Genomic DNA, 70,473 nt, shown 5'->3' on the forward strand with positions numbered 1-70,473 from the left:
ATTCCATATTTTTTTAAAAAAAGTGCAGTATAATTCCCGTGAAACCAATTGTCTGCTAAGTTCTACTCATTGCATTGTCTTTGTGAGGCGCCCTCAAAATATTTTAATGTACATTTCGGTCTTCCGCAAACCTCAGGTTTCCACCAAAGATGCGTATATCTCCCTCGTTTTTCAGCAACAATGTTTTAGTTTGATTTCTATTGGCACTCACCACCAGAGTTTGTTGTTAGAGGGAGTGAGACTATTAGCAAGACTATGTTAGGCTAGAATAATTGAGAATGTCAGCTAGCCCCCTAGTATTTATATACCGCCCCACAGAATCTTGAATCCCTGTCCTTGGAATTAGATGATGTTGATTATTAAGCACATCACAGCCTTTATGTGATGCCTTGGGCCTGAGATTGTTTGCAGGAACGAAATGAACATTTTAGGAGGAAGGAATGCTTGTTGTTGTTCCCTGCCTCGATCGGGATGGATAGGCGGGTTAGAAATAATAATAATAATAATAATAATAATAATAATAATAATAATAATAATAATAATTTCAAATGGTTGGTCCTTCTAGCTCAGGGTTGTCTAAGTACTGACTGGCAGCAATTCTCCAGGGTTTCAGGTTAGGGTGCTTCCCAGAACGACCAGGAGATGCTGGAGACACATTCTGCATACAGATCACGTGTTCCATGGGTGAGCTTCCAAAGGTAATATAGGATAACATCAAGGTTCAAAGCAGAGTAAGTGTGGAGGGAGAATGGGGGCACCTTGGAGTGCTTAGAGAGTCAACACCAGCCAATCAGGTGTGCCATGCACTTAGGCCTTATCTAGACCTAAGGTTTATCCCGGGATAGTCCCGGGGTCATCCCTGTTCATGTCAATGACACACAGGATATCCCGGAAGCAGGCAAGATCATTGCAACACATACAGACTTAAAATTTAAAAAAATTACTGTTTTACAATTTTGAAAGTTACGCATAAGGTTACAACAGCAAAACTATGAATTACACAGCAGTCTTTAACTAAAATTAAAGTAAGGTGTGTGTGTGTGCGTGTGTGTGTGTGTGTGTGTGTGTGTGACAATAATATAACATAAAGAAACCTTTAATATACTGTTAAGCACATTGCATTCATATTTCTGAATCTTTATAACATTTCACACTGATAGTGTCCAAAAACTTTGCTCTATCTCTAGTGGCTTTCACCATGAATAGCACAACCATCCGTATCTTGTATGGGTTGGTTGAATGAATATAATGTCTCAATTTCTCCTTAACACTCCTGTATTTACTTTCCTTAAAAGAGGCTCTAAGTGACTTTTTCTTGTATCTCTATATAATGGACAGTGAAATACGTAACGTGCCATGTCTTCTAGAACTGGATCTCCACAGACACACAACCTGTCTTCTACGTGTATGCCATACAATCTCCCCCATTTCATTTTAGTATCCATTTGTTCAAATCTTGGATGTGTAAAGGCATTCTGCTGTTCCATTTTCATGGGTACTGAAAATATTTATCATAATGGTGCAGATAATTTGTATTAGCTAATCATTTCACTATTCCTGAAGATGTAAGAGCAGTTATATGAGTTTGTGCTCCTACTCCAAACACTCTTGGTTTAAAAATATTGCTGCTAGCTTTCAGCCTTGGTTTTAGTGACTGGTCAGAAAAAATCTCTCTCCTTTCTTCCCATTTTTAAATGCTTTTCGATTGCACAAATGGGTTCCCCCTTTTCTTAATATTATTTTTCTCCCAGTCCTTGGGAACTGTCCACAAATTAGCCTATATGCAGTCTCATCATGTCAATTTCCTTGCATGGTACCAAGGTCCAATTCTGCGCTCGCTTTGACAGCTGAAATCAACCAGGCAACAGTTGCAATGGATTGGGGGGGGGGATGATAAAAAAATGCCAATACATTTGTGCAATTCCAAAAAAAAAAAAATACAAATTAAATGAAAAATAGGAACACATTTGTGTACTCCTAAAGCAACTGAAAAAAGAGAAAGAGAAAACTCCTGAAGTTAAATGGTGATGAACAAAAACAGTTAGTGTTCAGAGCAAGGAGGGGGCCAAGATGAGGAGACAAAATGGGTTGTGCTAAAAGGCACCTGGGATATGTGCTGGAGCCATGGGGGGGGGGATTGAAAAGGAATGAGGACAGAGAAAACCATGATAAGCCCAATTATCTGTTGGGCATACTGTGGGCTGTTCAGCGAGCAACCAATTCACTGAGGCTTTTCCCAGGGGGGCTTAGCTGTGCTTTGTCCCTTTTCCTGTTTGACCCCCTCCTGCTTTGCCTGAACACCCTTGAGTGTTCAGACACCTGTCTGCTGGATCTTTGGCCTGGGTTATGACTCGGCCTTGTGGCCAGTTGTACCACTGAGACTGCTACAGCCAAGGTAGGACACTCAGTGTAGCATGTGAACCATGTGATAAACTAGCCTCCATACATGCTGAAGAGGAATTTTGGGGGTCAGCTGATAATAGGGTGAATCCTTCTTTGCTTACTCCACACTTCTGCTTCACACACCACACTGGATATTGTATGAAGATTTAGCTAGCTTGTGTTTCCCTTTATTGGTCACAGCTGGGCAGGAAGAGCTGGCCAGAAGAAATGGAAGTATTGCTCCCTTGTGGAGCACCCTGAGGCACTTGGGACCCCTCTCTGCTGTCTTGCTCGAGGCAAAAAACAACAACACCCAACTTCAAGTATAACTTAATGGGATCTGAGCTTGTGGTGATTGAACAAGAATGAAATCTTGGGATTGTGGTGGACAGATCGATGAAAATGTCAGGTTTTTTCCCCCCAGAATGTTTTATAATCACAGAATCTATCTCCTCATTAAATTATCTTTACAGTTGAGATTGGGCCTCAGAAGAATAATATAGCATTTTGGGAGAAAGATGCAACCCAGGAGACCAGCGCCAGAGGCCAAGATAGAGAAGATCTCCACGGCCACCATGGACTTCCCCTTGGTGCTCAGATAGGTTGGGACAAAGGAGATCCAAACACTGCAAAACACCAGCATGCTAAAGGTGATAAATTTGGCTTCATTGAAGCTGTCGGGCAATTTCCTTGCGAGGAAAGCTACCACAAAGCTAACAAAGGACAGGAAACCCAGGAAACCCAGGACAATGTAAAACATGTTGACAGACCCTTCATTGCATTCCACTATGATCTCTTGAGCCAGGGAATGGAAGTCCAGGTTTCGGAATGGAGGAGAGTTTATCATCCAGACAGCACAGATAACACCTTGGATGAGGGGACAGGCCAGGACAAGAGAGTTTGTAAACTGTCTTCCCAAGAGTTTCCTTGCCATATTTCCTGGCTTGGTGGCCATGAAAGCCAGAACCACCATGACAGTTTTTGCCAACACAGAAGAAACGGCAACAGAGAAGGTGATGCTGAAAGCAGTTTGTCGTAGAAGACAGGTGACCTTTGTGGGTCGGCCGATGAAGAGGAGGGAACAGAGGAAGCAGAGCAGGAGGGAGATGAGGAGGACATAGGTGAGGTCTCGGTTGTTGGCTTTGACAATTGGTGTGTCACGGTATTTAATGAAGCTTAGCAGCACAAGACATGTGATCAGAGAGAGGAAAAGAGCTAGAGAAGTTAAAATGATCCCTAGAGACTCTTGATAGGAGAGGAAGTGGATCTTCTTGGAGATACACTGGTCTTGGTTCTTGTTTGGATATTGATCACGTGGGCACTGGGCACAGCGAGCTTCATCTGCAATGAACAACAAGCACTGAAACTGACGTATATCAAATATGACACATGGGTTCTTTTTGGGGTAGCCTATTTAGCTCAGAAATAAAGAGATGGAATTATCCATTCTACAATTCATTGCACGACCAAGTGAACAATCTGTTTTACAGCTTTGTGTTTGAGATTTGGCCACTCATGAAAACAGTCTGAAAATATATTTTTTGAACATGATGGGTCTCTGTGTTACAGTATTTTAGAAGCAAAACAACATCATCAGAATTCTGAACCTGGAAATTTTAATTATTATTTGTCTCCCCCACACCCAGGAGATGTGCTGGTCCTGATTCTGAGCATTCTGTTTGAACTGGGGTAGGGTGTCATTCCATGCTTGCTACAAGAACCATGGAGCACCTGCTCAGATCAGCTTCTGATCAACAGCTTCACGTCTGATGCCAAAACAACTATTGTTGGGAACATGGGAACTGGGACTATAGACTAGCATTAGTAGTTCTAATAGTCTATCTTTCTGGGATTGCTTCCTTTTTGCTCCTCCCCCTACCCCTCTCTCTGTCTGTGTTCATTGCCAGGTGTGTATGGTGTGCTTAGTCCTGACCAAAGAAATGGACTGTCCAAATTCCTCCTTGAAACTGTAAACTGTGCCTTTATATCTTTATGCAAGAATATGTAAGTAAAGCTGTTTTCTTTCTTCGCTAGAAGAAAGCTGTGGACGACTTTTTCTTCTTCTTCTTCTTCTTCTTCTTCTTCTTCTTCTTCTTCTTCTTCTTCTTCTTCTTCTTCCTCTTCTTCTTCTTCTGTGCATGTGGGGCTGGTAACTGCTCATTCTGCTTTGCCTTTTTGTGCTAACTGCCTTTTTAAAAAGAGGCATAGAAAACTCCAAGAATTCTGAGCATTATTTCAGGAAAACATACATAGCAGTGTCATAGAGGTATGCAACCAAAAATGTAATGTTATTCCTAGGCCTCACCTACACTAAGCAGGATATAGCACTATGAAAGCAGTATGGTATGTGTCAATGGGCCCCAACAGTTGTCAGTGCACTTCAATACCACTATAAAGCAGTAGTGTGGCTCCTGCCTTTTATATACCGCTTTCACAGTGGAATATGCTGCTTGGTGAAGATTAGGCCCTAGTGAAAATTGCAGGCCCTGCCCCTTATCCATGGTACATTCTACACTTTAATATAGATCACAACTTTTCCGGTACCTGTATGGTTAGAAAAGGTCCCTTCTGGACAACGGATGCATTCATAGCAGCACACCGGCTTCCCCTCTGAAACTCTTTTCTGGTACCCTGGAGAGCATATCTCTGCACACCTTGCATAGGGCATCCTCTAAAAGAGAAGATAGGAATAGTCGGTGTCTTTTTTAATGAGATGTGATGGAAATGATCCTACACAGAAGTCAAAGGGCATGGCTAGATGGGGCGATATCCCGGGGAGCGCCCCAGAATCGTCCCTGTGCATCCACATGACGCACAGGGGATCCTGGGAGCAGGGAGGGATGATCCCTTCCTTTCCTTGGGATATCACCCTACCCTTTAAACCTGACTTTTCCCGTGGTCCCGGGATGATCCCGAGACTTTGGGACGTGTGGCTGAGCATCCCTTTTTGTCTCAGCTCCTTGTGAGTAACGGTGAGGAGCCAGGAACTGAGCCTGGGGTGTAGAGCTCCTTAGGAGCTCCGTGCCCATCGGGGGTGGGGTGGGGTGAGCAGGATCAGGTGTGGGTTTTTTTTTTAAAAAAACAAAAACCCACACCTTACATTTTGCGCCGGAGCGCTCCTGTGCTCTTCTTCGATTAAAAAAAAAAAGGTAGCCATGATGTCCTCTTCCTCCTGGATATCGCACGCCACATGTAGACTGAGGTGGAGGATCTCATGATCATCATATCGTGAGATCATCCCCCTCCCCTCCCCTCATCTAACCATGCCCAAAGCATCTTAACAGAATTTCCCATTGCAGAATAGATACAAAAGCCAGTTTAAGAGTGCCAAATCTCTTCTTGATGTTTGCAGGTCATTTAGGACCATCTTAACTGAGACTCTTCTAAGATGCAAAAGGCTGGGAAGACAGAAACAGGGACATCAGAAGTTACTAAGTCAGAAGCTACTAAGTCCACCTAAGTCAGAATGCTCTACACTGACTGGCAGCATTTCTCTCTCCCAGGTTTCAGATAAGAGTCTTTCCCTGGCCAGGCATTAAACCTGGCGTCTTCTGCATGGAAAGCAATCATATTGCCACTGGGTAACACCGTCTCTCTGGCTTCAATAGGCTTTTGATCTCATCTAAGAAGTCATCTTCTATTCTGAAATAATGGGAACAGACTAGTCTTTCATTCTCCCTTAATCAGAGAGCAATCACTTCCATCCTACCTCTGTAGACCACACAACTGCGTCCGAGTTAATAGTGAAGTCCTGGTCTGTGGGCCACCTCAGATCCACACGTCCAACTTTCACATAGCCAAAAGACTCATTTGGGAAGAAGACCATGTTTTCAATGTCATATATCTCACCCCTTTCATCAAAAGACACTTCTTCTCCAATACTGTTGTTAAACCGGATGTTCCTCAATGGGTCAAGAATCTGAAATGGAAGAAATGCTTAGAAAACAGGTGACTCGTTGTGGCTGTGAAGAAGGCCTGGGGTCTTCTAACATACTGTCGTTGTAACCATCAAGGAAGAACATTTGCTCCTCTGTTGTTTAGTTTGCTCTACTTTTCAGTTCAACGCCGAAGACAGTTTCCCCACTGCCTGTGAACAAAGAGCTCAAAGGGAGATGGTCACCCAGCAAAGATCTGGGAGGTGAGTGGTTGTTGACATATATAGTGGGCAGAAAGTCTTATTCATCATGGTGAAAGCCGTGGCTTAAGGTGTCTTCTGAACACAGCCTGGCTTTCTGGCTTGACCACCGTGATTATAGCCATAGTTTAAGGTATCTTCTGAATGGGGCCGCTGTCAGCTGCCTTTCTTCCTGGTCTGCTTCCCCAATGTACTTAACTGAGATTTTTCCCCTCCTTCCAAGTAGACCCTTGCTCCTGAGTAGTCCCTGCACAAAAGCTCACCCTTAGCTTGCAGGATCAGACCCTTAAAAAAATGAGAATATTACCTGCCATTGCTGGATATTCAGAAGCTTCTTGCCTTCCCCCCTCATGGCATGTTGGAACCCAGAAGAGGACACAGCATGTAGCGCATGTGCCACAGAATAGACGGCATTGTAAATGCTGTAGCTGCGACCAGTCAAGCTCATTCCAAACATGTAGCTTGGCAGCTTCTCTAGTTTGTCCTCCCCAGTACAGTTTCTTTTCCCACTTGCGGAGGTTTGGCCCACTTTCAGGCACTTACAGCCAAAGGCCCTTTCCCACCAGACACGGAGAAAGCTGTCTCCTTGTGGCCGGAATGGATCTAAAGCCTGGAGAAAATGTTTGAATCCTGGCACGTCCCTTGTGTGGACTCCGAAGCGAAAAGAACCATGGACACATTTTAGAACCCATGGATCACTCTGGAGGTTTGCAAGAGCAATTTCCCAATGGGATGTCAGGATCCAGACCTTCCTAAATGAAGGGTTGTCGATTGGTTGATAAATACACAATGAGACTATTGATTGCTGCACAAGACTGGAGTCCCCGTAGAGGATCATCACTTGGGGATCAAACTCAGAACCAGGACTCCGGAAGACAGTCTCACCCATGTCATCAGACTCAATTATTTTGCTGTAGGCCACACAGATGTCATTCTGGTTGAGCACTTTTGTCAGTGTCTGGATGAAATTTTCCCCACTGTCACCCTCGGGAGCAAACAGTGCAATCCAGTTCCACTGGAAATGCAGGAGAAGATGGACTAAGCCCATATATTGAGGCATTTCATTAGGATCAATCTGGTAGAGGGAAGGGAATATTGTTTTCTCTCCCTGAATAGGGTCGAAGAAGCCATAACTGAGCTGAAGGAAGGAAGATATTTGTTTTAAAAGGGGGGGTTAAAAATAGATTTCTAAATGCAAGCGAAAGCTATGTGTTGACTTCAAGGTCCCCCACAGTGTCACCCCAAAACTCAGCAGCCACAGAGGTATTCCTCATATAATTTTATCCACTGCAATGCATGTGCCGTTGTGTGTACATTCAATAAAAGTGAGTGTTCATAAGCAAATTAGGAAGTTTATGCTCATGGGCATCTCCCCAAATACCTCTGAATGTACATTGCTCAAAGAGGTCTAGTTTTGTGTAGAATTCCATTCGGTCACACCGAGTATGCAATGTGCCACCCTGCTTACATTCTAAGGCATGCGGCTGAAAACAAAGCTATTTTGTATGGAAATATGTCCAAAGACATAAAATGCAGACTTTTTCTTTCTTTAGTAGGTGTGGGCTTTCCCAATTCCAGAGGGGTAGTTTTGTTAATCAATTGCAGAAAGAACATGGGTTCTTGTGGTCTGTAAGGTTAAATGCCTGGTTGTTTCCCCAAATCTTACATAAAAGACCCATTGCTGGGATTAGTCACACAGCTAGGGTGACCATATGACAAGGAGGACAGGGCTCTACTAGAGTGAGCAGATTTAAAAGAGGGCAGGGCACCTGCAGCTTTAACTGTTGTGATGAAGAGGGAATTTCACCAGGTTCCCCATATATACAAATGACACCTGCTGAAATTCCTTTTTCAACACCACTGTTAAAGACACAGGAGCCCTGTCCTCCTTTTCACATGGTCAGCCTACACACAGCAACAGGCTCCTTAGAATCCTCATCCCTCACTACCACCATGGCAATAACATGGCTGTTAGCCAAAGTTATTATTATTATTATTTATTTATATAGTACCATCAATGTACAAAGTGAGAAGGCCATTTGCTTCTGCCGTCCAGTCTGTGACACCACCACCACCACCGCCCTACTCCATGAGGAAGGCACTGTCATGACCATATTGATGTGTGGATATTTCTTTCAATACCATGTCATTTTCTCCTGTTACAATCGTATACAAAAACACACGTGATTGTTTTAATGTGAGTTAGATTGTGATAATATGCTAGTGTGTGAGCTTTCTTGTGGGATGCTAAAAATTAGGGCTGTGCTCCTCTTCACTTCGGAGTGGAGAAACGATAGCGAAGCGGCCTGATTCACCTCCGGAAAAGGCAGAGAAGCGAGTCGGGGGCTGCGGATCGAGGCAAAGAGGATTGCCTCAATCAGGAGCTCTGAATGCAGGTAAGTGGGGGGGAGGGGGACTCATGTGGTGCTGCCAGCGCTGCCGCAGTCCCTGTAAGGGGGCAGGGAGGAAGGAGTCTTAGTTGTGTCCATCGTGGTCCATCGCGGGCTTCAATTGAGGCCCCAGTTGAAGCCGGAAGTGAAGGCCGAGGCCTCTTCTGGCTTCAAGCCGGGGCCTCAATTAAAGCCCATGACAGACTGCGATGGATGCAGGTAAGGGGGTTGAGGGGTTGGCCTACCTGGCACCGCTGTTCATGCTCCGGCAGTTGAGCCAGGTAAGGGGGCAGGGAGGAGTCTTACCTGTGTCCTTCGTGGTCCGTCACGGGCTTCAATTGAGGCCCTGGTTGAGGTTGGAAGTGAAGAAGTAAGAGGGACAACTACATGAAAACTGGACGGCAGTGATGTCAGGGCTTAGCCTCTATAGCCTGCTACTACCACCTCCATGCTGCAGCTGCCCTGCATTGGTTACTTGTAAGTACCTGAGTTCAGGGCTTACAGCTATCCTGATAAGTTTAAGCCCTAGTAAATTGAATTGAATTGCAGCTTCTTTGTGGAGTCCCGTTCATCTACCTTCATATAAGGTCCTGCAGATCTCAGGAAACTTCATCATCTGACTAGAGATGTTGTAGGTAATTTTAACTTTCCAGTACTCTTTTCAGAGACTGGCCTCTCTCTCTCCATGCTTCTCAGTTCTGCATGACCCCCACATCTATCTAGTTACCTGTGGGATCTTGAGTATGCCCACTAGGGAAGCTATCTGCATAGAGGTTTGGGAGTCGAGGCCCGCAATAACAGAGAGCAGTTGATCCTGCTTGTCACATTTATAATTCGGAAACATTTGCCCCTGGGAGGAGAGCATCGACAGGCTGTTCGCGTAGATCCTTCTTACAAGGTCCCCGTGATCATAGATACGGAAGCCGAGGGTGATGTTGGGTAGGAGAGTCGGATCCTTGTTGATCTCATTGACAGCAAACGCCAAGGCCAGGAATTGCTGGTAGTTCTGGAATGTTGTCCTGCAATGGAAGTGACATGTTGGGATGTGGGGAGTGGAATCCCAACCCAATTGAAGAAAAGTAGAGGGCAGTGATGTTCATTGGGTCCAACCCTCTTGGAAGAGAGTCAAAACCTTCTAGACCAAATCCATCTTCAGTCCATAAACCAAGGATTCAAAGACAAATTCAAATTGTATTATTGACACTCTCTCACATAGACACAGTGTTCTATACTGTAAGGGGGAAATGGCTTTCTCTACTCATTGACCTCCCCCCCCAAATAATTACTGTTAAGCTGTTGCTCTTCCATTCTTCCTTCCCTCCCTCCTCTCAGAAACTCCTGTTCGTCGATGGATGGCCTCTGAACCTGGTTAATAACTGCCAATATATTTGTCCACCAGCAATTTCTCTGATTCTATTTCAAGCAAACCGAACCCAGCAGGCATCACCACATCTCCCAAGTCTCTCTGGAGTGAAGCAAGATTTAGTATTGTGTGTGGCTGTAATAGCTCAGGGGGAGAGCACCTCCTTGAAGCACATAAGGCTACAGGTTCAACCTCTGTCCTTTCCAGGTAGGGATGGAAAAGACGCCCCACAAAGATGATGCCTGAATCCCCACAGAGATGATGCCAGTCAGTGAAGGCAATGCTGGGCTAGATGAAAAAATGGTCTGGGTATAAGGCAGTTTCCTGTGTTCCTATAGTCAGAACCATAAGGACTAGAATCTTTATTTTTGGGGGAGTCCACCTGCTTTACATGCCTGCATACTTAGAGCATCATCTTGGAGTGCTGAAAGTATAAGGCAGCTTCCAAAGATGCACATTAGGTTTTGTTTTGCACCTAGAGAAGAATGGCTGGGACCTTTGTGTTCACAGTGTGAACCTGCTTGGTTACTAAGACCAGCAGCACCTTCCCCCCCCTTCCAAATATACATACATGGATTTGTATGAAATGCATACGGCTTTCTAGCAATTATACACGGTCTCCAACAAAAGTGTACCAAATATCCAAATAAGTATTTATTTGAAGGTAACATGTATATGCCACCTCCTCAAATTTTGAAAGTTTTGTAAAGTCCTCCGTCCATTGCATTATAGGGGGTGAGTTCTTTTCCTTCCAGTGTTGTAATATTAGTCTTTTAGGTGTCAAAAGGGTGCATAGAATCTATTTACACTGACCATTTGAGATTTTCAAGAAGCAGGTCAATAATTCAAAAGAACATGAACATCACTGAATATTAAAGGCAGTTCCTGTATGAAATGTATGTGTGTAATATAACCTCCTCCCTAGGGTTGCCATATTCTGAATCCACAAAACAGGGACAATTTTTTTGGGGGTGGAGGTGGGGTAGGATTTTTTTTTTAAAAAAACTGAGCACTATGTAAAGGTCTAGGGAAAGCCCAATTTTTCAATAAAAACATCAACAACTGTAAAACCAAACATCTTAAATTCACTGCAACTTACTTCCAAGGAACAGATTTAAGGCTTGCCCAAATCCAAGGAGGTAGATTGGTAAAGGGTGATTTTTTGGGGAGTGACTTTCCTTTCCTTTCTCCCCTCTCTCCTTTCCTCTCCTTCACCCCCTCATCCCCTACTCGCTCCCCCTCCTCTCCCCCACAAAACTCTCTTTCTTCCCCCACAAATAACCCAGCAGCTCCGCCCTGCGCTTACCCTAAAGGCCTGACCACGACCAGCCATGCTCACCAAACTCCCTTGCATTGCATGGGACTCAGGCAGCCTGAGGAGCGCATGTGCGCCTTTCCTCGCTGTTGTTCCTCTTCTACGCATCTGCAGGCGCAATAAGGTGAATCACGGAGAGTGACTCAAATGAGCCTGTGGAGGGGCGGTGATGCTCTGGAAAAGGCGCCGGATTGATGCATCTTTTTCTCTGCTGCTGCCGCTGCACTGAGCGGGCTCAAGGCACCATTTTGGAGGTCAGAATTTCTCTGGCCAGCTGGACCAGGAATCTGGGATTCTTGCCCAGCCGGTAGGGACATTTCAGAATCTCCTGGAAATTGGGACATTCCTGGTTTTCCAGGACGTATGGCAACCCCACTCCTCCCCCAAAGAAGCTTTGGGTATTGGGTGGTATAAAAATGCAATAAATAAATGAATGAATATCTCCACCCTTTCCTTCCTGGGATACTTTCAGTTGATGGTTCGAGAGAGGTGAGTTCTCCTCTGGCTCAGAACAAAGCTGAAGAACCATCCAGTGTCTGATCCTTGTTCAAGGTTGGAGCCATTCATGACCACAACCCTCTGAGACTATTTATTTATTTATTTATTGAATTTCTATACCACCCAATAGCTGGAACTGTCTGGGTGGTTTACAAATTTAAGACAATTCAAGTATAAAACAACAGTATAAAACCATAATATAAAATACAATATAAAAGCTCAGGCATTAGACATTAGGAAGTTATGAACGTCAGCAGCATCGCTGATGCAGTCCCCGGAAGCAATCCTGCAATCTGAAAGCAATGCAGAGAACCATCTCTCCCAGATCCCTCTTGTGGAAACTTACCTATAAATAGTGATTTCTTTTTTTCGGACAAATCTTGCAAAGTCCCACTGCCATATGGAAAAAGCACTGCCGAGAGGTAAATTCCCAGCAACAATGAGGTCTCCTGGCCTGTAATGGTGTCTTTTTAGTTCATTAGGCCTGATCAAGAGGCACTTGGTCCTCAGCATCCTCTGGGTGGCCTGAGGCAGGAGCCAAAGGACCGAAAGCAGCAGCAGCAACAGCATAGAGAGACTTTCCGTCCCTGGCAAAGGACCCAACAGAACCTGAAGGAGAAGCAACTGAACAGCAGGGAAATTGATTCTTAGCAGCAAGTGATGAGAAGCTAAGTCATCAGACACCGCCCCAGCCATGCCATGTTTTGTTCTGGATTTCTTTGTTATTGACTTGCTGAATGGAATCCCACTTGGTACAGATCACGAATTACTGTCATTTTTATAATGTCAGGTTATTGAAATAACCACAAGCCCATAGAGCTCGGCTCTCTTTGCACCTCAAAGGGAGTAAAACTTTGTTTGCACCACTCCTCACTTCTCTGTGGAGTTCTGGGATGTGACTTTCATTGCCCTTTTCTGATCATTGGCCTGTTTCAAGATGAGCTCCTAAATCCAAGATGGAGTCCAGCCTTGTGCCAAAGTTTGCTAGCACAGAGTAAATTGTGCTAGCAGAGTAAATTGGGCAGAGTAAATTAGGGCTCATAATTAGGGCTGTGCAGCACTTTGGTTCGGAATACCAAAGTTTGCCAACGACACCAAGTTATATAAGGGTGTTAAAACACAAAGGGATTGTGAAGAGCTCCAAAGGGATCTCACCAAGCTGGGAGAGTGGGGATCCAAATGGCAGATGCGGTTCCATGTAAGCAAGTGTAAGGTGATGCACATTGGGGCAGGTACTGGCAGGTGAAGCTGGCGAAGCTACTGGCAGGTGAAGGCACTGGCAGGCGTAGCCAGCGAAGCTACTGGCAGGTGAAGCTACTGGCTGGTGAAGGCACTGGCTGGTGAAGCCGGTGAAGGTACTGGCAAGTGAAGCTACTGGGAGGCTTTTTAATAGCTAAATGTATGCTCAGCCCTTTTGTATGTAACTTTTTGATGTGCTGGAATGGTCTATTGACTGCAATAAAGAGTTGTTGTTGTTGTTGTTGTTGTTCTCAGTCTCCAGCCCTGCTCTTTCAAGCTGCCTTCCTCAGCCTGGTCCCCTTGAGAGGTTTTGGACTTCAGCTCCAGTCACCCTTAGCCGCCAGGGGCAATGGCCCAGAATCCTGGGCTGCAGTCCAAGACATCTGGATCTGCTGCCTAATGCAGAGCCTTCACCCCACCTCATGGAAGGGCCACCACTGAAACACCTAGATTAAGCATCCTCAAGTAGGTGCCATCCAGATATTTTGGACTACAGCTCCCATCCTTCCCAGCCAGCATAGCCAATTGCCATACTGGCTGAAAATGGCAGTATGGGAATTGTAGTTCAGCACCATGGTGGAGGGGGACCAATTTAGTGATAGATGACCTAGAGGGACCAGGGGGCCGAATCCTGTACTTAGGACTGGGGTACAAGTGTGTCTCCCATCCACCTGATTATTCATCCACAAGGACATTCAGTTTGATGTGCTATTTAAAAAAGAAACCATCAGCACACACATGTGTATTTAAATATGTGTTTAAATGCACCTTTTGTAGCCTACTTTTCTCTCAACCTTTGGATTTCTCTGTGTATTTTGAGCCATATTCATTGCCAAGACCTGCATCACCAAAGGGCAAAATTCTGGCAGAAAGTGTTCTGATCTACACACTGGTCTGAGACGGGGAGATCCAGTCAGTTTGTATGAACATTTGCAACCAGCCAAGGCCCGAAGCATCCTGACACAGAACCTCCAGTACAACTGGTTCATTCCTATGATATTAACCAATAACCTTAGCATACATTGTCTATGGTGGGCCTTTTAAATGTCCACCACTGTCCTCCTGCAGCCATTAGAAGGAATCAAAGGGGGATGATTCAGCCTGGATCTCAACATTGGGACCCTTGCTTTTATCACCTTCCTCTTCCATAGGAGGAGTCATAGGATTTTATAAAGCTTTATTAATTACAACAATAATAAGTTCTTGAATAATAAGCAAATAACTCCTAAATGGCACTATCAATATATAGGGATGCCGTGGGAGTCCGTCCATGTCTGAGTATCCAGAGAATCCCCCAAGCCTACCCCTGCACCAAGGTATATTCACTGGCCCACTCTTAAAGTGCCTTGAGAATCAGCAACCATTGGGTTCGGAAGCACCTGCCTTGTGGGCGACAATGGCAACTCTGAAAAGTTGCATATTTCCAAAACTGAATGCTCTATTCACACCTTTCATTTTCTATTAAAGCCACCATTTATGCAACTTTGGAAATAGGTAGGATCCCCCCCCCCACGAGATTCCATTGTTGCTCACAATGGAGGCTCTAGATGAGCCAGAGAATAGAAAGGCCTGGTTCTCAGTTGAGAAAGACTGGAAAAAGGAGAGTGTGTCCACATGGGCCCAAGGCGCCCTGCTTGCCTGAATGAAGGCAAATAAGACTATACCCAGAACCCGGCTCAGTCAGAATGAAGGTTCTCCTTCCAGGGAGAAGATACTTGGCATGCAGGAAAGCCCAAGTTCAATCCTCAGCAACTCCAGCCCAGGGCAGGGGAAGAGCCCTTTCTGAGACCCTGGGGAGTTCCAGCAAGCCATGTAGAGCAGTGCAGAAAACCAGACCCAGGGGCCCAATCCAACCTTCCTGGGATCCCAGTCTGGATCCCTGGGGCTTTTGTCCGGTGGTTTCCCAGCTTTAGCCCCACCCCATCCTTAAAGACTGAAATGCCCCTCTTAAGCTTTATTTAGTGGCAGTAAGAGGTTTAAGCTGGTATACTAAGCTGGTATTTTGGGTATTTTAGCCACACCTCTTCTGCCATATAACCGCAGATTCTTTCTTCTTATGAGATGATCTTTACAGTTGAGATCAGGCCCCATCCTCAAAGCTTGAAATCCCTCTCCTAAGAGTTAGGTACTGTCAGGGTCCGGGGTCTGGGTGGCAAGGCCTCAGCTCAGGAACACCGGGGCCGGGATGGATGGCAGTGGAACCGGCAACAGAGTCCAGGCATGGGCAGAGGCAAGGTGCAGAGGCAAGCAGCGTTTAGACTCCAAAGGAGAAACAGAGTCCAAGCAGGACCGGAGGCGAAAGGCATGGTCAGACAAAGCAGGTCAGGCAAGAAAAGGTCTGGAATCGCAGGAAGTCAGGAACGGGCTGCAGCAGGCACAGTAGACCGTGCTGCTGTGGCAAAGGCTGGAGTGGAAATGCAGCTCTTTTATAGCCCTTTCCTGGCTGCTCCCAGCTGGTCTGCATTAGGCCATCTGGGAGTGCCTGCTGATATGAGCCTGGATCCTGCAACTGCACTGTGGCAGCCGGGTGGTGCTGCAGGACAGAACCTCACAGGTACTGGCAGGAGGAGCATTAAGGTAAAGTATGCTGGGGTGGGTGTGTCTTATTTTACACCCTGTCTCATTTCCCTTTGGCCCCACCCCTTATGTCTTTAGCCCTTCCCCATTTCTCTTTGGCTCCGCCCACCAATGGACTCCCCCCCCCTCCCAACACACAAAGACTCTCCTAAATTGAATGTGGCTCTTGGACCGAAAGCTTCCCAAGCTCTGCTCCAAGATATCCTGAATGCAGAAAGAGATGGAGAGCATGGAGTGGCCGCTGGGGATGAAGGAAATGTGAGTTGTGTGCTTTGGAGCAGAAGAAATGCTCACAGACATAAGAAGACGGACCCCTGTAAGGCCATTCGGATCACAGTCTAAAATTTCCTAGCAGCACCATTGCCAGCCAGACAGCATGAGAGAAGAGTGTCATTAAACCTGGAGATGCAAGTTGATGGAAAGGAGATGGGGGTGGGAACCTGCCTTTGATTTGGTTGAAAGGTTAGGATAGATATAATGTATTTGTTTAATTTATAGCCAACCTTTTCTAGCAGGGAATGGTACTCAAGGTGGCTAGCAACAAAGAAAGGCAAAATTTTAGAGCAAAAACATAGTCACAACAATCGTACAACTAACATATCAAAAACACAATTAAGGAAACATCAATAGAAGAATGAAAACATCACCCAAACCAAGACCAGTTTCCATGGCCAAAGCATGCTTTAAAAAATGCCTATAAAACAAAAATAAAGATTTCAGGTCCTTCTGGAAAAGCAGCTGGTTGACCAGTGTGTGAACAGAATGTTGGACTGGATGGACCTTTGGTGAGATCCAGCAGGGCTCTTCTGAAGTTCAACAACATGCTTTAAATGTAATGTTAGACATTTGGCTTTGCTCATACTTAAGTGAACTAATTTACTTTCAAGTTGGTTATACTGTATATCAGAGCAGGCATTGAACTTAATCGCTTGTCAGCTGGACTTTGATTGGAAGAGAAAAAGATTTTCTTTGGAGCAGAAGGGTCCATGGGACTCAGCCACCTGTGAGGGATGCTGTAGCTGCATCCTGCATTTGGAGGATGCATTGTGCTGGGTTTGGACTAGTTGACATCCAAGGTCTCTCCCATAAAAGTCCTAAGGCTGGTTAGACAGAGGTTGTACATCTTTTTGCCTAAAGGACATTTCTGAAAAGGACTCAAGTGTTAGATCCTTCAGCCTGCTCCTCTCTACAGACTAATATGATTGGAAATCCACATTGATTGCTAGACTGACAACTGACTGACAACTGAATAAGCAGAGAAGGCAACGAAGTGTTAAATTCTGTGATTGTTTTTCTTCATGAGATGATCTTTGCTGTTGAGATTGGGCTTGAGCACAATCATGTAGCATTTGGCAAAAAAGATGCAACCCAGGAGACCAGAACCAGAGGCTAAGATGGAGAAGACCTCCACAGCCACCATGGACTTCCCCTTTGTGCTCAGGTAGGTTGGCACAAAGGAAATCCAAACACTGCAAAACACCAGCATGCTGAAGGTGATAAACTTGGCTTCGTTAAAGCTGTCCGGCAATTTCCTAGCATGGAAAGCCACTGTGAGGGTGACAAGAGCCAGGAAACCCATGTAAGCCAAGACAGTGTAAAACATGGTGACTGAGCCTTCATTGCATCCCATTATGATCTCTCCAGCCAGGGAATGGAAGTCCAAATTTGGGAATGGAGGAAAGTCCACAAGCCAGGCAACACAGATCACAGCTTGAATGAGGGGACATGCCAGGACAATGGAATTTGTCAGTTGTCTCCCCAAGAGTTTTCTTGCCAAGTTTCCAGGCTTGGTGGCCATGAAGGCCAGAACCACCATGAAAGTTTTTGCTAAAATGGAAGAAATGGCAATGGAAAAGATGAAGCCAAAAGCAGTTTGTCGTAGAAGACAGGTGACCTTCGTGGGTTGACCAATGAACAGGAAGGAGCAGAGGAAACAGAGCAGGAGGGAGCAGAGGAGGAGGTAGGTGAGGTCTCGGTTGTTGGCTTTGACAATTGGCGTGTCATGGTGCTTGATGAAGATTGTCAGCACAAGAGATGTGATCAGAGACAAGAAAAGTGCTAGAGAAGCTAAAATGTAGCCCAGTGTCTCCTGATAGGAAAGGTAGTGGAGCTTCTTGGAGATGCATTGGTCTTGGTTCTTGTTTGGTTGTTGATCTTCCAGGCATGGAGTACAATGATCTGCATCTGGAATAATCAAGAAGTATTGAACCATCTCACATAACACAGATGTTCTCATTATTTATTTATTTATTTATTTATTTGTATTGCACCATCAATGTACATGGTGCTGTACAGTGTAAAACAATAAAATAGCAAAACCCTGCCGCATAGGCTTACATTCTAATAAAATCATAATAAAACAATAAGAAGGGGAAGAGAATGCACCAAACAGGCACAGGGTAGAGTAAAACTAACAGTATAAAAGTCAGATCAAAATCAAGTTTTAAAAGCTTTAGGAAAAAGAAAAGTTTTTAGCTGAGCTTTAAAAGCTGCGATTGAACTTGTAGTTCTCAAATGTTCTGGAAGAGCGTTCCAGGCGTAAGGGGCAGCCGAAGAAAATGGACGAAGCCGAGCAAGGGAAGTAGAGACCCTTGGGCAGGTAAGAAACATGGCATCTGAGGAGCGAAGAGCACAAGAGGGGCAATAGTGTGATTTGTTACAGGTAGTTTAGCCCTTAAAGAAAGGAATGGAAATATCCATTCTCTAGCTTATTATTTTCTCTTTAACTATCAACACTCATTAGATCAGAGTCAGAAAAGTTACAAAATTATATATTTGCCACCCCTTGTAACAGATGCATTTTCTGTATTCTATTAGAAAGAAAACACCAAATCATCTAACTAGAAATAAAAAGTCTGGAAATGCCAAAATTGAGCTATCAGTGCTGACTTTCATTTTGTTAAGGTTACAGACTGACATCTGAGGATATTTGTGGTGCAGGGATTGGGGAACAGGTCAAAGAAATAACTCCATTTAAAAGGCCCTCTGACATAATCTGATTGTTACAAGAATGACCAGCTACCTGTTTTGATCAGGGTCCTGCCGAAACACCTCAATGCCAAAACAACTAAGGCTGGAAGCATGGCTTTGAAAAGAAAATATGGTTGAAAAGTTGATCCAATGAGAATATGGAAGAGATGCCTACTCTGTACGTTACTGTTTCAGTAATTTGCTGAGTTTTATCATTTTATTATTTGAATATGAGATTTCATAGAATCATAGAATAGCAGAGTTGGAAGGGGCCTACAAGGCCATCGAGTCCAACCCCCTGCTCAATGCAGGAATCCACCCTAAAGCATCCCTGACAGATGCTTGTCCAGCTGCCTCTTGAATGCCTCTAGTGTGGGAGAGCCCACAACCTCCCTAGGTAACTGATTCCATTGTCGTACTGCTCTAACAGTCAGGAACTTTTTCCTGATGTCCAGCTGGAATCTGGCTTCCTTTAACTTGAGCCCGTTATTCCGTGTCCTGCACTCTGGGAGGATCGAGAAGAGATCCTGGCCCTCCTCTGTGTGACAACCTTTTAAGTATTTGAAGAGTGCTATCATGTCTCCCCTCCATCTTCTCTTCTCCAGGCTAAACATGCCCAGTTCTTTCAGTCTCTCTTCATAGGGCTTTGTTTCCAGACCCTTGATCATCCTGGTTGCCTGGTTTAATTCTTCAGAAAATTAAAGCAGTAAAACCACAGAGGCATTCCATCCAAAATGATATTTATTCAGAAAGCATTCCTAGGGGAAATGCTGGAATCTTTCTACTGGGCAGGATCTACACGACTGCTTTAAAATGTTTTATCACAGTAGTGGTAACTGTTGGGGCCCAGGGCACTCTCTATATACAGTGTTCAAACCGTTTTCAAAATGTCATATCCTGCTTGGTGTAGATCTGGCCCTGGTCTATGATCTTCCCCTTGCCTCCTCTCCATTCTGCCCCCCTAATGCATCCTGCGCTTTTATATGGCTTTCAGCATTTGTGGTACCTGTCCTGTTGGAAATCGTCCCTTCCGGACAACGATCACATGTGTAGCAGCAAACCGGCTTCCTGTCTGGAACTTTTCTCTGGTGCCCTGGAGAGCACCTTTCCACACACCTCGCAATAGGCAACATCTAAAAGGGAAACAGAGAACAGTTGTGGATTTCCCAGTGAGTGAAATTGCACTGAACAGGATCCAGAGACTTCATCAACACCAAGCAGGATATTGCACTATGAAAGCGGTATGAAAGCGGTATATAAAAGGCGGGAGCCACACCAAGCAGGATATAGCGGTATGAAGGTCTGTGTCAATGGGCCCCAACAGTTGTCAGTGCACTTCAATACCACTCTAAAGGTGTAGTGTGGCTCCTGCCTTCTATATGCCACTTTCATACCATTTTCATAGTGGAATATCCTGCTTGGTGTAGATGAGGCCAGAATTACTTTATCGAATTTCTCATTAATGTTAGTTTCTGCTGTATGCTGATGATACTGAGGCGACAAACACTTCCCCCACCCTAGCAAATTGTCTGTTCCTTCCATGACACCAGGAGTCTAGCCCACCCTCTCATACTCAATCCATGCAGAGAATTGCGATAAACCCTGTATCTCTCTCTGTCCAAGAATGTATCCTGGTCTTGAAATCATTGTGTAGGTTGGGTGCATCCTTGATTTGTTTATTTACAATATTTGTATACTGCTCCACATCCGAAATAGATTCCAGAGTGGTGCACATAGAAATAAACCATCAAAAAGAAAGAAGGTTACAAACAGCAAATGAGAACTGTTCAATTTAAAACAGAGGAGCAATAAAAAGCCGTGGCTGGTCAGTTGAGAAATGCTTCCTGGAAAAGAGTTGTTTTCAGGAGGCGCTGGCTAGTGTTGGTGCCTCACCTCCAGGGCCAGGGAGTTCCACACTAAAGGCTCTTCTCCTGGTGAACTCCAATCAGACCATAGTTCCATGTGGAACCACCAGGAGCTGCTCTCAGACGACCTCAGCGTCCGGGCAAGTTGGTAAGGGAGAAGGCGCTCTCTCAGGTATCCTGGTCCCAAGTTGTTTAAGGCTTTGTACACTAGTACCCGAACTTTAAACATGGCCTGGTAGCCAATAGGCAGCCATTGCAGTTCCTTCAGCAAAGGAGTTACATGCTGAAAAGAGGCAGCTCCTGACAACAGCCAAGCTGCTGCATTCTGCACTAACTCCAGCTTCTGGAGCAGCCTTTTGTTTGGTCAAACTGGGGTGTGAGATTGATCTAAAATATATTCTGTGACATAGGTGCAAGTATGGGTCCATCAAAAATGCCCACAAATTGTCAAACGTGCTAGTTGCTGATGCACATTTTCATTTATGCAAATTTCTGAAATTACTCTAATTTCCCCAGTGTGATGAACCAGTCCTGCTTTGGATATTTGTGAAATTAGGAAATTTATTCAAATTTGTGGACATTTGTGAGTGTCCCTTTTGATTGCTGCTGAATTTGTGTGAGTTTCCCTTTCATGCAAAACCAGGGAGCGATTGCAAACGCAAACCAGAATTGGATGCAGATGAGCAGAGAGACGGTGTTCAGAGAATCCTAGCAATCTCGAATTTTGCTCTCTTGCCTGTCCTCGCTGCACCTGGAGCAGTATTGTCTGCATTGCCTGGCATGATCTCTCCAGGATTTGAAGGAAGGAACTCTTTTCTATCCCTACCTGGAGATGATGGGGACTGAATGCGGGACATTTGCATTCAAAAATGTTTTCTTTACTTCCCTATAATAACCAATCCCTGGCCGAAATGGGCTGTTCCTCTCCTCTAGAAAGACATAATCTCTTCTCAATGGAACAGATGGAAAAATTTGTTAGTTCCTCCATGAACCCAGAACATTCACTTCAACCTCACCTCTGTAGCCCACATGATCGCATCAGGGTGAATGGAGAAATCTTGGCCTGAGGAACTTCCCAGATCCACGTGTCCAACTTTCACGGACCCAACGGATCCATTCGGGATGAAGATCCAGTTCAGAATATCATATCTCCTGCCATTTTCAGCAAAAGAGACCTCATCTCCAGCGCTGTTATTAAACCAGACACCCTTCAAAGGTGCAAGGATCTGGAAGGGATGATACACATAAGGGGAAAAAAAAGTTATTTATGAGTGATATTTGGCATCTTCTAACATAGCATGACTAACATCAAGTTAGGAGACCTTTTTTTTTTAAGTCCATCTTTTAATATAATGCTTAAAATTAGGGGTGTGCACGGACCCCCCGCTCCGCTTCACTTGCAGATCCGCCATTTTCCGGAGCGGGTCGCTCCGCTCCGCCCCCGCTCCGCCCACTTCCGCTCCGCTCCGCTCGGAGCTCCGGATCCGGATCCGGAGCTCCGTTTTCCCCCCCCCATAGGGTTGCATTGAAAGCTAAAAAAGTAAACAACTTTTTTTCCGTTGAAGTTAGAAACCTCACGTTTGGCACCATGACACCTCATGGGCGTATACACACCCACGCCAAGTTTCAAGGCAATCCCATCATCCCCTGATTTTTGGCGAATTTTTGAAAATCGGGCACCCCATTCACACCCCTTGGGATAGCTCCGTCAATTTGCATGTTAGAAACCTCAAACTTGGCACCAGGGCAGCTTATCCATGTGTCCACATGCACGCCAAGTTGCAAGCAAATCCCATCATCCCCTGATTTTTGGCGCGGCTCTACCCTCTAACGCACCACCCATAACCCTAATTCACACCCCTTTAGATAGCTCCGTCAATTTGCACGTTAGAAACCTCAAACTCAGCACCATGATAGCTTATCCACGTGTCCACATGCACGCCAAGTTTCAAGGCAATCCCATCATCCCCTGATTTTTGGCGAATTTTTGAAAATCGGGCACCCCATTCACACCCCTTGGGATAGCTCCGTCAATTTGCATGTTAGAAACCTCAAACTCACCACCATGATAGCTTATCCATGTGTCCACATGCACACCAAGTTGCAAGCAAATCCCATCATCCCCTGATTTTTGGCATGGCTTAACTCACCCCAAATTGTCCCATTCTACAACTACGTCAATTTGCATGTTTGAAACCTCAAAGTCGGCACCATGATAGCTTATCCACGTGTCCACATGGATGCCAAGTTTCAAGGCAATCCCATCATCCCCTGATTTTTGGGGAATTTATGAAAATCGGGCACCCCATTCACACCCCTTGGGATAGCTCCGTCAATTTGCATGTTAGAAACCTCAAACTCACCACCATGATAGCTTATCCATGTGTCCACATGGACGCCCAGACTCAAGGCAATCCCATCATCCCCTGATTTTTGGCGCGGCTTAAACTTTTTAACTCACCCCAAATCAAGTCCCATTCTACAACTACGTCAATTTGCACGTTAGAAACCTATCCTTTGGTCCCATGACAGCTTACCCATGTGTCCCCATGGACACCAAGTTTCAAGGCAATCCCATCATCCCCTGATGTTAGGGGAACTTTTGAAATTTGGACACTCCAGTATGTCAGGGATTTAAAGTTGCAATTGCAGACAGCTCAATGGGGCCAGTTCCAAGGCAATCCCAACATGCCACGAGATAACCCTAAATCTTCTTGCACATTTGAAAAAGGGATTATTGAACTTGATAAAGTCTAAGTGAGCGCAGGAAGGACTTCTCCCCTTAGTCAAAGCAAGACACATACACCATCGCTGCAAGGCGGGAAGGGGAGAAGGGAGGGAAAGCAGGCAGGCAGCATGCATTGTAGTGCCGCAAGGATGGCTTGAGCACTAACGCATAGCAAACCAACCCGTAAGCGGGCGCAAGGAGCAAGTGAGGCAAAGATGGCTGGTTGTTTCTTTCTAAGCCAGCAGTTACGCCTTGAGGGGCACAGAGGAGGACGATTGGGAGCAAACCAGGCACCAGGCGGGCAGAGAGGCAGGCAGAGTAGGCGAGGAGTCAGTCCTGGCAGATGCCCCACCACAGCAGCACCCCGGGGGAGGCGGGCAGGTGGGCAGGCGGGCAGGCAGGCAGGCAGGCTGCGGGCATTTCTGGGGGCACAAGGAAGTGATGGCTGGTTTCTAAGCCAGCATTGCAGTTAGTCACGCATTGCAAACGCAAACCATCCCAGCGAGTCGGTCACCAAGGAGGACAGGCTAGCAGAGGGGCAGGCAGAGTGACATGTCATAGATCTAGTATTGGGGAGGAGTCAGTCCCGGCAGATGCCCCATCACAGTAGCACCCTGGGTGGGCATTGGAAAACGCCATCTTGTGGGTCAATACTTCCCCCACCCCATGTCCTGCAGGGTTGCCTGCCTAACCCTTGTGGGGATGGGAGATGGAGAGCTGAGAGTGGAAATGCCAGCAGCAGCAGCAGCAGCAGCAGCCTTCGGCTTTCCCCTGGAACCAGTCGCCTTGCCCGCCTCTTTCCCCAGCAAGACCGACTGGTGCTGCCTCTGAAGATGCATCTTCATGCTGCTGGTTCCATAATGCCCTGTCGATGAACCCCTGCTTAGGCTGAGTTTGCAGTGGCGACAGACAGCAAAGCGGGGATCCGCTCCCAACTCAAAGTGGTCCCACACGATGCTTGTCTTTCGTTTCCGTGGTGACACCACCAATTGCCCGCCTGAGCTCTCTGGTGTTGCCACAGAAACAGGGGTGTGGGATGAGACTGGGGAGAGAGCCTCGGCCTGCTGCTGCTCCTCCTCAGCCCCCACATCCTGGAGGCCCACCGCCTCCTCCTCCTCCCCCCCCTCCACTGTGCTTAGGACCTCGTCTAGGTCCATCAGCGGGCTCGTGGGCTGAAAGGAGAATGAAGGAGTTGGGGATACTCCTCCTCCTCTAATGGCACTGCTGCCACGTGCCTCTTGCAAACGGGCACTTTTCCCATTCCCACCCTCAAAAAGAGAACGCCGGGCACAAGTTGCAGAAGAGAGTGGCTCTGCCTGCTGCTTGTCCTGCTTCTGTTTTGGAGCAGTCAGCCAAGGAGTTGCCCGTTTGATTTTCACAGGAGGAGAGGCAGCCTGCTTACTGCTGGCAGCCTGAGCCTTGCTGCTTTCAGCACGCCTGCTTCCTCTTTTCATGATGACTAATAAAATATTAATACTACTAATACTATGTATAAGGTACTACTAAGAATATGTATAAGAAGAATATAATATGTTTAAATGTAGGGAAATGGGACAAGAAGAATAAAATATACTACTACTAATATGTATGAGAATATACTAATATATATATATATACTACTAAGAATATCTAAAAGAATATAATAATATGTTTAAGAATATTACTAATAAATGTAGGGAAATGGGACAAGAAATGGGACAACCACTACTATAAGAAGAACAAAATATGAATACTACTAATAATATGTATGAGAATGTATACTAATAGACTACTAAGACTATGTAAAAGAATATAATAATAATATGTTTATGAATAGGGAAATGGTGTGTGTATGCTTTCCCCAAAATGCTCAATCTGTGGCTGCACAAAAGCAGCCCACTCCGTCCAAGTTACACAGAGAAGAAAAAGAGAATAATTTTTTTTTGGTATATTTTGGTATATAGAAGATAGAAGGAAACACAATCAGGATTTAAGAGAGGGGAGGGGGGAAAAGAACCAACCACTACTATAAGAAGAACAAAATATGAATACTACTAATAATATGTATGAGAATGTATACTAATAGACTACTAAGACTATGTAAAAGAATATAATAATAATATGTTTAAGAATAGGGAAATGGTGTGCGTATGCTTTCCCCAAAATGCTCAATCTGTGGCTGCCTGTTGAACTTGACAAAAGCAGCCCACTCCGTCCAAGTTACACAGAGAAGAAAAAGAGAATAAATTTTTTTTGGTATATTTTGGTATATAGAAGATAGAAGGAAACACAATCAGGATTTAAGAGAGGGGAGGGGGGAAAAGAACCAACCACTACTATAAGAAGAACAAAATATGAATACTACTAATATAATATGTATGAGAATATATACTAATAGACTATGTAAAAGAATATAATAAAATATGTTTAAGAATATAAATGTAGGGAAATGGGACAAAAAGTGTGTGTATGCTTTCAAAAGAAAGCTTTCACAAAAGCAGAACAGTCAGGCTTTAATACAGGGAAGGGGGGGGGCAACCAACCCAACCAACCCAAACACACACTCCAAAATTCAAAAATAAAGTTTATATTAAATCAAAGTAAGGGGAAAACACAGGGCAAACTAAGCTATAAGTCAGAAAGAAGCAAACAAACACACACACGCGCCAAACTAAACCTATCCTAATCTATCTCCAAAGTCCAAAGCAGGAGCACTAACTAAGTAAGTGTTCCCTCCACGAACGCCAACCCACAAAGAGACACAAAACAGAAAGTTCTCAGGGTGGGTCTGCCTTAGTCCCCCCTCCAACGCTGGGATTGGAGGAGGATGCTTTCTGAGGAGATCAATTCTCATCAGGATTGGGAGTTGAATGTGCCTGTCATCGCTTCCAAAAAAATAAAAAAATAAATAAAAAAAACCACAAACCCCGATTTTTAACAAAATATTGCACGTGAACCACAGCACGCAGAAAGTTGAGAGTAGTCTCAAAATGACCCCCATCCACGACTCTCTGTGCACAAGAATTTTCAGAACGATAGCTTAAACCCCTCCCCCAGTTATCCCCGATTCTTTTCCGCAATGCAATCCTATGGGCGAAAAGCCGAAACGCCGTTTGAGCCGCGCGGTTGACCCGATTTTCAAAAAAATATAGCACGCGACACGGACAACGCAGAGAGGTGAGAGTGGTCTCAAAATGACCCCCATCCACGACTCTCTGAGCACAAGAATTTCCAGAACGATAGCTTCAAAAACAACCTAGTTATGCGCGATTATTTGCCGCAATGCAATCCTATGGCGAAATGTTTTCAAGATGGCGACCGGAGCGCTCCGCCTGAACTCGGAGCTCCGAAAAATGGTCGCTTCTCTTCGCCTTGCTTCTAGGGGTCCACGGTCCGCTCCTACTCCGCCTCTGGGTAAGGCGGAGCAGGCCAATCCGCTACTGCTTCTACGCTCCTAATCGGAGCGGAGCACATCCCTACTTAAAATGTACCATGATTGGGTTCTGTCCCCTCAAACAAACTTGCCCAATGGTTTGGCCTTTTTTTTTTTTGGCTGATGTCTACTTGCTACAAACTACCCTCATATTGTTGAGTGGCAGCAGAAAGGACAACATCTGGAGGGCTTCAGCTGGCTGTCAAGAACATGGAGCAGGGGGAGATGGATGCTTCCGAGGGTTGGTGGTGAAAGGAACTAATGCTGCTTCATAGGCCAGAATTATGTATTTGGAGTAGAGGCTTGGCTGATTCTTCCCTCCTCTATATCCACAGTTCCCGATACATAACTATCATGGAATAAAAAGAAGTCTCCTCAACCTTGTACTCACTTCTTAATGCTGTTTAAGGGAAATCAAACCGATGGATGAATATCCACGGCAAATACGTTTCTTTTTAGAGGTTTATATTGGACTACTGGGCTCACCATTTCCTTCCAGATTCAGATCACTGAGGGACCACCAAGGTTCCTGGTGTAAGATTTTCAAGCCATAAGGAGAACGTTATGTCAGGTATTTGATTTGAAAGTGTTCATATCTAAGTGGAAGTTTTTCTGGAACTGAAGAACAAAAGTAACAACCTCTGAGATAGCCATCTCAAGGTCTTTGAGAGCGGCCAGGATGTGCAGCTGGATGGCTCTCTGACCAAGGCCGTTTGCCCATGTTTTTTTTCTTGAGGCATAACACAATCCTGGTGATGCAATCCGGTGTTCATATTGCATGTGGACACTATGATTGGCTCACAAGGCTATTAATATGTGACATGTGATTGAAGAGTGTGGAGAGTTTGTGTGAAGAGTTATTGTGTAAAGTTCCTCAACTATATTATGCTCTATGTAAATACTTGTAAAGTAAACTTAGATTAGTAGTCCAAAACGCTGTCTGAGTATTCCTTCACTTCGTGAACATCTGCCTGCTGTCAGCAACCTCTGTCTCTGCTGACATGTGCTTGCACTCTGTGCATGCTCTGAGGGAGTGCAATACATCAGACTCCTAACACGTTACCTGCCATGGGTGGATGTTCAGAAGCCTATTGTCTCTCCTGGTCATCCGATGTTTGGATCGAGACACAGCATGTAACGCTTGTGCCACAGAATTCACACCATTGTAGATGCTGTAGCTGGGGCTGTACATGGTCATTTTGAACCAGAAGTCTGGCAAGTCCTGTACTTTCTCTTTCCCAGTACATTTTCTCCCTCCTCTTTGAGAGGTCTGGCTTGATTTCAGAAACATACAGTGAAATGCCATTTCCCACCAGTTAGGGAGAAAGATGTCTCCTTGCGGTTGGAGCGGATCTAAAGCCAGAATAAAATGCTTGAATTCTGGCACATCCCTTCTGTGGACTCTGAACTGCAAAGCACCATGGAGGAGTTTTTGATATTGCACAGCAAGGGAGAATTTTGTTGCATCGATTTCTGAAAGAGATGTCATGATCCAAACCTTCCTAAATGGGGTCTTGGTCTTTTGTTCATGATCGCTCAACAGCAATGTTAATTGTCCTATAGCACCATGGTCTGCAAAGACAACAATCACTTCGGGCTCAAACCAAGAACTTGGAATAGATCCAGTTTTTGCCCAGCCTGCTGGGTTGAACAGTTCGGTGAAGGCCACACAGATGTCCTTCTGCTTGAGCATTGGTGTCAGTGTGTGGATGAAATTTTCACCACGGTCATCATTGTGAGCAAGCAGCGCAATCCAATTCCAGCGGAAATGCAGGAGCAGCCGGATTAAGCCCACATACTCAGGAAATTCATTGGGATCAATCCGGTAGAAACTGGGAAATGCCGTGTCAAGCAAGCCAAAACCGAGCTGAAGGAAAGAATGGCCTGTTACTCTCTTGAAGCTGGATTTTGTGGCATTTTAAATGCTTGCAAATATTTATGGCATAAACAACCATGGATTACTTAAGCAGACTTCAGATGCATGAAGTGCATTCCAAAAGGAACCCATCCATTTTAAAAATGGTTATCTGCATATAACATGAACTTATGTGGTGCACCACATTAGACAAAATAGAAAGCATGACACCATGTTATTAGGGATTAATAAGAAATTTCCCCAATCCAAATAATTTCTGTTTCTATTTTAAGGAATGTGACTGAAACATAGGCCATTTTTATGGGAATAATTAGGGTGTGTGTGTGCAGGGGGAAGAGCCATGCTGGACCAGTCCAAGGTCCATCTACTCCAGGATTCTGTTCACACAGTGCCCATGCTTTTGGGAAACCCAAAAGGCAACATGAGTGCCATAGTTCCTGCCTGGTCATGTTCTGTGCTTACTGCCTCTGAAACTTCAGGAGGCAGCATATGGCCATCAGGCTGAGTAGCCATTAGTGGTCAAATACATAAAAGACTGAAAAAGTTGCATTGTGGCGGTGGGTGGACTTCCCCCAATCCCCAAATGGGTAGTTGCTGGGTTAGTTGATCACAACGAAAAGAACAAGGAGTCTTCTAGCACATTGTTTGTTAGTGAAACTTTAAGGTGCGGGAAGAGTCCTTGTTATTTCCCCAAATGTGAAACCTTGTCTTTCACAACATAACCATAGCTGGCTGCTTTCAGTCATGCAAAGCCAGCTAAGATCCGTGACTATCACCAAGGTCATCGCATGACAGGTGGGTCATTCCCACTCCTGGCATCCAGAATTGAGACAACAAAACCACTGTATCATCAAAATTGTTTGCAGAGCTTGGCCTGCCTGTCTTAGTGATCCTGTGCTCTGTGGGGCCTCCACATCTCTCCCCAGATGAATCCCCTTACCTGTGGGATCTTGAAGATGCTGATTAAGGATGCAATCTCTCTTGAGGATTTGGGGTCGAGACCCCCAATAACGGAGAGCAGTTGATCCTGCCTGTCGCATTTATAATTGGGAAGCATCTGCTTGCTCCGAGTGGAAAGCAGAGAGAGGCTGTTCCCATGCATCCATCTGGCAAGGTGCTTGTGTGCATAGATACGAAAGCCGAGTGTTGTGTTGGGAAGGAGAGTCGGATCCGTGTTGATTTCAGTGATGGCAAATGCAAAAGCGAGGATTTGTTGGTAATCCCTGACTATTGTCCTGGAATGATGAGACAGAGATTGGGAGTGGGTGAGGATCCCAACTGAACTAATGAGGTGGAGGTTTAAAATGTGCATCTGGGTGAACCCGCTTTGAATAAAGAAAAAAAAAAAACTTCTAAAGACATCTGAACAACAGAAGCACAGTCAAATTTAGATTGTTCTACTGAAACACAGAGACACCGAGTCTTGCTACATGAATTTTGAGGAACACCTGAAGAGTCCTGTTGAGAGATATGGTTCAGTACTTTTATAATTCATTCATTTATTAAATATTTTCATTATTTATATACCAAATTTCCAGATACAAATGTTTCAGAGATGGCCTACAGGAAAAACCAAAACACTAATAAGATCAAAATAAGACAATATATTTTGCAAGAGCCGAAATTTGTCATGATCATTCGCACAGGGCAGCACATTCAGGCTTCACAATGGTTCACACTTGATTGACCCAACCTCTTCCATTCATTTGACATATTAAAAACAACATCAGATGAACTGAGCTGGATCAGATTAAGGGCTCATCTACACCAAGCAGGATATTCCACTATGAAAGCGTTATGAAAGCAGTATATAGAAGGCAGGAATCACACTACTGCTTTATAACGGTACTGAAATGCACTGGCAACTGTTGGGGCCCATGACACATCTACACCAAGCAGGATATAACACTCTGAAAGTGGTATATGGTATGTGTCAATGGGCCCCAACAGTTGTCAGTGCACCTCAGTACCGCTATAAAGCAGTTGTGTGGCTCCTGCCTTTTATATACCACTTTCATACCGCTTTCATAGTGGAATATCCTGCTTGGTGTAGATGAGCCCTAAGGTGGTTCCATCTAGATCAGCTTCCTGGGAACCCCACAAGCAACAGCCTTCTTTCTTCTTTTCCCCACATAACAACTCCCATTCGCTGGCAGACTGCTTCTCATGATTGAACCTCTATTTAGCTCTCAGGATTAAGAGCTGGTAGTAGACCTGACATCCAGGAATTAGTCTAATCCTTTTCAAAGCAAACTTCACCCAGCAGCCAATCAGAGCAGACAGCATCGACCTAATCACACAAAACTCTGATATGGCACAAAGCAGCTTCCAATTAAAATCAGCCCTTTATTTAGAACCATGAGGACTGGAACCTTTTCTTTTCTTTTTTTAGAAAAAGGATGTTAGTCCAAGGACTGAGCATTTCCTTCGAATGCAACTGGTCCCAGGAATAACCCCTGTCAGTCTCATATGGAGGAGAGTTCCTGCTAGATACTGAGCAATACAAGATCGATGACCTGAGTCAGTATAAGGCACTTCCAGTGTTCCGGTTTAAAGCAGCCGTGTATACAGAGCCACGAAGACTGGCATCTCGCTTAACTTATAGCCAAAGGATTGAAGGAGCGCCAGCTTTGCACATGGAAGCACCCACATTCAATCCCCAGCAGAATTTCGGTGTATGACCGGGAAAGAAAAGCCGCTGCCACACAGTGCAATAGAAATGGAACGAGATGGGTTGGCGCTCTGCCAGGGTAGAACGGAGCTACCCAGGTGGCTCAGTCCATTTTGTTTTACTCCCTTTACAGAGAAGCTTCAGAGGAATTGCTGAGTCCAAAAGACGCCTTTATATATCGAATAGTACAGAAAGATGCATAAGTTTCAAAAGGGTCCAGTTTGCTGTTTTACTGGGAAAGGACTTTGTGCATAGAAATGCTTTGTGCATAAAAAAGCCCTATACGGCTCGGGTCCAGGTTATCTGAAAGACCGTATTCTCCCTTGTGAGCCTGCCCGTGCTATGAGATCTTCTGGGGAAGCCCTTCTTTCAATCCCACCATCTTCACAGGCACGCTTGGTGGGAACATGGGAGAGGGCCTTCTCGGTGGCTGCTCCAGTGCTCTGGAACTCTCTTCCCAGGGAAGCTAGGCTGGCTCCCTCCTTGATGGGCTTCCAGAAGCATGAAAAAACTTCTTTGTTGTGGCAGGCCTTTGGAGAATAATCTAGTCCTCCATCTATGTTAAGGACTTGTAAAATGCTATTTTATAAGGCCGCCTTGAGGCCCAGTATTGGTCAAATGGTGGGATACAAGTAAATATAATAATAATAATAATAATAATAATAATAATAATAATAATAATAATAGAAATGGAGAGGTTTGTCAGGGTAATCAACTTTTTTGAGGTTTTCTTTTCCTTTCCCTTCTTGGGATTTCTTCCTGGAGAGGGAAGCCAATCAGTCACTGTTGCATTTTATGTATGTTTCAGTTTGGTTGAATTTCTTTATGAAAGCTTATATATGGCAAGAAATATAGTACTAGAAAGCCATTCATGATTGATGATCAAAACTTTATTTCTACAAAATCCACACAGCTATTGCAACCTACAGGATTTCATCCACATGTTGCAAAACACTCAAAGCATCTAGCCATGGGGATGCATTCAGTGTTTTTAAAACTTGCTTCTCCAGTGCAACTCCTACTTTCCAAGCAGGTGGCCCTGGATGATGGGAGTTCTGCTCCAAACAAAATCCGAGGAAACACGGTTGGCGACCTGAACTGGAATGGACAAACTTCAAGCTTCCAGGATCTACTCCAACCAGAACTTGGTGGGAAAAGGACACACACACACTTAGTACTGCAGTACTGCAGTATTCAGAATTGGGTTCCATTCTGAACAGAATGGAACCCAAAGAATTTGGGCATGAAACCCAAGTCCTGATTACACTCAAGTTTCCTTCCTTTCAGCTGTATAAGAGAGGAGGGTGCAATTATTTTGGGAGTCAGTTATGCTTGCTGATCCACTACAGATCACCCAGAGGATCTGCCATTACACTCTGACCTACCTTCCCCACCTCTGTCTCAGGCAAAGTCTACTTGGGACATTTCTTAGTAATTACCGGATTGTCCACATGAAACCCAACTGCCTCTGCTCCCTGCACCTCACAAGTCTCTGATTGTCATTACACGTGGAAGCCAATTATGACATGCCTCTGTTTAAGATGCATATATGATAAGATCAGTAATATCTTAATGTCAGCAACATTGCAGAAAGGAGCTTCCTGATCTGATTGCAAAGGTAGGCGACAATCCACCCCACATACCTCCTCCAGAAACTTACGCTTTAATAAAGGAGAACTGCAACGGGGCTAAACTCCTAAAGTCTTCTGTTTCTGTGTAAGAATAACGGCCCAGTGGTAAATTCCCACCAACAATGAGGTCTCCAGGCCTGTAATAATCGATTTGCTGCTTGTAACGCCTGACCATGGGGCACATGGTTTTCAGCATCCTCACGATGGCCTGAGGATGGAGCCAAGATACTAGCAGCAGCCACAGCCATATCATCTTGGGCACAGAAAAGCCTTCCTTTCAACATCAGCCACCAAACAGAACTGGAAGAAGAGCTGCCTTTACAAGACCCAGCAGGGGAATTAAATCTTTGCTAGAAAAGACCAGACACCAAGAGATCAGACACCACCCCAGCCCTACCTGGAGGGGCTCTGGGTGCATTTATAGTAAGCATTTTTTTCTTCAAGGTTTCTTTGTTATTGACTTGCTGGGTGGAAATCCATGGGGGATTCAAGAAGAACTGCCTCCTTTTTGATAATTCAAGGGTAGTGAAATAATCTCAGCGGAGAAGACTGGGCTCTCCTTGCACTTTGAAGGAAGAGAAACACATTTGCATCACTCCCTGCTTCTCCTTGTGCCAGCTTGACACCTAACTTTTGTTGTCAGGTTCTGCCCTTTGGCCTCTGTGAATTTCAAGTTGGAGTTCAGGCCTGTACCTATATTCATTAGCCCAGATTGATGGATGGGAAAGAGGGGAGTCGGCACCTGGTTATACCATGGCAGGGCTGGGCAAAATGACATTGCTGGATAAAATGACTCAACTGTCTGCAGTTGTAACATATTACGTGGACACAGGATTAGAGTGACCATATTTTGGAAACCGAAGAGGAGGACATCATGGTCGGCCCCCAAGGGGGCGTGCCCACCAACATGTCCGCCCCCAGCGGGCATGTACAGCACCAAGGGGGCGTGCCCACCCGAACATAGCCTTGGTCACATGTCTGATTTTACAGCACGCAGTTAAGACAAATCTGTTCTATATAACATCTTAATGTTAAAATCACTGAAATAAAAAACGTGAGAGATTCAATGTATCTGAAATTAAATTCACCCACTCCTACTTTTGTAGCTTTTGCTGTACTTTGAAGCTTTTTGTTATACTCTGTGTGATACATTCTCCTTTTCCCTCAAATATATTTTCTGACTGTATCCTCACTCGTTTCAAGCTGCTGCTGCTGCTGCTGCTGTTAATGGGGTTTGTTGCTGGCTGGACAGCCGGCTGCTTTTTTTATTTTTATTATTTATTTATTTATTTATTACATTTCTATACCGCCCAATAGCCGGAGCTCTCTGGGCGGTTCACAAAAATTAAAACCATTCAAAGTATAAAACAACAGTATAAATTTCAGTTATTTAAAAAAACTTCTGTACGATTGTCACAAGTTTCTCTATTCTAACATTAGGGTGGGTGTTGTGAGTGGTGGACACTACTTTGCCGATTCACACTTCTCACTTATATACATTAGCTTCTCAAAGCTTGTGCATTGGAACCACTTCGCACATCCAGACTTTGAACTCCTGTCTACTTCCAGCACAAACACACAACTCTGAGACCCTATTTCTAATGCCTTGCATTGCATGCCAGCACCATAGGGATAAGTTACAACAGGTGTCTACGTTGTCTCTCTCTCTAAGTCACTGCAGCCAAACAAAAGCCTCCAGCCTCAAACAATCGCTCTCTCTCTCGTTCTCTCTCTCTGCCAAAGTCTCCTGATGGTCCAGCTGGGCTGCACACTTGTGGCTGGGGATATTGCTTATTGCAACTTATTGCTTGGTCATGTCCAGTGACTCTTACTTTAAAAACCACCGCCACCAGCCACCTCCACAAGCCTATCGTCCTGCACAACTGCTTAACTCTAATGTGCTCTTAAAACACCCTGGGTGGCAAGCCAGCCTTTCAGGGCCAAGCTACAGGTGCAGCTGGGTTGCCTTCAGCCTCTCTCTGCCTTATGCCAGCCAACCAACATTTCCAGCCTCAAACAATCCCCTAGCCCTCTCTGCCAAAATCTTCTAACAGTCCAGCCAGGTTGTGCACTTGTACTCTGTGGCTGGGGGTAGGGTGACAGTTTATATCTTGTTTTAAAAAAACCAAAAAAAAACAAACAAAAACACCTTCACCACCGGCAGCCTCTGCCCGCACCAACACTGGACTCTGAGACACTCTTAAAAAGGCTCTGTGTGGCATACCAACCTCTCAGGGCTTAGCTGCAGCCATCTCTGAGCTGTGTCTTCAGTCTAATTCTGTCTCTAAGAGATATGCCAGCCAGCCAAAGCCGCAAATCTATCTATTTTTCTCTGACATGCACTTCAAACATTCTGCATTGCATGACAGCAGTGCAGACAGAGCCTAGCTCACAAGTGAACAAAGTGAAGTGGAAGGGAAGGGGTAGTGAAGCGAAGCAACAGCATGCCAGGTTCCAACATCCACGCAACAGGGCATCTGCAAAGATGAGAGCCTCTCTCTCAACTGGCACTTAATTTTTAAACCTTAACTTTTAAAAAAATCTCCAAAAATCAACGGATGAATGGAACTGCTTCAAATTTGGTATGGCTTAAAGTCCTACCTAAATGCTATCATGGTGTTAAGACTCATCTCTTTATCTTTAAAAATGACAGAAGTAAAAGTATTTTCATTAATTCCCATTAAAGTAGAGCTACCCTTTGGCTGGGGAGGATGGGAAAAATCTGAATTTTTCTTCAAATTTCATAATTCCCCCCTTCCTGGATTTGTTACCAAAAATCCTGACAAATCTGGGTTTTTCCTGTCATATGGTCACCTTATGAGTGTCACAGGATATGTTGGGAGGGCCTACACCCAAAGACTTATGGTATCTGAGGGCTTCCTGAATGCTTTGCAGACATTTTTGTCTCCCATGGCTTATGCCATTGTTGAGGGTTTACTCTCACTGTTGCACCTAAGCATTTTCTCTGGCACTGTGGAGATCAAATGCTGTGGATTCAGGAGACATTCAGGCTATGAAGCAGACCAGATAATGGCTAGAGCTCAAGTGGCACAAGGATTGGAACTAATCTTTTGGAGCACAGGTCAGAAGACCTTGTCATGCCCATCAAGTGGTGTCTGTGGCTGCAAAGAAGGCCTCCTTCACGGCCACCATTGCACCCTCAAGTGGATAGATTCAACTTTAGTTGTCAGGGTAATATCATAGAAATAAAGGAGTTGTTTTAGAGGCTCTGTGTCATCTTGGGATGCTTTGGGCCTTGGCTAGTTGCAAATGTTGATACAAACTGACCAGATCTCCACCTCTCAGACTACAGTGTGGATCCGAACAACTCTCCACCAGATTTCTCCCTTTTGCGATGCATGTCTTAGCAGTTTAAATGGCTCAAAATACACAGTGAAATCCAATAGTTGAGCGAAATTTGGGGCCTTGCTAGACCAGGGGTTAGCGCGGTGCGAGGCCCATGCAAGGCCCTGTGCGTCCAGATGACGCACAGGGGATCCCGGCCTCAGTCAGGCCTCGAGCCGCCCTGGCACCGTGCTAACGGGAACTGCTTGTAGCGCGGTTCTTCCCACAGTCCCGGTCTCAAGTCAGGCTGAGGCTGGGACTGTGGGCGTATAGGCAGGTCTGCCGCTTTTCCCGGCTACCCGAGTAGCCAGGAAAAGCGGTGGCCGGAGGGGGCTGGGCGGGGGATCGGACATCGCGGGTGGGGGTGGGGGGCAGTCAGGGGAAGGAGAACAAGGCCAGGGGTGTGGGTGGGGGATTGGACATCACGGGGGGGGGGGCGGGCGGGGAAGGAGAACAGGACCAGGGGTGCGGGGGGTGATCGGACATCGTGGGTGGGGAAAGGAGAACAGGGCAGGAGGGCCGGGCGGGGGTCGGACATCGCAGGCGGGGGGCAGGCAGGGGAAGGAGAAAGGGGCCCGGGTGGGGGATTGGACATCGCGGATGGGGGGCGGGCGGGGGAAGGAGAATGGGGCCAGGGGGGCCGGGCGGGGGAAGGAGAATGGGTCCGGGAGGGGGAGATCACGGATGGGGGGAAGGAGAATTAAAAACAACAACAACCCCCTACTTATCTTTCCCGCGGCTTTAAAAATAAAAAATGGCAGCCGCAACGGCTCTCCTCCAGAGCTCGTTGCGTCTTGCATCTGAATAAGGGCAAGATCTCGCGTTATTCATAACACGAGGTCTCCTCTCCTCTCCCCCAGATTCTCACTTAGGTCTAGGCAAGGCCCTTGGTCTCCAAATGTGCATTGAAACATCTGTTTAAATGCACGTTTGTACTGATGGTTTCTTTTTTAAAAATAGTAGATTAATGTGCAAAAAGGACAAAATCGTTCCCTAAAATCACTGTTTTGATTTGGGATTGTTATCTATGACAGACAAATGTTTATCTCTTGCTAGTTTTTTTGATTCAAAGATAGTTGCTAAAACCTTCCCATGGTTTTGTTCTGCCCCTTCAGAATGAAGCAATGCATTTCAATGTCCATTTGGCGTTCTTCTTTTTAGCTCCCTGTTTTCCTGTTTAAATTAGTCCTTTTTCAGAACCGTGAGGCCTGGAATCTTTATTTTATTTTATTGTTTTCACTGGCAGAGCACATTCTTTGCAAGTGGAAGGTCTAAGTTTTGATCCCAGGTGTCTCTCGGTCCAGCTGGGGAAGATCCATTACTGAAAGCCTGGAGAGTCACTGTCAGTCTGCAAGGACCAGAGATTTAACCTGGAGACTTCAGCATGCAAAGCAGATGCTTTCTTCCGAGAGAGAGAGAGAGAGAGAGAGAGAGAGAGAGAGAGAGAGAGAGAGAGAGAGAGAAGATTCTAGTCCTCAATGTTCTAAACCAGCAGCTTTTTAAGGCAGGTACTAAGGAAGGTGACTTCCAGTAAGCTAGGCCATTGGTCCATCCCCTTTCAGCTCTTAAGTCCCACAATTTATTCAGAAAAATAAATCTGTGCTATTTTTTCTGTTCAGTGCTGCTGCTGATGTTCATTCTGACACTACTACAACCAGGACAGCAGACACTATTTCTGGAATGGAATCTGGAATCTGTCACCAACCTTAAGAAAGAGGCAACAACATCTTGTAGCCCTCCACCACCACCCCAGCTGGATTCCTCCATCATCCCTACCCAAAATGCACAGTAGGTGTCCCACCATGCTGAACCCTGGCACCAGCCCTGCCCTGTGGCAGTGAGGAGGACTGAGGATGAGAGACCACGGCTTGCCTGAGTCTGCATCATGATATGATTTGAGCCATTTTTTGGTTGTGGTTCCAGTGCTCACTCACAGTCACTACAGTCCAACCTCTTTCTCTCAGGCCTGAAGAGCTGGGATCAGAAATTATTATTATTATTATTATTTATTTATATAGCACCATCAATGTACATGGTTCTCAAATGCAAACTCAACCTCCCCTCCCCCGGGAAATCCAAAGAGCTCCCAAAGGGCCCGATTTCCATGTTATAACCATTCCTAATTTTCAGTTCCAATTAAAAAAAAAAAGGCACCAAAATGCACACTTTTCTGGTACGATGGTGGTGGTGGGTGTCTCTCACATTTTGGAAATGGGAATGAGATGAAGCAAGCTCTGAAATGGAAATCTCAGAGCCTCACAGGTTCTTCCAGCCCTCCTTGAACCTTAGAACTGGTGCTTGAGTTTTGTTTTCTTCCTCCTCCCTCCCTGTCTCTTTTCCTCTTATGCCTGTGAGCAAGGACTGTTGTAGGGTTAAATTTAAAATGCTATTCTGGGAGCCTTTATTGGCTGAACAGTGGAATAAAAAATCCTGCAGATAATTAAATAAATAGATGACATAAATGGTGGCTGTACAAAAAGAAAGGCAGGTAATGGAATCAGGTATGAGGAGCCTTAGAAGCCACCGTGTTGGAGAAAGATATTTCAAGACTCTGGAGTCTCTTAGCATAGAGGACTAACAAGATATCTGAAGGCTGAGAGCCCCGGCTGTGACTGGAAGGTGGGAAGCTCATTCCATACAAATCTTTCTGTATAGACGAGAACTGGAGCCTGTCATGTTTCCACAGACAAAAGTCCCTCAACTAGGTGAAAGTGGAATTTAGCCAGCTGCCTATCAAGTCCAAGTCAAGTTTATTGTAAATAGCAACCAGCCATTATACACTTCCACATAGATCCGTCCCCTTGGCCTTCGTGGGCAACAGCAGGGCCAGTACAAGAAAATTAGTAGTTCTAAAAGTTACGTATTTATTAAAATCGTTCAGTAAAAAGCATAGCCTTTCAAGGGATGACCTTCCTTTCATCTGGACTAGCAAAGGAAGGATATAATTTTTCTTAAAGTCAGAGTAGACTTTGCATTCTAAAACTAGCAAAGGAAGGATATAAATTTTCTTAAAGTCAGAGTAGACTTTGCATTCTAAAATAAAGTTAGTGATGTCTTCTAAAATTAAAAGGTTGCAAAGAAGCTGTTAGGCAGTGCCTATTAATCTTTGAAGGAATTTGACAATTGGTGCAATGAGCTCAGGACTGAACTCACCAGGAGTAGGTGAACCTTTTGGGGCCCCTTCAGCCATCTGACCATGCTCCATCCTCAATGGGGAGGCGACCCCTGATCGGTCACTGTCTGCTCAGATAGAAAGTTGGGGCGGGCCTGGCCACTGGAAACCCCACACTTTTGCTGCAGTATCAGGATTACCTGCTGCCACCACCACCATGCAGCAAAAATGCAGTGTTTAGCTTATCATGGCAGCAACCCACCACCATATAGGCAGTCCCTATGAGTAAGAGAACTTTTGGGGCCTATATGGCAATTTGAGAATCTGTCCTGGGCAGCACCGCAAAACGGGGAAGCTGCAGACAAAAGCATCAGCCTGCAGCCACCTGTCGACTTCCATTGCTAAGGTGTCTGAGGGCACCCTGGTTCCCATGGGTGCCATTTGATCTACACAGACTGGGCCTGGGCCCCCAGGGTTCCAGAGAAAACTTAATCCCAGCTTAAGTGGGAATTGAAATCAAGACCTCCTGTGTACAATATGTGTTCTACCACTGAAGTTCCCCTCCCCTCCCCTCCCCTCCCCTCCTTCTCCCTGTGTTACAAGCTGAGCTTCTCCGGTGTCTATTCTTATGTGACCAGTGGCTGATACTGGGACACCTAGGCAGGATCTACACTATTCATTACACCGTTGTTTAAGTGCATTGTTGCGTCCTCCCTTGCTACGTTACAAAATGCAACTTGAGCCCAGTCAATCGAAATACCTTTTCTTCTATCGTTTTACCCCGGCACACTCTTCTTTAGAACGTTCTTCATTATGCTCATACCGGCTCTGAAGTAAACCTCCTTCTTCCGGTGACTCTGAGCTAGACCTGCCGGGATAAGCCGGCAGGGAGGCGGGGTGACGCGTAGGGACGAGGGAAGCCCTGCAGCGTCTTAAAGGGGCCACGTGCGCCCCGAAAGATAAGCGTTTTTTTAAAAAAATTAAGCCTCTGTCCCCTCTTTCACCGCCCTCCCTCCCCCTCCCCCCTCCCCCTCGTCGCGTTGTGCCAGCTCTCCCTCCCCTCGTCTAGAAAAGCCCTCACTTGTCCTAATCAGGAAGCAAAGACCATGGTCACGAGACATGACTTTGAAAGACGGCATTGAATACAACGAAAGGTTGGGGCACATTGTTAGTTTTAAAACGATTTTAACAGAAAGTGGAACGGTTTTAAAAGTCAGAAGAAACGTAACAACAACAGCATCACGTGACTGCTGACGTCATCTCTGCCAACTTGTTACGTTTCATCTAGACAAGTGTAGACGGTCTCCCTGAGGGGAATGGCAAATGGGAGCATGTGGGTGGTGTGTGTTCAGGGAATTAACATGGGCCACTAATCCCATAATTCTCAGAGACCATAGGGTTTGAAATGATGGGAGTTGTCACATGGGAGGTTCCAGGCAAAAACATCTGATTTGTGGAATTCTGGTATGAACAATGCTACCGCTAGCATGAGGGATTGCCAAGGATACTGAACTCCAGGCATCCATGATTGTGTAGAGGTGAGTCATCTTAGAACAGGGCTAAGGCAACAGGTCATCCTATGTCTGAGGGTTCTCCCTGGTAACCTTCCACAGAATCAGAGAAAGGGTGAAGCCCTAGCTCTAATCCAGAACATCTGTCTAAAGATAGTAGAAGGTGGTTTGATACTGCCTAGACTCCTGATATGCCAACCTTGGATTGAGGGGCTCAGCTTCACACAGGCCAAGGGCAGACCCTGACAACGAATGTCAAATCCATGGTTTTGGAGGTGCAATGGTGGCCAAGAGTTGTCCTTCACTGCCACCACCACTGCATAGAAGGCATAATAAGGTGCTCTCATCTCTGCTCATTCTTATTTGTTCTAATACTTGCACCACTTCATAACTGCATCATAACCCAAAGTTCTCCTGAAATCCATGGAACGGAGCTCCACAGCACCATGGAGGATGCTTGGGTGCAACAGTGAGACTAGGATTTCATCAGGAAGACTTGGCATGCTGACTGGAAACTCCCCCAAAGCATGGTGGATTCCCTTAGACTGCATAGTTCTTGGGGTGGCAGTGGACCATCCTAATACATGATAATTGCAGACAGACCTGTCATTTCATCCAGCAATGTTTCATTGCCCAGCCCAACACTGCTATACTAGGTGTGAAGTCCTCCATTCCCCGGCCAACAACTCTGGCACAAGCCTGGACTCCATCTTGGACTTAACAAAGGTCCAAGGGCAGAACTAGACAATTCAAGCCAGGTCCAACAGGCAAAGAGAAGCAAAGAGTGATGCAAACCTGTTTTTCTCCCTTCAAAGTGTAAAGGGAGCCCAGTGCTCTGTGGCTGTGGTTCTTTCTGTAAACTGGGATTATCCAAATGACAGTAATTCTTGAGCAATCCCCCATGGATTTCTGTGCAGAAAGACAATAGAGAAAACATGCTCAATATATGTACACCCTGGGTCCTTCTAGATATGACTGCAGTGGTGTCTAATCATTTGCCATCTGTTCATTTCTTGCAAATTCCCTGCTAGGATTTGTAAAAGACTGCTCTCTTTCAGGTTTTATATGTTGTCTGTTTTACAAGGAAAGATCTCTTGAAGCCACTGATGAGTTTGCTGTTGCTGCTGTTTTGGATCTTGCCTCAGGCTACCCAGGGGATGTGGAGAACCAATTGCCCTGTGAAGTGGTTTCCTGTATCTCAAGACTATTCCAGGCCAGGAGACCTCATAGTTGGTGGGAATTTGCCACTTGGCACTTACTATACTGATAAGAGAGAAGACTTCCATAGTTTACAGCCAACACAGTTCTCCACTTCCCCATCGTAAGTTTCCACAAGGGGGAACTGGGATATACATTTGCCTTCTTTGCTTTCAGATTAGAAGGCTCCTTCCTGGGATATGGAGGAGCCATGCTGTTGATGTTCAAAATTTCCTAGTTTGATATATGCATCTCAGAGGATGGATCTACTGCTAAATCTCTGCATGATCTGCAATTGATCAGCAAGCATCTCTTCTTCCCAATTGTGTAATAATCACAGCAAAATAGGATCCACCCACCCTCTTCTCCCAGGCATTTAACAGCATTTAACAATGCTAAGTTTGTTTGCTTTTTAACGAATCCCAGAGCTGTTGTAATTAAATTTTTATACTGTTGTTTTTATGTTTTTGATGGTTTTAAATTTTGGATGCTTTTTAATGTTCACTGTTTTAAACTTTTGTAAACTGCCCAGAGAGCTTCGGCTATGGGGCGGTATATAAATGTAATAAATAAATAAATAAATAAATACAGCTGAAATCAAGAAAACTTGGGTGGAGGGTATGCAGGAGTGGGGCATTGTGTCCACACTGGTGGGCTGTGTTCATTTTTGGTACTTGAAACAAGCTCCTGAGCTCAGAATGTTTTAATTCAACTCAAATGTCTTAAATTCAAAGCACAGCCTCTCATTGGGGGATCTGCTATTGCTGATATTGGCATTGCTGGTTTTATTTTTTTATTGCTATTATATTCTGTTTATATTTTTACTGCTTTTAATATTTTAACTCTTTTTATATATTATATTCTTGTAAAGTAGCCTGTGTGGGCTTCTGCCCTAAAAGGAAGCCAAGCAATGTTTTAAATCAATCAATCAATCAATCAATCAATCAAATCTCTGAGTACTTGTAAAAAATGAAAGACTTCCAATGAGCATGAAGTCTGATTTTTAATGTCCAGTCTTTTAATCTTTGTAAACCGCCCAGAGAGCTTTGGCTATAGAGTGGTATATAAATACAATAAATAAATTAAATAAATAAATATTCCTGGTTCGGTTCACAACCTTGAATTCCCAGATGTTCTTTGGATTATAACTCTGACCATCCATGGCCAAATGCAGGGGACACTTAGAGTTTCCCACAGCTGGCTGCTTCAGGCATTTTGCAGGGTTAGGTAGAAATTCCCCATTTCAGTGCACAAAGGCCTTTCCCCACAAAAACAGCGAACTGGTCAGTTTTTAAAATTACAAATTTAACCATACCATTTGACCAGAAATCTTAAGATATATTTTGGATGTAGCAATTCCTCGATAGCTGCTGAGTAAAGGGAGCAAAGGACATTGAATGACCCACCTAGAAAGCTTCTGTCTCCTGACCCAGACCTTCATTCCATCTAGTTCAGCCTCTCCTGCCCTGAGAAACAGGGGCTTCCCTTCTGTGTTAATTCTGCTGTGGATTGATTCAGGGTGCTTCCATGTGGAATCCAGATGCTCCTTTGATCCTTTGGCTAAAATTAATAAAGTAAAAAACAACAACGAAAAGAAGAAGCAAGATGCCAGTCCTCATGGCTCTTAATAAAGGAAACTGGGAACTGCCTCTCCATGAGTTAGAACACCAATCCTTTCTAGCTCGGTATCTAGCAGGGGCTCTCCAAGAACTCAGATACCTCTCTCTCCCGGGGTTTCCTGTACATGCCAAGGTTAGATTGTGGGACCAGATGGAGACGGGATTCATCACCCTGTGATCTGGCTGGTTGTGACCCTAAAATCTAGAATGGATTCACAGCCCCATCAATATCAGAGCCCCCGCCCCCTCACTGATTAGCTGGAGATGCTCTATCATTGCTGTATGTTCCTTCATCCTGATATACATTAAGTTTTGCATCCTCATGGTTCTGAATTAAGGGCTAGTTTAAGTCAGAAGCTATTTTATATGACTTCAGAGCGTTGGTGTATCTAGGTCAGTATTGTCTGCCCAGATTAACTGCTGGATGAAATTGCTTTAAAGAGGATTACGCATATTCCTGAGGACAGGAAAATTGGAAGATTCGGTATGAGAGACAGTCTATCACTGAACAGGATATGTTATGTGGGGGAGAATAAGAAAGAAGTGCTGCTGCCTTCTCCTCCTTCTTGTGGGGCTCCCAGGAAGCATCTTGGCAGACCACAGAAAGAAACTGGATGCTGAGGCAGTTGGAGCTACATGGATCTGATCCTGTAGGGCTCTTTTGCTGCTCTTTTTATATGTTCTTCTCCATGAAATTCATGGAGGAAGATTGTTCAAAGAAGAGCAATAATCCATTGTTAAGCCTGATAGAGTTGCCCTTTCAGAAGGATCCTGGCAGACATTTATTCTTTCTTTCTTTCTTTCTTTCTTTCTTTCTTTCTTTCTTTCTTTCTTTCTTTCTTAATAACAACATTGTATTGTCATTTTATTATTGCATTTTGGTTTATGTGTAAGACATCTTGGAAGCATTGGCGTCCTGAAAGGTGGAACATAAGTAATGAAAATAAATAAATAAATACATGGTAAATGTGCTGAATTAGGACTCTAGTCCAGCATGGCTCATCAGACGTTGCTTTGAAATGTAGTCAGCAAGACTCTGTGTCCCTGAAAGTCAGCAGAACAATCTGAATTTGTCTATGAATCCTTGGTGTTGAAGTCTTTAGTTTAGAAGGTTTCTTTCTTTCTTTCTTTGTTCAAAGATGGTTGAACAAGGTGGACTTTTAACCCTCCCCTTCACGTCATTCCATTGGGATCTTCACCCACCAACCAATGTCACTCTCACCATTGCAGGACAGTGATCAAGGACTACCAGCACTTCCTGGCCTTTGCATTCGCCATCACTGAGGTCAACAAGGATCTGACTCTCCTTCCAAACACAACCCTTGGTTTTCGCATCTATCAGCACTTGGGGATTGCCCGTGTAATGCATGCAAACAGCCTCTCTCTGCTTTCCACTCGGGGGCGAATGATTCCCAACTATAAATGTGACAGACGAAATAATCTGCTCTCTGTTATAGGAGGTCTCGACTCCCAATCCTCAAGGGAGATCGCATACTTAATGGGTATCTACAAGATCCCACAGGTAAGGGGATTCATCTGTGGATAGATGTGAGGACCTGCAAAGACAAGATAGTCAAGATAATCTCTGAAAACCTATTTACCCTAGCAGTGGGTGGGTTGCTTCAGTTTTGGATGAGAATTTGGGGCCTTCTGGCTTTGCCTCCCCTGCGATGCAATATCCTTGGTGGTGGGCAGGAATCTCAGTTGGCAATTCCATGACTAATGTCATCAGGAGTTGGTCTGTTATCTTAGAAAAGGTTTTGGACAGTGACACCCTACATACTCACAACCAAGCATGGTGCTAAAAGACTCAAGTGTTCTTCATGTTGCAATCAATTAAGCCACCTACACCTCCCTTACACACAATGGTATCAAATTTTCCAGCACTTTATATATTGGGCTATCAAAATTGTATGCGAAGAAGGTCTGTAAAGCCAGAATACCCCCATGATTCATACCCAAAGTCCCACTTTTTGGTTCATTTTTGCTACTGCATCATGGGCCTATCCATTTTAATGACCGGGTGTGTGTGTGTCTCATTGTCAGCGGCATGGCAGGCCTGACTTTTGGGAGTGGGTTAAGCCAAAAGTAAACTAGAGCTGTGCACATGTGGCCTCTCGAAATTTTCCACCCTATCTGTGGGCAGAGAAATTGTGGGGACAATTTCACTGAATTTCTCTAGGGGGAAGAAAAAATCTCCAACAATTTCTCACAGGTAGGCATCCCAATTGGCAAAGGTTAAAGAACAATTTCTTCATTTTTCCACAAGTTTTTTTTTTTTGCACTGCCACTGCAAGTGGCAACAGCATCAACTGTGTTGTCAGCCTGGCTCCCAATTTGCATCCTCCACAAGGCCCCATATATCAAGCATCATTCCAGGGCATTGAGGGGAGGGAATGCAGCCATCACACACACACACACACACGAAGGAAATTCTGAAAAGTGTCTTTTTATTTCTAGGAGGAAAAAAGAAAAGAAAAATCTCAGAAATTTCCTGAAAGTTTCATTTCCCCATGAAAGGGGCTTCCATTTTTCTGCCTCATTCTCAGGGCATTTTATAATTTATTTTGAATGTGTGTTGGTGGTGTTTTTTTTACCTTACTTAATCTCTATGAGGTGGCTGAGGGAACTGCGTATAGTTTTCTTTCTATTACACATCTCACCATTGCTTTACAGTTCCCCAGGCTGCCTGCACTCCGTGATCTGAAAAGGCCTTACAGGAGGAATAAATTCATGATTTCTTCCCCTGAGTGAGAAGTTTATTAATCCAAAGAGGCTACAGACTGTCAGTGTGATGACTGTACAATGAAAGACAGGACACTCAGGGCTCATCTACACCAAGCAGGATATTCCACTATGAAAGATGTATGAAAGTAGTATATAAAAGGCAGGAGCCACACTACTGCTTTATAGCAGTATTGAAGTGCACTCCACTTTCATAGTGTTAGATCCTGCTTGGTGTAGATGTGTCATGGGCCCCAGTAGTTGTCAGTGCACTTCAGTACCACTATAAAGCAGTAATGTAGATCCGGCAGTGCACTTCAATAGCCCTCACACGCGTTCTTCAGCCATCTCATAAGTAAGGTAAGCACAAGAACCTTGAACCAAACCCATGAACATTTCTCTGAGATTTCTTCTCCTTTGAAATTCTATTCCAAAGCAATTTCTTTTCTATCAAATTGAATAAGAATGGTCAAAAATTTTGTATAACATGTTTTTGACACAGTACTAAATTAAACCACCAAGCGCTACTTTAGTTTTAGGCATTCATTTTGAAAATAGACAACTTCTGACTTAGTAGCACTTCATGCATCTTAGGTTTGCTGCTGATATTTCTCAAAGTGCCAGAAAATTGTCCTGCAACAGACTAACAGAAAATTGCTTCTTTCAGCTTGGTTATGACTTGTTCAACCTTGTTCAGGGAGAGAAAAATGCATTTCCTTCCTTCTACCAGATTGATCCCATTGAAAGTGCTCAGTATGTGGGCTTAGTCCAGCTGCTCCTGCATTTCTACTGGAACTGGATTGGGCTGATTGTTCACCATGATGACAATGGTGAACATTTCATCCAGACACTGACACCAATGCTCAAGCAGAAGGACATCTGTGTGGCCTTCACCGAAATGTTCATGTCAGTGGGCAGGCTCCATCAGCAACGAGTTAATAGTGGTTCTATTCCTAATTCTTGGTTTGAGCCCCAAGTGATGATTGCCTTTGCGGACAGTGGTGTTATGCTGCAATTAGCAAATTTGTTGCATAATCATAAAAAAAAGACCAAGATCCCATTTAGGAAGGTTTGGATCATGACATCCCACTGGGACATTCGGGCAATGGGTTACCCCCATGCCTTCCAGGAACTAAAAATGCTTCATGGTGCTTTGCACTTCAGAGTCCACAGAAGGGATGTGCCAGAATTCAAACATTTTCTCCGGGCTTTAGATCCACTCAGACCACAAGGAGACATCTATCTCCGTCGTTGGTGGGAATGGACATTTGAATGTTATTTTCGGAACTCAGGCCAAGCCTCTCCATGGGGAAACAGAAAGTGTACTGGAAAGGAGAAAGTGGAGTTGCTGACAGGTGGCTGGTTTGACATGAGCATGTCCAGTCGCAGCTACAGTGTCTACAATGGAATTTATTCTGTGGCCCATGCCTTACATGCTGTATCTGGAGCCAAGCGTGCAATGACTGGGGAAGGCAAGAGGCTTCTGGATATTGAGCCATGGCAGGTAATGTCTTCCTACAGATTTGGCCATCATACATGTAAGTTTCTTTGTTAGTTTCTGAATGGTCTGATCCTGGAAGCAAAGGGTGAGGCCGTTTCTACACCTGCCTTTCCCCCCAGGATCATCTCTGGATCATTCCTCTGCATCCAAATGCCACACAGGGGATTTCGGGAGCAGGCAGGGACGACCCCTCCATTTTCCTGGGATAACTCTTAGGCATAGAAAGGGCCTGAGAAAAGAAAGAAGGGATGCTAGTCCTCTCTAAAGCTGTTAAGAAAGACATTCCCCATGGATATTCTTCTACGGTCCTCATTTCCCTTAAAGACCGGGTTAAGAAGTGGGTTAAAAGGAAAGGAGAATTATTCTGCTTCTGTGATAATTATATTTCTAAAACTGTGGATATTGAGGAGCTCTACTCCAAACACAAAGTTGTAATCTAGGAAGGCATATTGACCTCCCCCAGCCCTCAGAAGCTAAGAGCAGGCAGCTTCCTCCACACAATGTTCCTTCTTGCCAGGCAGCTGAAGACCCTCAAAGTCTGGTCGCTTTTCTGCTTTGAGCAAACTCTCTCCCTCTCCCACTCCCACTCAAAGGTGTTGTGCAGCAAGAAGACAGCAGCCCCAAAGCCCAAACCACTAGACAACCATATCTGAGCAGGTACTGCTGAAAAGTGATGGATCTTCAACATTAAACCATACAATGGAACGTAGAAAAAAAGCAATTAGTCTCCTAATTGAATGGCAGTCACAGTGGGTTGGCTTGCATGGCACGATACGCCACCCGCAAAATAAACCACAGTGGGATGGTTGCTAGATCCCAGACTATCCGGCGGCAATTTCTGTGGCTTGTTTCCCATGTGCCTCTCATGCCAGTACCCAGCACACACCTATAGTCCTTCCAAGCACAACCTCAGCAGCCTGCTCCACTTTTCTGCTAATGAGTGCAAATGCAAATGCACTTATTACCAGATTAGAGGGGTTTTGTTTTGTAGATTTACTTTCCCCCTGTCTTTTGGGGTTGGGGGTTGGGAATTCTTTTGTTTTGTTTTTGTCCATCTTTGGAGATTCAGAAAAAAATGAGGAAGTTTTTTTTTTGTTTCTTTGTTTTGTTTTGTTTGACTTTCAGGTAGATTTGTGGAAATTTGATAAGATGCAGTGCTTAATGCAAAGAGGTGCAATTGTTGCTGTGAATTTGTGCAAATCTCCCCAACGGTTTTTTTTGTTTGTTTTAAAAATGCTAAATTTCTGCATATCTCCTGGAAGGTGGTGTGTGTGTGTGGGGGGAATGTCATAGTCTAGGGCACTGACAAAGTGAAGGAGCAATTTGGTAAGTGTTTATCTTGGAATAATGGAGAACAAGGGGAGACATTGGAAAATGAGTGGATTCAGGACAGATAAAAGGAAGTACAGCACATTGTTAATATATGGGATCCACGACCAGAAGATGTAGTGATGGGCACCAAAATGGATAGCTTTCAAAGGGGGTTAGACAAATTCCTGGAAGAGGGGGCTTTCAATAGCAACTACCCCTGATGGCTACTATCACAGGCAGCGGGCCTATGTACAACATTTACTGCGGAACATGGGCAGGAGGGTGCTATTGCATTCGTGTCCTGCTGATCAGTTCCTAGCCAACAGCAGGCAATAGAATGCAGGACTAGATGGATCATTGGTCTTATCCAGCACAGCTGAGTTCTACTTATGTTTTTATGTCTTACTGATATGTCAGAGGAGGGGCAGATAGCAAGAGGTTTTGAACATGAAAAGTTCAACCAGGTTTTTGATGCTCTTGCCAGTCAACTCCATAGACTTTGGGAAATCATGTGTTTCTCTCCCCCCACCCTGTGGAAAGGAGTCTTAAAGGCCCAATTAACAGTTATGTTAATAGGGCATTTAAGGGCCCACTTGGGGAGGGGGGAAATGAGATTTCCCCAAGCCAGGGGGCAGGTCGAGGTGGTGGGTGGCACAAGTACACACAGGGCGAGTGTTCCTGGGCTCGCCAACCTCCAGCCAGAACTCACTCACAATTGCCCCATTTTCTAACTCTGCTCCATTTCAGATTCTATCATCTTTGAGAAACATCCGGTTTAACAACAGTGCTGGAGAGGAAGTCTCTTTCACTGAAAATGGCAAGAGATATAATATACTGAACTGGATCTTCTTCCCAAATACATCTTTTTATCCTGTGACTGTTGGAGAAATGGATTCAGGGGTCCCCCCAGGCCAAGACTTTACAATTCACCCCGATGTGATTGTGTGGGCTACAGAGGTGGGTCTGGAGTGGACTTCCCAGGGCAAGGGTCAGCAAAGGGGAACCCACCATGACTCCTGATAGTGGGGAAATGATTGAGGAAGATGGAGGAGGAAAACTAAGCTGTTGGAGGAATGGGGGGATGGGACGACAACTAAAATAGGAATCTGAGGGAGGGGCAGGAAGAGAAACAAATGCCCACAGGATCAAATGGCTGTAGGACAAATGCACCCAGAAATTAAAAGACAAACATACCATCAGACCCCAAAATGGGTGCCTGCCCTTGTTGCAGTCCTTCTCTTGAGAACCAAAAATGCCTTCTAGGTGAGACCAAAAGGCTATTGAGACCAAGGAGGGATAATTATCCAGTGTTAAAAGAAGCATCTTTGCATGGAAACACATCCCAGGTTCAATCCCTGGAAAATCCAGGTGGGACTGGGAAAGGGTCCCATGCCTTAAACTCTAGAGGGATGCTTCCAGTCAGGGCAAACAATGCTGTGCTGTGTGGATGAAGGGTAGAAGACAGCTCCCAAAGTTCATGTTTCAGTCTCACACTATGGCCATAGCTAGACCTAAGGTTTATCCCTGGATCGTCCAGGGGTCAAACCTGTTCATCTAGGTGACACACAGGGGATCCAGTGCTCAGGCAGGGGTGAACGCTGGATGATCCCAGGATAAACCTTAGGTCTAGCTGTGGCCTATATTATATATTAAACTTGCACTCCAATTGGGATGACCAGATTGCACAATCAGGTTGCTCTCTCCTGGTAGAGAAGGTACAAATTTCCTTACAACTCTCTACATGGAGAAGGTAAAACTGGGTGGACCATTGGTCTTGTCCTGATGTCATGGGAGGGGAGGGGATTTGCCATGGTGGGCATCATCTAGACAGCATCAGGTTACAGCAGCTTGCATTGTGCCATCATCTCTCTCCCCAGCAGTACGCACTGCCTATGAACCTGTTTTGGGATGCTTCTAAGTAACCTATAGCTATCCAGAAGGTATTTGATTGTCCAAATTGGGGATCATATTTGTCATGTAATGAGAAACTCTGTTGAGTTTTCTCCTCAGAAAATCCTTGCCTGTTTGTATTTCTCCTTTAGAAGAAACCTTTTGCCAGGTGTGTTGAGAGGTGCTCTCCAGGTCACCAGAAAAAAGTTCCAGAGGGGAAGCCAGTTTGCTGCTACAGATGTGATCGTTGTCCAGAAAGGACAATTTCCAACTGGACAGGTAGCTCAAACTTTGTAAGACATACAACCACGCAGAGTGTCCTGGGGTCAGGGTGGAGTGGTGACAGAGGGAAGATCATAGGAATATTTTCTTTATAAATACCAGTCTGGATTGCATGCCGCCAAGATTCACTCATTCCCAAAGAATTCACAATTTACTAAAGAAATCATCTAAAAAAATAGAGCCCCAGTTAAATAACTAATATTCACAAGGACAGAAGCTGTTGGGCTTCTCTTCCCCCACCCTATTTTCATTGCATCACCTTTTCATGCATATATTCTTAAAGGCCATGTTCCCATCCCCACAATATTTGCCATCAGACCTGAAACAGGTTGGGCAGAAAATTGATCAGGTCTGGTGGTTGGTGATGCAGTTACAATGAGAGGATGTCAACCACATTGCTGGTTTTATTCTATAGTTATTTCTGTAACCTGTTTCCCAGCCTCTGCATCAACTCACTTCCTCAGGGACAGTCCATAATCTTAAAAAAAGGTAGATAGATATTTATTTGTTCATCTGGCAATTCAGAAAGCAAATCAGGTGGCAGGTCCTCGGTTGGCTTTTACAATTGCCAGTTTAACATTTTTAGTTAATTTCCTTTTCCCCCCTTCCTTGCAGAAAACTGAAATTGATTCTGGTGCAAATAAAGAAGAAACACCTCCCCCCTTTTTACAATGGTTTTATGAAATATGTTGCCAAAGCTAAAAGAGAAAACCATAGGTGTACAACAAGCTAGAGAAATTTCCAGCTCCTTTTTTTCAGGCTGGCTAACATAGAAAGAACATCTGTGTCATGACTGAGCTGCTTTAATGCTTGTTGCTCATTTCAGATGCACAACACTGTGCCCTGTGCTTAGAAGATCAATATCCAAACAAGAACCAAGACCAGTGTATCCCCAAGAAGGTCCACTTCCTTTCCTACCAAGAGACACTGGGGTCTGTTTTAGTTTCTTTAGCCCTTTTCCTTTCTCTGATCACATCTGTAGTCCTGACAACCTTCATTAAACACCGTGACACACCACTTGTCAAAGCAAATAACCGAGACATCACCTACATTCTCCTCATCTCCCTCCTGTTCTGCTTCCTCTGTTCACTCTTGTTCATTGGCCGACCCACGAAGGTCACCTGTCTTCTGCGCCAAGCTGCTTTTAGCATCATCTTCTCTGTTGCAGTATCTTCTGTTTTGGCAAAAACTGTCACTGTGGTTCTGGCCTTCATGGCCACGAAACCAGGAAACATGGCAAGAAAACTCTTGGGGAGACCATTCACAAACTCCATTGTCCTGGCCTGTCCCCTCATCCAAGGTATTCTTTGTGCTGTCTGGCTGGTGAACTCTCCTCCCTTCCCAAACTTGGACTTTCATTCCCTGCCTGGAGAGATCATAGTGGAATGCAATGAAGGTTCCATCACTATGTTTTACATTGTCCTGGGGTACATTGGTTTCCTGGCCCTCATTAGCTTCATAGTGGCTTTCCATGCAAGGAAATTGCCTGACAGCTTTAATGAAGCCAAGTTTATCACTTTCAGCATGCTGGTGTTTTGCAGCGTTTGGGTCTCTTTTGTGCCAACCTACCTGAGCACCAAGGGGAAGTCCATGGTAGCTGTGGAGATCTTCTCCATCTTGGCCTCTGGGGCTGGTCTCCTGGGTTGCATCTTTCTCCACAAATGCTACATTATTGTTTTGAGGCCCAATCTCAATTGTAAAGATCATCTAATGGGGAGGAAAAAATTGTAATTCAATTACATTGGTGTGGAGAAATCTCTACCAATTGATTGTCTATCCAATCAATCTCAGTTCACCATGCTATTTATTATTACAGTAGTTATTATCATCCAAATTTGTTGTATTTCCCAATAAAAGTATCCAAACAACTTCATTATTGTGATGAATTTTCATACTGACTTCATGGAGAGGCCTTTTGTTTTTTCCTCGCATGTAACACTGGAATATCGTTATAGATTTATGCTTGGTCTGAATGACATTTTAGGGGTCCCATACTGATTAAAGACTCTGACTGCAAGGTCATTCAGTTTCCCTTCCCACTTTGTAACTCCTGATTCCAAGATAGGTGACAGCCAGTAACTTTCCACCAAAGTGTTTCAATGGGGATGTTGATGGTCAAGGAAGGTATCTGTGATGTTGATGCATCCCAGAAGACGCGTTGCCATCATCGCATCAGTGTGGCTGTGACAAAGGCCTCCCACCAAAAGAGATGGGGGAATAGGCATCGACTGACAGAGCTGGATCAGGCCATTACCTTCTTTTCCCCCAACATCCCTGAGTACCATCTCAGTGCTAAGAGATCCTCATCCAGTCAACAGTTTCCAGAGGGCTGGTTGCAGTAAAAAGCAGCAATGCCTCTTGTGTCCCCTTATCTCTTAAATTTACTATATGCTCAGCCTTATTCCATTTTCCAGTTTTGCTTTTATAGTGAGGTTTTCACCATTCGTATAGAAGTGAATGCTTTTTTAAAAAAATTGAGAAATGGTTGAAGTATAGCGATGCATTGGAAGTGTCTCAAGGAGATTACAAACTAAAAGCAAGAGAAGGGCTGTTAAAAGAGGGCCATATATGTCAGTGGTTCTCTTATCCAGAGATTACGGAGAAGTTTAAGAGAGCCATAAAAGAATGAGGTTTTGAGGAAACAAAGTCAATGTTTGAAGTATCCCCATGTACTAATGATGAACATGTTATTTCTAAGGTTTATAAGCTATTGTTAAAGCTTGAGACTGAGAATGAAGAAACAAAGGATTGTATGATAAAATGGGATCAGAACTTTGGGTATAACATACTGATGGAATTATGGAAAAATATGTGGGTAAAAGGTTTGAAATATACTTTAAGTACCAGACTTAAGGAGAACATTTATAAGATGATGTATAGATGGTATATGTCTCCCTCAAAATTAGCAAAAATGTGCAGGGGTTGTTTGGGAGACTGTTGTAAATGTCATCTGTGGTCTTAATACATAATATTGGACTGGCTACTAGATAGCCTCTATGTCTGACATGAAGATTGCCTTAAATGGAATATGGCCTTATATGTTTTGCGTATGTGTTTTTATTAGATGTATTGTATTGTTGGTTAAGTGTGTGATGTTCTGCTATGTTTTCTTTCTTTGCCTGCCTTTTTTTGTTATTTCTTTGTAGAAAACAATAAAATTGTTAAAACTGGAATGCTTTTTTAAAAAATTGACTAAATGAGCTTTCTGGTACTGAAGTTGTTTACAGTTTACAAAAGCTTATACAGCAATATATTCATTATATTGTCTTGTTCTTTCTTGCTTTAATGTAGGGGGAATTGTCTATGGTGCACTCAAGGGGGCTCATCTAGCTGGATAGGAAGCTAAATTTAGCCTCTTTATCAGTACTGAATGCTATCCCTTCCCCCACTCTCGTTTCTGCCTGGGGGTGGGCTTCATTCATGGTAAAAATGTCACGCTTATGTGGCTGAGCAGAGAGTCACACGCTGACAACGTTATGTGTCTAGTGCTGCATACTAGGGAAGCAACACGCACACAAATAAAGGAAAAACTGGAACAGAGGAGGACACGTGTGGGGTGGGAGGCTTCATGTGGGGTGTGTCTAAGCGCTTCCCTCCCCATCGCATTGCCCATCCCCATCGCGTTGTAGTTAAGCCTGGAGGGGTGGCGAACTGTCATCAGCAATAGTGGCCACTCTGGGCTCAGAGAAATAAATCTGCTTCCCTCAGGCCTAGGCCAAGCAGCCTCCCTCGGCCTTTAAAAAGCCCTCCATGGCAAACCCACACTAAATGCAAACTGGGGGAGAGTTCTGTAGCTTCACAATCAGTTTGCTGCACTGGTGGGTCGGTGGGATTTTATTCAAGGCACATTAGATGCCAATAAAAGACAGGGAGTCCTGCTCAATCATTGCCTGTTTTCCTCCTGCACAGCAGGATAAAGGCCTTCTTTTGTGGAAACACAGGGCAGGGCCTATTCTGTAGTGGGACCTCCTTTTCGGCATACCCTGAGAGCTCTTGCTGGGATTCAAAGGAACACACACTCCTCTGGCCAAGCAGACGTTGATTGCGAGAGGCACTTTCTGTAGCCTTATTGGCTCAAAGGGTGGAAATGAGAAAAGGGTTCTAGTGAAATGGCTTAATCTGCATTATGTTTTCTAGTCACAACCTCAGTTGGTATTGAACAGTTTGAGCTCTAGCTGGAGGAAAGGGCGCACCTTTGAGTGTAGGGTGTAGGTTCCCCCTACTCAGAGTAGTGAGGTAGGGCTAGTTGGTTGCCTAGGTGTTCCTGCCCCATTGTGAGGTCAAGCCAGCTTCCCTCATCTCTCAAAAGGCCTTTGTGATGCGGGAGTGACATCAGGAAGAGAGTCCAGCTTGGGCCCAGATCAGTTGGCAGATATTATGGGCCTCTTGTTAGGAAGGAGCAGCCCTCTGTCTCCTGGAATGGATGAACCAAGGATGAACCCTTCTAGCATCTCTCTCCGGGAGGCTGAAGCCATCTCCCCTGGTGGAAGCACCAACACCCAGGGACAGTCTCAGCTGGACTCTCTTGGAGGTGGGTGTTTCTTCTTTTTGTCTTTTTGAGTGCCTCCTATCTTAAAAGGTGCTGTTACGCTAAGAGAGGCTGTTTACCAACACCAGGCAGCTTCACTAAGTCTTGGGGTCTCCTGGTCTGTGGCTTGGAGCTGAATTTCTGAAATGAGGCCAGGATGAGTTGGGAGGTGTCTTAACAGGGAACATGTCAGACTATCTCTGTGTCCTTCTGTCTCTCCACAGGTTCTTCCTGCAGCCCTCCAGAGCCCCAGGATCTCTCTGCTCCCCACATCTCACCAGCCGCACCAACGGGCACAGGAGTACGTGATGGAAATGAGGACACAGGGAGCTTGGAGAAACCAGGAGCTGCTGAGCAGGTGCCCTCCGCCTTGCCTCTGCCACAGGGATGCCAACCATCATCCCAGGAGGGGGCACATGAGCCCTACCCTGGAGAAAACTTCCTGCCTCCTGGGAATGGAAATGAGATTACAGAGCAAACGGAGCCCCCCTCCCAGGAATCAGCATCGAAACTAGCGATGGGAGAGCTCACCAACCCCACAATCATCAAGACATCCCAGGAGCAGGATGATGTCCAAACCCCAGCAAAGGACAGAGGAGTTGAAAACAGGCCAGAGGAACAACTGCCAGATGCCACCCACTCTGCCGGTGCCCAGGAAGACCCACCCCATCACTTGTTCCCAATAGTCATTGTGAGAGAGAGGGCTGAACAGTTTAAGAAGACCCACGAACAGAAATGGAGGCTGCTGGAGAGGGTGAAGCTGGGCGAAAGGGTACCTTCCCCAGAGCCCTGCAGCGGGGCCAGGAACAGCAGTGCCCCTGGAGACCCAGGCACCCTGGCCCTCAGCAGGGGAGGGATGACCAAGGAGAGTCCAGGGAGGACCCAAATCCAGGCTGCCGCCGCCTCCTCTGCCCAACAGGGAAAGAAACGTTTCAAGTTTTCCTTGCCATCGTCCTTCAGGCAGGCCTGGGCCCGGATCTGCAGCTGCAAAAAGAAACTCAATGTTTGTGCCTCATGCAAAATCCACCCCTTGCCTAATCCACATTAAATGTCTTCATCCTGCTCACCTGTTTGTAACAACAATATTATGTTTTAAGTTTGTTAATATCAAAGAAATAAAAGTATTGGAGGTTCACTTTCACATGTGTATGTTTATTTTATTTATTTATTTATTTATTACATTTTTATACTGCCCAATAGCTGAAGCTCTCTGGGCGGTTCACAAAAATTAAAACCACAATAAAACAACCAACAGGTTAAAAGCACAAACACAAAATACAGTATAAAAAGCACAACCAGGATAAAACCATGCAGCAAAATTGATATAAGATTAAAATACAGAGTTAGAACAGTAAAATTTAAATTTAAGTTGAAATTAAGTGTTAAAATACTGAGAGAATAAAAAGGTCTTCAGTTGGCGACAAAAAGAGTACAGCGTAGGCCCCAGGCGGGCCTCTCTGGGGAGCTCATTCCACCATCGGGGTGCCCCAGCAGAGAAAGCCCTCCTCCTAGTAGCCACCTGCCTCACTTCCTTTGGCAGGGGCTCACAGAGAAGGGCCCCTGTAGATGATCTTAAGGTCTAGACAGGGACATATGGGAGGAGAAGTTCCTTCAAATAACCTGGCCCCAAACCATTAGATTTCAAGGTGTTTATTGAGTGACTTCTTTATAATCTGCACCAGAATTTTCCCAGGGATGGATGTCAGACTGACTGGCCTGTAATTCCCAGGTTCCTCCCTTTTGCCCTTTTTGAAGATAGGGACAACGTTAGCTCTCCTCCACTCATCCGGCACCTCACCTGTCTTCCATGATTTTGGAAGATAATATCTTTTGCAAGATAATAGACAAAGGTTCTGAGAGTTCTTCTGCTAGCTCCCTCATTACTCTAGGATGCAGTTCATCGGGCCCTGGAGATTTGAACTCATTCAAGGAAATTAGGTGTTCTTTGACCATTTGTTTATCAATCTCAAACTGCAATCCTGCCCCCTCAACTTCTGCTTCACTTTTTCCAGGGGGGTCATAGACCCGCTTTTGGGGAAGACTGAGCCAAAGTAGGAATTGAGCACTTCAGCCTTTTCTTTGTCATCTGTTATCAATTTGCCATCCTCATTAAACAGCTGAACCACCATTTCTTTCCTCTGTCTTTTACTACTCACATATCTGAAGAAAGCCTTTTTATTGCTTTTAGCATCCTTCACTAATCTCAGCTCATTCTCAGTTTTAGCCTTCCTGACGCCATTTCGGCACTTCTGTGCCACCTGTCTGTACTCTTCTTTTGTAGCCTGGCCTTCCTTCCACTTCCTATATGTATCCCTTTTTGTTTTCAGGTCATCTCTAAGGTTTTTGTGGAGCCACATTGGTTTCCTCTGTGGTCTTCTATCTCCTTGTTGGAATTGTTTGTAATTGTGCTTCTAAAATTTCCTTTTTAAAATACTCCCACCCATCCTGCACTCCTTTTCTCATTAGGCTCAATTGCCATGGGACCTTACTTATCATAGTTCTGAGTTTATTAAAATCAGCTTTCCTAAAATCCAGAGTACGTGTATGGCTACACCCAGCTTTTGTCTCTTTTATAATCAAGTATTCAAGTATGACGTGATCACTTTCCTCCAGAGTTCCCGTAACTGCCACTTTATCCACTAAGTCATCCCTATTGGTCAATATCAAGTCAAGGATTGTCAATCCTCTAGTTCCTTCCTCCACTTTCTGTAGGAGGAAGTTACCACCCACGTGCCAGGAATTTCTTGGAAGGGCTGCTTTTGGCAGTATTTGTCTCCCAACAGATATCAGGGTAATTGAAGTCCCCCATCACTACCACATCAGACTTCCTTGAAAGGAAGTGGTGGCATCTGCAGTGCCACCACAGAGAACATCCTGTCTGAAGCGACAGCATACACATACTGGCCTCACTTTCATAATCTAGCATGTCACTCCCATACCCAACACTTTCCCATTTTGCCACACCATCAGTCTAGACTGGATTGATGCCATCCTAGATTTAGACCCTCAGCTTCACCTAGGCCCAAGGGCAGAACCTGATTGCTCAAGTCACATCTGTCCACTTGGGAGCACCATGATGGAGGAGAAGCAGGACTCCTTCACTGCTGTCAAGGCCACTTGGTAGGCAGGATTAGCTGCTCTTAGTTGTGTCCTGTCCCATGTGTTCCAAAGCTTGTGCCACTAGCAAGCCATCCATCGTCCACCCTGCTTCATTATCCAGATGACTCTGGCTGCCATGTCCATTGGCCAGAAAACCAAGGGCCATTGGGAAGTTGTATGTTCCTTCCTCCTAGAAAGACCATCCTAGCAAGGGGGAAACCAACCTGGCCGCATCCATTGGCCAGAGAAGGAACAACTGCAGGGAGCTTCCTTCACCGAGAATTCTGTTTTGATTCTTTGTTCACTGGGATGTGCCCTGTTTGCAACCTCGAATGTCAATGGGATTGCAATCATCAGAAAAAGCTTGCAAAATTCGCAACTTAAAATTATCTTAGCAAGAATTAATGTGGTCTTTGAAATGTGCACTCCGCTCCCCCCCCCCCCCACTCAAAATCATTTTCACATTTAAAATTTGTCAGGGAAACTGCATTATCAGAGTGTACTTTAAGAAATGTGCACCGAAATGCACATTTGTCTTGTATGAGTTGGTCAGGGTGGGAGTACTCATGTTTCAGCAATGGGCATGAGATGACCATCAGAGAACCTCAACAAAAATGAACCTCACTGGTTTTTCCATCCCTATTTGAAATGAAGAACAGGTGCCTGAATTCTGCTTTTGTTCCTCCTCCCTCCCTGTTCCTTTCCCTTTTGTGCCATGCCTTTTGAACTGTAAGCTTGAATGCCAGGGCAATCTCATGCTTAATCTTTGTATGCCATTCTGGGAGCCCTTCTTAGAGGAACAGCCCTGTTAAAATGCATTTGAGAACACATAAAAAGCTTTAGCAGAAAAAGAACAGATGAAGAAGCTGCCTGGTAGAGAAAGATATCACAAGATTCCCCAGATCTGTTGGCATACCTGATTAATATGGTATCTGAAGCATTAGAGGCCCACGTTATAACAGAGAGGAGAGAAGCTCCTCTGTGAACTCAGTATTGAGCTTCTCTACAAATACAATACAATCCCACAGCCTTAGAGGCTGTCATTCTCTTCAGTCTTTCCACCTTTATGAAACACCCCTTTAAACTCGACCATGTGATTTCGAATTCAGACCTTCCCTTCTTGGAAAAGCTCTATGTGTTTAATGAGACAGAGCCGTCTAGTGGCAGAATTATAGTGTGATGCTCCAGATAATACCACATTATTTAAGTTTTGTTTTTTAAGAAATAGCGCTGAAGACGTCCTGGACATTGCCAAAGTAGTGTACCTTATCCAGAAATTTCTGTGAATGGCCAATCACGAGCATGCACTAAACTGCTTGTTTAGTGAAGCTCATTGTCTACAACAGGAGAAGGTGACATTTGGGGGGCATGTAGGCACATTTTGCAATTTGAGAAGCTGTCCTAGGCACCACCACAAAATGGGCACCCAGCAGAGGAAAGCATCGCCCTACAGCCACCGACCGTACTCATTTCCTAATAATGTCTCTGAGCCCCATTCATGGCCCAGGAACATTCATGAGGAAAGAGGAAGGGAGCAGTTGCTTGAAAGGGATTCAAGATGCCACTAAGACAGAAACAAAATAATAAGTAGGAGGGGGAGAGACCAGTCATTTCATCCTGCACTGCCTCATTGGTCACCCTGCCTGCACTGCAACAGTCAAGTACCATCTCCTCCCTTTCCCGACAACAATCTGGGCAAATGAATTTTAGAACAAGCCTGAACTCCATCTACAACCAAGATGCTCATCTCCACACAGGTCAAAGGGCAAAACCTGAGAACTCAAATCAAGTCCAACTGTCCCATGGAGAAGCAAAGAGTGACGCAAACTTATTTTTCTCCCTCCAAAGCACAAAGGGAGCCGAGAACTCTGGGGCTGTGGTTCTTTCTCTACCCTGGAATTATGAAAACGATTGTAATTATTGATGAATTCCCAATGGATTTCCATCCAGCAACTTAGTAACAAAGAAATCTGTAGAAAACATGCTGAAGGTACAACTGCCCTTCCGTGTGTAGCTGGTCTGGTCTCTGATCCCTTGGTTCATTTCCATCTGAGATCTAATTTCCCGTACTGGGGCATATGAAGTCAGCTCTTTTCCAGGTTTTGTTTTCCTTGACATAGGACAGAAATTCTCCTTGTGCAACTGATGACCCTGCTGCTTCTGCTGCTGCTGCTGTTTTGGATCCTGCCTCAGGCCACCCAGAGGATGCTGAAGACCCAATGCTTTGTCAGAAGGTTTCCTGAAAGGCAAGATTATTACAAGCCAGGAGACTTCACTGTTGGTGGGAATTTACCGCTTGGCATTTATCAGATTAAAAACACTGAAGACTTCCGTAGTTTAGTCCTACCAGAGAGCATTGCTATCATGGTGTGAGTTTCCACAAGTGGGGTCTGGGATAGATGCTTGCCTGCTTTGCTTTCAGATTAGAGGGCTCCTTCCAGGGATAGGGATCAATGAAGATGCTGATGTCCAAAGTGTCCTGGTTTGATATATGAGTCTCAAAATCTTCATCATGTTTGGCTTCAACCCATAACGAGAATCAAAGACTTCCGGGTTCTTCTCTTGCTTCGTTCTCAGGATTTTCTGAAAGGAGCAGAGGTAGAGATGACCATCATTTTTGGTTTCATGCTGATGATCTGGGGGTGACTCAGAAATGTCCCTCTACCTCTACCCCAAGAAGATTTTTTCTAGGACACAGGTGGTGAAGTAGGTCTGGATCTACTGTGAGATCTCTGGGTGATTTGCATTCAATTTGCAAGCATTTCTTACTCCCAATTATGTAATGAAAGCAGTATTGGGGCTAGCCCAAAATTATACATCTGTAATCCAGTGGAACGTTAGCATGCTTTTAGTATGCTTTTAGGATGTTTTTAGGATCTTTTTAACAGTTTGTACTATGTTTTTAATCAGTATTTTATGTATTTTATGCTTGCTGTTATTCCCCGCCTCGATCCAATCGGAGAGGTGGGTAAGAAATATATTATTATTATTATTATTATTATTATTATTATTATTATTATTATTATTGAAACTTGGGGGTAACCAGGAGTGTTGTGTCCAAGGCCTATGGGCTCCATTCAATTCTAGTTCTCAACACAAACTCCTGAGCTCAGAATATTTTATTTGGGGGATCTCAGTCTGCTTATAAATGACGACGCAGAATGTGATGACCAACCAGTTTCTCTTCTGTATCGAAAGAGTGCTTTCTGTGAGCTTTTTTTAAAGGTCAGCAGTAATGTCATATTTAATAGTTAAAGTGAAAGTAACTTCCTTTTACTCTTGTTTATTTGCAACATTCTGATATACCTCAGTACCACCTATAGGTTATGCAGGAAAGAGAATGCTCATTGTGTACTGCTCTGATATAAATTATGTGATAAACCCTAGTGTAGATATCAGATGAACAGCAAATTAACAGCCTTGTACTAAAAAAAACCCCTTTGTGTCTCAGGGTAGTTACAGAAAAATCTGAATTTGTCTATAATGTCTTTAGTCTAGATAGTTTTGCCTTTCTTCAGAGAGGGTTGACCCATAAGGACTTTTCAATCAATTCTGTTTGGATCCTCACTCACTTCTCAATGTCTCCTTGATCACTGCAGGTCTGTAGTCAAGAACTACCAGCACTTCCTGGCCTTGGTATTCACCATCACTGAGATCAACAAAAATCCAACTCTCCTTCCCAACACAACACTTGGGTTCCGCATCTATCAACACAAGGACATTGTCAGTGAGATGCATAGGAACAGTCTCTTTCTGCTTTCTGCTCGGGGTCGAATGGTTCCCAATTATAAATGTGGCAGGCAGGATGATCTGGGCTCTGTTATTGGGGGTCTCGACTCCATATCCTCAAGGGAGATTGCATCTTTAATTGGCATCTACAAGATCCCACAGGTAAGGGGATTGGGGGACCTGCAGAGCTCTGGAAACCAAAGATGAACAAGCCTATCTCTGTAAACAGATTTGCCCATGCAGTGGGTATGTGACCTTGCTTCTGTATGGCAGGACTAGGGGGCCATCAGACTTTGGCTAACCTGCCATGCAATAACCCTGTTGGTAGCCAGGAACCTGAGGCAGCTATTGTGGGACTTATCCCAGCAGACAATGGGCCTGATATGTTAGAAAAGGTTTTGGATTGAGCCAAAAGCATTTTGTCTTGCAATACCTTAAAGACTCATAAGGTTCTCCAAGACTCCTGGTTGTTCTTGCTGTTATCAATTAACTGAGCTCCCCCATTTGGGGTCTGGAGGAAGCCCCTCCCTCAACAAAATACAATTTGTCAATCTTTTATGTATTGAGCTATGAATATTGTCTTTGAGGAGAGGTGCAAAACCTGCACTCTCTGTACAAATACTCACAATTCTTGAATGTAAACACACAGGCCTATTCATTCCAATGGTTAGAAATTCTGTCATGGTTCCTGTGTGTGAGGTGTGGTGGGTTGGGAGAGAGCCTTGGGGCTTCTCTACATTAACAAAAACTCCCGCAGCCTCGCCAGGGCTTCATCTTCCCCTGTTTTCCCTGATTCCTTTGTGGGGACATTCCCTTTGTTTCATTAATAGAGCCAGTAGATGGCAGTGCAGAATTTCTAAAATATCACACAATTCTTGAGTTACATCAACTTGTTCATGGTACTTTCTGTCGGGGTGGCTGTGGTTGTTACAGTACTTTTGGTGATTTTTATAATGACAGAATAAACCATAAACATGATGAGAGAGGCACCGGAGGTCGATGACTTCATAAAATGGACCCGTGAATGTATGAGAGTGAACAATCAAGAATGCACAATAAGTTCCTCGTGTTAAAATGACCATGAAGACACCATAGAGCTTCATTTGATATTTAGACATCCATTTTTAAAACGGTCACCTTCCATCATGCATTTGAAGCCAGCTGTAGTAGTCCAGGGAAGCTTATGCCATTAAAAAGAATGTGCAAATCTTTGTGCCAGAAAATTCTGCTAAAAAAGACTAACAAGAAATTCCTCCCTTCAGCTTGGTTACAGCTTTTCTGAATCCATTCAGGGACTGAAGAGGGTTTTTCCCTCCTTCTACCAGATTGATCCAAATGAAATTCCTCAATATGTGGGCTTAGTCCAGCTGCTCCTGCATTTCCACTGGAACTGGATTGGGCTGTTAGCTTCCAAGGATGAGAGGAGTGAAAATTTCATCCAGACACTGACACCAATGCTCAAGCAGAAGGACATCTGTGTGGCCATCACTGAAATGTTCAACCCATTGTACCCACTTCATCAGTATAGACTACAAACTGGATCTATTCCTAGTTCTTGGTTTGAGCTCCAAGTGATCATTTTCTTTGGTGACTCCAGTGTTACACTACAATTAGCACTGATGCTGGATGTACATGAAGAAAATGCTAAATACCCATTTAGGAAGGTTTGGATCATGACATCCTATTCAGAAATTCCTGTGATACGATCCATCCAGGATGGGCCGTTCATAAAAAGCATCCATGGTGCTTTGCACTTCAAAGTCCACAGAAGGGATGTGACAAAATTCAAGCATTTTCTGAAAGCCTTAAATCCACTCCGACCACAAGGAGACATCTTTCTCTGTGAATGGTGGGAAATAGCCTTTAATTGTCAGTTTCTGATATCAGGCCACATATTTAAACAGGAGGAGAGAATATGTACTGGGAAGGAGGATCTAGAGGACCTGCCAGAATTCATGTTTGAAACCAGCATGTCCAGTTACAGCTACAACATCTACAATGCCATCTACTCCTTGGCCCATGCATTACATGCCATGTCCTCATCTGGATCCAAATATGCAATAATGAGGGAAGGCAAGAAGCATCTGCATATTCAGCCGTGGCAGGTAAAGTCTTCCTTCACATTTGACAATCTTAGAAAAGTGCCTTGTTGCTTTATCTGGAAGCAAAAGGGGAACCAGGGAGAAGGGCTGTGAGTCGATTCTAAATATTGTAAGAAATATGCTCCTCATGGATATTTTCCCATGGCTCTCAATTCCCTAAAAAAGCATTAAGATGGAGTAAAATGTGGAAGAGACTTATAGGGCTTCTGTAATAATTCTGTATTTAAAACTATGGATATTGAGCAGGGAGGTATGAGGCAACCCTCTATACCAATTTTTTAATTTTATTTTATTATTGCATTTATATCCCGCCTTTTTTCTTCCAAGGAACCCCAGGCGGCGTACATAATCTTCCTCCCCTCCATTTTATCCTCACAACAACAACCCTGTGAGGTAGGTTGGGCTGAGAGTCTGTGACGGGCCCAAAGTCACCCAGTGAGCTTCTATGGGGACTAGAACCCAGATCTCCCGAATCCCAGTGCAACACTTTAGCCACTACACCACACTGGGTCTTACAAATATGAGTACAAATATGTACTCAGAAGCCAAAAGCAGGCATCTCCTCTTGTGCCTTCTTGCCAGCCAGCTAAAGACCCTCAGATATTTGTCTCTTGGCTGCTTCCATTCAGCTGCCAGTTAAAGATATGAGGGTGTGTTGTATCGGGTAGATACCACCATAAAAAATAGCTGAAACCACTGGTCAAGCATATGGGAGCAGAAACCACTGAAATGTAGGTGCATCTAGGGATGTTCCAAGCATCTGAGAGGGAGGGTGGAGTCCATCTGACTCCTCCCTGCTCATTTTCCCAGATTCCATTTCACAGGCATGGCAAAATGGCAGTTCAGTGAGGGGTCAGAGCGCCTGACTGCTCGTGCAGCACTGTAAACAGGAGTGGTTGGCCGTTGGGGGCTCAGTGAGCAGCAAACAATGCAGACAGAGGTGAGTCTCTCCATCCCTTTGGGCATCTGAAGCATTAAACAAAACAACGTAGTCCAGGGAAGAGCAGTCCTCTATCTTAATTACAGTCACAGTATGCTATAATGTGGCAGAACTCACTCATATACACCCCATTTTTTCTCTTCCATTTCAGATTCTTGCCCCTTTGAGGAGCATCCGCTTTAACAACAGCGCTGGAGAGGAAGTCTCTTCCACTTCACATGGCAAGAGATATGATATCCTGAACTGGATCTACTTCCCAAATGGATCTTTTTATCCAGTGGAAGTTGGAGGAGTGGATTCAGCAGCTCCCCCAGGCCAGGAATTTACAATCCACACTGATGTGATCACATGGGCAATGGAGGTGAATTTTAAATGAATGTTCTGTGGTCAGGGCAGAACTAAAGGATGTTGCCATTTTCTTCCTTGAGAACAAAAGGTGTCTTTATAGCTGAGGCTAAAGGTCCAAGGAGGGGATATTATTATCTGAAACCACTGTGCTTTTCATACTGTACTTTGTATTTGTGTTTTTAGATTGTTGGTTGTTTTATTATGTTTTTCATGGTTTTAATTTTTGTGAACCGCCCAGAGAGCTTCGGCTATTGGGCGGTATAAAAAGTAATAAATAAATAAATAAAAATAAATAAATCTTTCAAAGCAAAAACTCCCAAGTTCAATGCCAGGATCTCCAGGTATGCCTGGAAAAGTATGGCTGGAAAGACCCTGTTGAAGGCCAGTGGACATTACTGGGCTTAGTTCATCAACAGCCTGACCTTGGCAAAGGCAGGTTCCCATGTTCCTGTTTCAGAATATATTTTACACCAAACTCACACCTCAACTGGTACATGAGTGTAGAAGGAAGGAGGTGCCCAACCCAGAGAAGGTTGCAGAACCAAGTCACTTTCTCTGTGCAGACAGAGTTACAGAGTTCCTTGGGACTCTTTGCATGAAGTAGGTGAAACTGGATGGTCTGGACTCCCAATGTTACAGGAAAGGAACCCTTGATCTCATCAGGATACAGTGGCTTCCAATTTCTGTCTCCAACGTGAGCCTCTTTTATGATGGTTCTAAGTAGGGATGCGCAGACTCATCACAGTCTGAGCTTAGCGAGCCACCAGTTGGTGCAAAAATGGGGGCTCAAGAATTTTCCGGACATTAATGTTGCCTAAGTAGTCGTCATGAAGAAGCCGTTTACATTATAGGAATTTCATCCAGCAAGCAGGTCCAGTAAGTGGGTGCAGCTCAGCAAAAATGTTCCGGGAGGCTGAGGGGGTGGGTGGGGGAAAGGTGCGTCTGCCAGAATGCATCCCCCTCTCAGACTTCTGCAACATCCCTAATGCTAAGTAGCTTACAGACATCTAGAAGATATTTTGCCCTCCTACATCGGTGATCCAATCCATCATTTGGTGAAAAACAGTATTCCGTAACTATGGGCTCATCTACACCATCCAGGATATTGCACTATGAAAGTGTTATATAAAAGTCAGGAGCCACACCAAACAAGATATAGCGGTATGAAAGTGGTCTATAGCATATGTCAATGGGCTCCAATAGTTGTCAGTGCACTTCAATACCACTATAAAGCAGTAGTGTGGCTCCTGCCTTTTATATACCACTTTTAATACCAATTTTATAGTGCAATATCCTGCATGGTGCAGATGAGGCCTATGTTTTGTGCAACTTCTGTCACTGGTATCCTCATCTTTTTTCCTTTTGCCTTTCAGAAGAGGCCGTCTGCGAGGTGTGTGAAGAGGTGCTTTCCAGGGCACAGGAGAAAAGTTCCAGAGGGGAAGCCTGTTTGCTGCTACACATGTGATCATTGTCCAGAAGGGACCTTTTCTAACTCAACAGGTACCTCGGTTTTGAAAGTAGAGATCGTACTGGAGTAAGAGTGGAGCAAGGCCAAGGGGAAGATAATAGAGAATAGGAAGAGTCCACTGTCCCCCCCCCCCCCCGGAATTTTTTCTCTGTAAATTCCATTTTGGTTTGCATAGCTCTGTACTTTACTGGTTTGCAATATATTCACACTTTTTTGAAGACATTTTCCATTGAAATGATAAAATATTGGCACCTAGTAAATTATTAATATTTGCAAGTACAGAACGTACTGGGTTTTCTGTTATATTTGCACTGGCTTGATTTGTGAACTGGCCAGAGAGCTTCGGCTATTGGGCGGTATAGAAATAAATCTCTTTACTGATTTTTCTGACCAAATCCCAGCCTACCTACAAACACATCTCCTCAATGGGCAGTTTGTAATCTTAGGAAAATGACGGCTAGTTATTTCTTTATTTATTTGCTGATTCAGTCAGTGCACCTGACAGATTATGTGTCAGCTTTTTCAGGTTTCCCAGGACTGTATTTCAAGTTATAGAGTTGAGGTTTTCTTGTTTTCAGAATACTGAACTTGAATTTGGTACAGAGGCCTTCCTATGCAAAACAAATAAACAATCAAACATTTTTTTTACCATTTCTCACTCAAGTGTTCTGACTGCTGAATCTAAAAGAAAATGATTGAAAGTATGATTGAAAATGATTGAAAATGAACATTTCTATCCCCTTATTTGAGATCTCAACCGCCCCTCCCCAAGACAAATCTGTGTCATATTTGAGATGCTTCAATACCTGTTGCTCATTCCAGATGCAGATCGCTGTTCTTTGTGCCCAGAAGATCAATACCCAAACAAGAACCAAGACCGGTGTATCCCCAAGCAGCTCCACTTCCTTTCCTATCAAGATACGTTGGGGGCTGTTTTAGCTTCTTTAGCCCTTTTCCTCTCACTGATCACATCTCTAGTGCTGGCAACATTCATTAAACACCAAGATACCCCAATTGTCAAAGCTAACAACCGAGACCTCACCTTTGTCCTCCTCTTCTCCCTCCTGCTGTGTTACCTCTGCTCCTTCCTCTTCATTGGCAAACCCACGAAGGTCACTTGTCTTTTCCGACAAACTGCTTTCGGCATCAACTTCTCTGTTGCGGTTTCTTCCGTGTTGGCAAAAACTGTCACGGTGGTTCTGGCCTTCATGGCCACCAGACCAGGAAACAAGGCAAGAAAATTCTTGGGGAGACAACTGACAATCTCCATTGTCCTGGCCTGTCCCCTCATCCAAACTGTGAACTGTGTTGTCTGGCTGGTAACCTCTCCCCCATTTGCAAACTTGGACTTCCATTCCCTGGCAGGAGAGATCATAGTGGAATGTAATGAAGGCTCAGTCACCATGTTCTACACTGTTCTTGTCTACATGGGCTTCCTGGCCCTCATTAGCTTCATTGTAGCTTTCCTTGCGAAGAAATTGCCCGACAGCTTCAACGAAGCCAAATTTATCACCTTCAGCATGCTGGTGTTTTGCAGTGTTTGGGTCTCCTTTGTGCCAACCTACCAGAGCACGAAGGGGAAGTATATGGTGGCCGTGGAGGTCTTCTCCATCTTGGCCTCTGGGGCTGGACTTCTGGGTTGCATCTTTCTTCCCAAATGCTACATTATTGTGCTTAGACCGAATCTCAATACCAGAGATCATATGATAAGGAAAAAATAATCTGTGAACCTTATGCTTTTAAGAAATTTCTGGTAATTCATTGGCCAGCCATTCAGTCACAATTTTCCATCATATTTGTCAGTATAGGAGTTAAAATGATCCTGTTTCTTTATTTTAAAATAGAATCATAGAATCATAGAATAGTAGAGTTGGAAGGTGCCTATAAGGCTATCAAGTCCAACCCCCTGCTCAGTGCAGGAAACTACCTTAAAGCATACCTGGCAGATGGTTGTCCAGCTGCCTCTTGAATGCCTTTAGTGTAGGAGTAAAACTAACTGAACTCATTTTTGCTGTGCCTTTCAATTTTGCCTCATGAATTTGTTAAAAATCCATAGAGGGACATCTTGTGAACTGCTCTCTTTTGTGACTTGAATGACTAGCCTCAAATTTCATTGAAGCAACTAGTCACTTTTCATTTCAATGAAGGGATCCAATTGGGGTGTTCAAAGGAATGTGTATGTGGATCTAGTCCCTTCTTCGAAATGAATCAGTATGTTCTTGTAAGTAAGACCATTCTATGCCTATACTGGAGCACTTGGATCCATAAGCAAGCTTGAGTCTCAGGCCTCTTGTACTCCTTCTCATGAAATTAATTTACCTTTAATAAAAACAACTGTGCATTTTTTCCTCATCACCTCTACTTTGAATACAAGAGGAAGAAGCTTTACTACAAGCAGCACAAACCTATGCATATTTATTCAGGAAGGACAGGGCTCCTGTATCTGCAACAGTTGTGTAGAAAAAGGAATTTCAGCAGGTGTCATTCGTATGCATACAGCACCTGGAAAAATTCTCTTTTCATCATAACATGTAAAGCTGCAGGAGCCCTGCCCTCTTTTGTATACTGGTCACTCTAGCTAAAGAGGGCAGGGCTCCTGCAGTAACACACTGGTAATGCTTATACATATCAATCATCAGATTCTTACATCCTCTGTGACAACAAACCATAAAAAAGAGCTTAAAATGGAAATTACACCAACATTTAATTCAAATT

At 44.5% G+C, this 70,473-nt stretch overlaps 4 protein-coding genes across 4 annotated transcripts; 2 read left to right on the forward strand and 2 right to left on the reverse strand.

Annotated features, from left to right (window-relative positions):
* Positions 1 to 2,827: 2,827 nt before the first annotated feature.
* On the reverse strand, positions 2,828 to 12,989 carry LOC134406670 (vomeronasal type-2 receptor 26-like). The gene is made up of 6 exons (XM_063138188.1): positions 12,958 to 12,989; positions 9,635 to 9,926; positions 7,329 to 7,532; positions 6,092 to 6,301; positions 4,927 to 5,053; positions 2,828 to 3,723 (listed from the first exon to the last, which is right to left on the reverse strand). Exons 1-6 carry the CDS (start codon positions 12,987 to 12,989, stop codon positions 2,828 to 2,830), a joined length of 1,761 nt encoding a protein of 586 aa, XP_062994258.1.
* Positions 12,990 to 17,172: 4,183 nt separating this feature from the next.
* LOC134406671 (vomeronasal type-2 receptor 26-like) lies at positions 17,173 to 33,305 on the reverse strand. The gene is made up of 6 exons (XM_063138189.1): positions 33,082 to 33,305; positions 29,691 to 29,985; positions 27,938 to 28,741; positions 21,751 to 21,960; positions 19,876 to 20,002; positions 17,173 to 18,083 (listed from the first exon to the last, which is right to left on the reverse strand). The coding sequence occupies exons 1-6, from the start codon at positions 33,303 to 33,305 to the stop codon at positions 17,173 to 17,175; spliced, it is 2,571 nt and encodes an 856-aa protein (XP_062994259.1).
* An 8,872-nt stretch (positions 33,306 to 42,177) lies between these two features.
* Positions 42,178 to 57,120, forward strand: LOC134406672 (vomeronasal type-2 receptor 26-like). Its single transcript, XM_063138190.1, has 7 exons — positions 42,178 to 42,341; positions 45,067 to 45,358; positions 47,228 to 48,064; positions 50,120 to 50,360; positions 52,371 to 53,240; positions 55,854 to 56,075; positions 56,297 to 57,120. Exons 1-7 carry the CDS (start codon positions 42,178 to 42,180, stop codon positions 57,118 to 57,120), a joined length of 3,450 nt encoding a protein of 1,149 aa, XP_062994260.1.
* A 2,025-nt stretch (positions 57,121 to 59,145) lies between these two features.
* Positions 59,146 to 69,479, forward strand: LOC134406673 (vomeronasal type-2 receptor 26-like). The gene is made up of 7 exons (XM_063138191.1): positions 59,146 to 59,192; positions 61,292 to 61,540; positions 62,771 to 63,062; positions 64,163 to 65,005; positions 66,094 to 66,303; positions 67,664 to 67,790; positions 68,581 to 69,479. Exons 1-7 carry the CDS (start codon positions 59,146 to 59,148, stop codon positions 69,477 to 69,479), a joined length of 2,667 nt encoding a protein of 888 aa, XP_062994261.1.
* Positions 69,480 to 70,473: the final 994 nt, after the last annotated feature.

Source organism: Elgaria multicarinata, chromosome 11 (genome assembly GCF_023053635.1).
Source record: "Elgaria multicarinata webbii isolate HBS135686 ecotype San Diego chromosome 11, rElgMul1.1.pri, whole genome shotgun sequence".
NCBI lineage: Eukaryota > Metazoa > Chordata > Lepidosauria > Squamata > Anguidae > Elgaria > Elgaria multicarinata.

What these genes read in the sequence shown, in the direction of transcription:
- LOC134406670 (XM_063138188.1), bottom strand. Translation starts at nt 12,989, where the DNA reads ATGAAAGTCACATCCCAGAACTCCACAGAGAA. An exon ending in TCCCAGAACTCCACAGAGAA is followed by an intron (nt 9,927 to 12,957) that starts GTGAGGAGTGGT and finishes CTTCCATTGCAG; the next exon opens with GACAACATTCCAGAACTACC. An exon ending in GCATACTCAAGATCCCACAG is followed by an intron (nt 7,533 to 9,634) that starts GTAACTAGATAG and finishes CTGCATTTCCAG; the next exon opens with TGGAACTGGATTGCACTGTT.
- LOC134406671 (XM_063138189.1), bottom strand. Translation starts at nt 33,305, where the DNA reads ATGATATGGCTGTGGCTGCTGCTAGTATCTTGGCTCCATCCTCAGGCC. An exon ending in CAGTTCTCCTTTATTAAAGC is followed by an intron (nt 29,986 to 33,081) that starts GTAAGTTTCTGG and finishes TCATCATTCCAG; the next exon opens with GACAATAGTCAGGGATTACC. An exon ending in GCATCTTCAAGATCCCACAG is followed by an intron (nt 28,742 to 29,690) that starts GTAAGGGGATTC and finishes TCTTTCCTTCAG; the next exon opens with CTCGGTTTTGGCTTGCTTGA.
- LOC134406672 (XM_063138190.1), top strand. Translation starts at nt 42,178, where the DNA reads ATGTGGAGAACCAATTGCCCTGTGAAGTGGTTTCCTGTATCTCAAGAC. An exon ending in GTGGACTTCCCAGGGCAAGG is followed by an intron (nt 50,361 to 52,370) that starts GTCAGCAAAGGG and finishes TGCTCATTTCAG; the next exon opens with ATGCACAACACTGTGCCCTG. An exon ending in TTTGAGGCCCAATCTCAATT is followed by an intron (nt 53,241 to 55,853) that starts GTAAAGATCATC and finishes ATCTCTCAAAAG; the next exon opens with GCCTTTGTGATGCGGGAGTG.
- LOC134406673 (XM_063138191.1), top strand. Translation starts at nt 59,146, where the DNA reads ATGATGGAGGAGAAGCAGGACTCCTTCACTGCTGTCAAGGCCACTTG. An exon ending in GCATCTACAAGATCCCACAG is followed by an intron (nt 63,063 to 64,162) that starts GTAAGGGGATTG and finishes TCCTCCCTTCAG; the next exon opens with CTTGGTTACAGCTTTTCTGA. An exon ending in TGCATATTCAGCCGTGGCAG is followed by an intron (nt 65,006 to 66,093) that starts GTAAAGTCTTCC and finishes CTTCCATTTCAG; the next exon opens with ATTCTTGCCCCTTTGAGGAG.